At 35.3% G+C, this 72089-nt stretch overlaps 2 protein-coding genes, 1 long non-coding RNA gene and 1 other non-coding gene across 4 annotated transcripts; all 4 read left to right on the top strand.

Moving 5' to 3' along the window:
- Positions 1–15777: 15777 nt before the first annotated feature.
- LOC141669885 (small nucleolar RNA R71) lies at positions 15778–15884 on the top strand. The gene has a single exon (XR_012554131.1). It is a non-coding gene; the product is annotated as a small nucleolar RNA R71 (small nucleolar RNA).
- Positions 15885–39165: 23281 nt separating this feature from the next.
- LOC141666849 (uncharacterized) lies at positions 39166–41362 on the top strand. The gene is made up of 2 exons (XR_012552375.1): positions 39166–39733; positions 40528–41362. It is a non-coding gene; the product is annotated as an uncharacterized LOC141666849 (long non-coding RNA).
- A 945-nt stretch (positions 41363–42307) lies between these two features.
- Positions 42308–43525, top strand: LOC141665785 (uncharacterized). The gene has a single exon (XM_074471765.1). The coding sequence runs from the start codon at positions 42308–42310 to the stop codon at positions 43523–43525; it is 1218 nt and encodes a 405-aa protein (XP_074327866.1).
- A 1547-nt stretch (positions 43526–45072) lies between these two features.
- Positions 45073–45891, top strand: LOC141665784 (uncharacterized). Its single transcript, XM_074471763.1, has one exon. The coding sequence runs from the start codon at positions 45073–45075 to the stop codon at positions 45889–45891; it is 819 nt and encodes a 272-aa protein (XP_074327864.1).
- Positions 45892–72089: the final 26198 nt, after the last annotated feature.

Raw genomic sequence — 72089 nt, 5'->3', positions numbered from 1 at the left:
CAGTATTTCCAATTATTAAGTCAGGTGTATGTGATTTAGTCCACTTCCTTGCAAATGGAAGGTTTTCTCTAGAACTGGATGCTCCCCCATGATCCATGCTATCTTCATCAACATTTTCTGATGCTCCCCCTGAAACTATGCTCTCTGAGTTGGATTCTTCAGAATATAAATTTTCAGAATTATCAGAACTTGGCTTATCAGAGCTTGACGAATCAAAACTTGAAGCGCCAGATGTATGTTCTGATGCTTCTTGAGATGTGGTTGTATCTTGAGTGTACTCCCCCTGCATAGGTGCATCTTCTTTTGGCGTAGTCACCACAGTTTCAATAACATCAGAGTTTAATCCATCAGAGGTTGCAGTATCAGGATTTAGACTGTCAGGATTTTTAGTATCAGAATTTAAGTCTTCATTTTCAAATCTCAGCTGATCATGATCATTGAAATCTTCAAGTCCAGTAATCTTCTTATCATCAAAAGAGACATTGATAGATTCCATGACCACTCTTGTTCTCAAGTTATAGACTCTATAGGCTTTTGTGGAAAGTGGATATCCAACAAAGATTCCTTCATCAGCTTTTAGTTCAGATTTAGATAGTTGTTCAGGATGAGTCTTAAGAACAAAACACTTGCATCCAAATACGTGAAAATACTTCAGATTTGGCTTCTTTTTCTTCACCATCTCATATGGTGTCTTTCCTTGCTTGTTAATGAGTGTTGCATTCTGAGTAAAACAAGCAGTCTGCACAGCTTCAGCCCAGAAATAGGTTGGAAGCTTTGCTTCATCAAGCATTGTACGTGCAGCTTCAATGAGAGTTCTATTCTTTCTTTCAACAACTCCATTTTACTGTGGAGTTCCAGGAGCAGAAAATTCCTGTTTGATTCCATGGTTTTTGCAGAACTCTTCCATTATCAAATTCTTGAACTCAGAACCATTATCACTTCTTATTATCTTCACAAAATCTTTGACCAATTTATCCAGTTGCCTGACATGATCAATCAAGATAGATGCAGTTTCACTTTTTGTGTGCAAGAAATACACCCATGTGTATCTGGTGAACTCATCCACTATGACCATAGCATATTTCTTCTTTGAAATAGACATGACATTTACTGGACCAAATAGATCAACATGCAGTAGGTGATAAGGCTCAAGAATTGATGATTCAGTCTTGCTTTTGAATGAGGATTTCCTTTGTTTAGCCTTCTGACTAGAATCACAAAGGCCATCAGGAGCAAATACTGACTTTGGCAGTTCTCTCACAAGATCTTTCTTGACTAGTTCATTTATATTGTTGAAATTTAAATGAGAGAGTTTCTTGTGCCATTTCCAGCTTTCTTCAATTGATGCTCTACTCATCAGACAGATTACAAAACCATCAGTACTTGTTGAAAGCTTGGCTTCACAAATGTTACCACGCCTGTATCCTTTCAGAACAACTTTGCCTGTAGATTTACTTACAACTTCACAGTGTTCTTTAAAGAAATCCACATGATAACCTCTGTCATATATTTGACTAACACTTAGCAGATTGTGTTTAAGTCCTGAGACTAGAGCTACTTCTTTAATGATGACATTCCCAAGATTGATATTGCCATATCCCAATGTTTTTCCAATGTTGCCATCTCCATAAGAAACACTTGGGTCAGCCTTCTCCACAAAGTCTGATAGCAGGGCTTTATTTCCAGTCATATGTCCTGAACATCCACTGTCCAGAACTAGGATGTTTTTCCTGTTGCCCTGCAATCACAAAGACCACTAATGATTAGTTTTAAGGACCCGGACTTTCTTGGATCTTTTGGCCTTATTAAGTTTGTTAACATTTGTAGCGGATTTAGCATCAGAGTTTATGTTAACATTTTTCTTATCAGAATTTACACTAGAAGGAACAATGGTAACTTTCTTGAAAGAAGGTTTTATTTGATAATAATCATAGTACAAACTATGATATTCCTTACAAGTATAAATGGAATGGCATAAACTACCATAATGAAAACAAGGATTTTGTGGCTTATATCTAACAGACTGACTCTTAACTCCTGACTTTGAAGGTAAGGAGTTTATATTCTTATTCTTCCTGCAAAAAGAAGTCAGATGGTTAGAACTTCCACAGTTATGACATGTTTTTCTAGGAGCATCAGGAACAGGCTTATAATCATTGCTTTTATTCACACCTTTCTTTCCATTCCTATTTTTCCTAGGTGATTTTACCTTGTTTGCATTCTTAACATCTTTCAACTTATGCTTAAGTTACTTCTTAGTCATTAAGCCCACGTTTACTTTAGTTGTCTTTTCCTGTTTTAGTTTGTCAGAAGTTAATTCCTTTTTAACTTCTGATTTCTCAGTATCAGACTTTACAGCTACAAACTTATCAGGTTTTAACTTTGGCTTTTGTTTAACAACTATAGGCTTAATATCTACAGTTTCTTTATCATTCTTATTCTCTCCATAACCTAAGCCCTATTTTCAGTTTTCACTACTTAATAAATTCTGAGTTGTTCTGCCAGAGTTAGTCCAAGTCCTGATGATCTCTCTTTCCTTTTCTAACTCAGCTTTTAGAGATTCATTCATTTTAAGCACTTCATCACTAACATAGAAAGCATTATCTCTATCTTTCTGAGTTTGATGGAACATGACTAACTCTTTTTCTAAATAATCATTCCTCTTTTTGCAAGCAAGATTTTCAGAAGTTAATCTTTCACATGTTAAAGTTTGATCTCTATAGCTAATGAACATGGTTTTAAGATATCTTCTCAACTCATTAATATCATCAGTATGAAAGGCATAAGTAGTTTGAGGTACCTATAACTCAGCAGCTTCAGAACTGCTTTCAGCACTTGCCATATCAGCATTTACCATCAAGGCATAATTCTCCTCACTTTCAGAATCTGAGGTGTCTATCCAGCTTTTGTTCTTTATGACAAGAGCCTTGCCTTTGTCACTCTTTACTTTCTTGCAATCAGGAGATATTTGGCCTTTCTCACCACAGTTGTAGCATTTGACATTTGTATAATCTCCTCTGTCAGACTTTCCTCCTTTGCCCTCAGATTTTCTGAAATTCTTCTTATCAGAACTTGCACCTTTCCTGGAAAACTTCTTTCCCTTCCTGAACAATCTGTATGCAATCTTCTTGATTCCTTTCACCATAAGAGCACACAGCTTCATCATCTCTTCATCAGCATCCGTCTCAGGCAAGCTTTCAGATTCTGAGTCATCATCACTATCAGAACTTGATGACTCAGTATCAGACTTTGTGAAGAGCGCTTTACCCTTGCCTTTCCTTGAGGTAGCTGCCTTGGGGGATTCTTCTTCAGCCTTAAGAGCAACTGTTCTTGACTTTCCTCCTTTCCTCTTGCTTCTTTGTTCCATCTCAAGTTCATGAGTCTTGAGCATCCCATAAATTTCATCAAGATTTGTTTCATCAAGATTATAGTTGTCTCTTATTGTTGTTGCCTTCAAATCCCAGCTTTCAGGAAGAGCCAACAGGAATTTAAGGTTTGAATCTTCAAGATCATACTCCTTATCAACCAGTGACAAGTCATTCAAGAGTTTGACAAATCTATCATATAAATCAGTCAATGACTCATTAGCCTTTGAGTCAAAGTGTTCATACTCTTGAGTGAGTATTGTCTTCCTATTCTTCTTAATCATATCAGTTCCCTAACATCTTGTTTCCAAGGCATCCCATATCTCCTTTGCAGTCTTGCAGTTTATTACCCTGTTTGACATTACATTATCAATGGCACTATGCAGTAAGTGTCGTACCTTAGCATCTTTAGCAATTGATGCGATATCTTCCGCAGTGTAGTCACTCTTCTCCTTTGGTACTGACTTTGTTACTTCACCTGCAACTGCAACAACGAGCTTGGTTGGTTTGTGAGGCCCTTCCTTGATTCTATCAAGATATTCTAGATCTATTGCTTCCAGAAACATGGTCATCCTCGCCTTCCATATGGGATATTCAGATGGTCTCAATATGGGAACTCTAATAGCCTCATATCGGCTATGGATTTGTGTCTTTGAAGGTTCTTCAGTTTTGGTGGGCTTAGTTGGAGTTTCTACTTCAGACATGATTGTTTTTGGATCTTAAACTATTTATGTGTTAACAGATAGGCTATGATACCACTTGTTAGGTCACACACACTGTAGAGGGGGGTGAATACAGTGTATAGCACAATCAAATCGAACTCTAATAACTCAAGTAACAGAAAACAAACTTTATTCAAAACAATAAACTCTGTTACAGTATGGAACTGTCCTCTCTTAGTGATGAACAAATATCACGAGAGCTGCTAGGGTTACAATTAATAATCTTCTCGATAATGATAACACTTATAGTGTAAACCCTATGTCTGTGTTTATATACTACACAGTTACAAGATAATCGTTAATTGATATGGAATATAATTCTGCTTTCTAAAATATATCAATTAGATATCTTTTCCTCCAAGTATTCCATTCTTCACGGAATTCCTTCTTCATGCATATATCTTCTTACATTTGTCTAGATCTTCTCTTCCTGTAAATCAGTTGCCTTCCTTATCTGAATATTTCCTTTAAATCCTGATATTATCTTCTGATAAATATCTCCTGAACCTTAAGTACTGATGACTTAAGTTTTGACTTCACTATAAGTACTGATTTCAATTAAGTACTGATTTGTCCTGTTTAAGTAAGATCTGAAAACTAAACATAAATCATATTAGACATGACATTACCAAATATATCTAACATGGTACTTTTATTATACCAAAATCATCATATCTTATGATTCAATACATAACAAATAAATCACCGTAAAACATTTATCATGCATATATTACAGTATTTAAAGCAAGCACAATACAACAGTTCTTACAAGGAAGGGTTTGAAAACTTGCCTGGAGTCCAAGATACGTTTCCCGACTTCCTCTCGTTCCGGATTTTCTAATCAACAAATATCATAATCTTAATTAGCATTCCTACTCTCATCACCAACTTATATTCTAATAAGTTCAATACTTCATAATTTTCAATATTCAACCGACTCGAAATAAGTATCAATCCTTGGTCGAAATGAACGGTCAAATTAGTCTTCTAGAGTTGACTTTACCGAATATTACTATTACGCGACTAGCACTCTATCATTTTTAAAAAATCGTAAAATTAATATTAGGTGAAACCACCTCAAGGAGTTTCTTGAGTGCTTTTAATATTTATCATAAAAGTTTCATTTTGATAAAATAAATTTATTTAGGTGAAAAGCATTTTAAAAGTTTGGTCAACTACGGAGTTTTACTATTCATACCGCTTCCACTAAAACGTTGATTTCTCTCAAACCGTTAACTCAATTGATACACCGTTTTCACGTGCGCGATCTAGACAAAATTTAGAACACATTGTTTGAAAATAGTTTTCTGGGCAGAGGGCTAATATCCCGAAGAAGCAGTTTCTAACAGGGGGTTATTTTTTATGTTCGTACTTCGCGCGACCTCGGCTCCGACATTTTTATAAATTTTAAAAATTAATATTTTTACTTGAAATTTTTATGAAAGTTAATAAACTATATTTATTACTTTCTTTAAATATTTCATGATTTTTAAATATTTTTAAGTTAATCATTTATATTTACAAAGTTCGTAGTTTGTAGCAGTTTTTGTCACGTAAATCACTTTTACTAAAATATTCATAACTTTTGATCTGTAAATTCAAATCAAGCGATTCAAGCGCCTAAATGATCCTCATAATATTTTCTATCATAATCAAGTCTCACTTTTTAAGAAACTACAGTATATAAATTCGGGAACCTCTGCATAAACTTAAGTTGAGTTTTGTTCATTTTAACGAGGTTACAATTATGATCTGAGTTTCGTTTACGTCTGGAATCATTATATTACCATCAAAAACCATCAAATCATCATCTTAACACTAACTCCTCTTAATAAAATACTGTTATTGAGGCAAAAATCATCAACCTTAAAACTAATTAACTAAACATCAAGATAATATCAAATCAATCATCAAAACCATACTTATATCCAAGATCCTTACTTTTCTTGAAACTTAAAACTTAAACAAAGTTTGGATGAAGGTTTATACCTTTCTTGGTATCTTGGGAGGTTCTCTTATTTATGTTTGAACCTTGGGAGGGATTGGTTATGCTTAAGGATCCTAAATCATGCCATGAAAATCAAGAGAAAAAAAAAAGATTTTCGGAGTTACTATTCACCACCAATTTTGAGCAAGGATTTGACTATGCTATACTAATCCAATGGCCATGAAATTTTTAACGTGCCTTGTACATGATATGAGGAATCTTTGGTTAAAATTTGGTGATTTTTGAATGAGTAGAACATGAGATATAAATTTTTATTTTCATGGTGTTCTTGAAATCAGTATTGTGTTTTGAAGAGAGAGACAGAGAGAGTTTTGTTGCTTCTTGGAAATACTTCTCTTGGAAGATTTATGTATATCCTATTACTACTAAATCCATGAATATCTTGGCTATCATCCTAGATTTGCAAGCTATGCTACTTAATTTAGACTTTAGGTTTACTATTACTAGCCTTTAGGTTATCATTTCCAATCTAGCTAGGTTACTATTTGGTTACTTGATGATGGTTAGTTTCTTACTCTAGTTAGCTTGTATAGTTAGCTTTGTTTGATATGTTTATTTATTCATTTATGCATTCGCTCAGTCACTTATTCATTTTCATAATAAATTCTCGTAAACGGTTCGCGGTATAAATCCTTTCTTATACTTTCTTTATGTTTTGAAGTATCATACTTGGATTTGAATTTGTAGGATTTTAAATTTATAACTATATTGTGATTCTCGTAGTCCTTGATGGTTCATAGATACCGTCATTTTTCAAAGTTCATTTTCTACAAAAACTAATAGCGTTTACATACACTCATTTGGTACGTATAAGCACAATATAAACTCGGAATCTTAAATTAAAAACTTGTATATGGTGTGGTCGCAAAAGTTTTTATTAAGACATAAGGTTACTATTCATAAAGGTCTTTTACCGATGTCAAAAATTTTGGTCTTTACATCATGTGATTAAATCCACCTTTGAAGCTTAGACGGATGATTACGAAGTTTACTATTTATCGATTTATAATCCCACGGAACACTAAAGATGTTAGTAGGGATTATACGATACTTTTCGTAATGATACTATATACACGAACTATGCTTTGGCCAAGATCGAGATAAAGAAAGTGCAAGTAATTGGCCAACTCGTGTGATTTAATCTGTCTTTAATATTTGTAAAATTACGAAGCGTACTATTGATCAATTTATAATCCCACGGAACACTAAAGATGTTAGTGCGGATTATATGATACCTTTCGTAATTATTTCTATATTCACGAAATATCTTGGCCAAGTGTTAGAGCGAAAACACGCGCTAAAATTACAAGCAAGTATACGTGTTCGTAAGTAGTATAAGATATAAATCAGATTCATTCCCACAGAGATTGGTTTTGGTTAATTATAGATTATGCACCTATGCAACAATGTATGGTTATCGTTCAATGCTAAGATAATAACATCTGGCCATTTGCCAGATCTCATAGTCGTAGTAAGCAGCAATCGCAAGCAAAATCCGAACTGATTTTAACAGGGCTACAGGTAAAAGGATTCATCAAAGTCAATCCATTGCCTTTGTTTGAATCCTTTTGCCACAAGCCTGGCTTTAAAGGTCTCCACCTGGCCATCTGCTCTAATCTTTCTTTTGTATACCGTATACATAGATTCCATTTCGGATTTCATGGCACTTTGCCATTTCTCTAAGTCAACACTACTCATAGCCTCATTATAGGTCATAGGGTTGTCATCATCAATGATTGACAACTCATTGTCATTCTCAATGACAAGGCCATAATACCTCTCAGGTTGGCGAGACACTCTCTCTGACCTACAAACGGGCTGTTCCACAGAAGGTTGTTCAGTCTGAACAGGTGTTTTCACTTGATCCGTAGTAGTTTGTGCTTCTTGAACTTCATCAAGTTCAATTTTGCTCCCACTGTTTCCTTCAGGGATAAACTCCTTTTCCAAGAAGGTAGCATGTCTGGAGACAAACACCCGATGATCGGTGTAAAAGTAATACCCTAAAGTCTCTTTAGGATATCCCATAAAACTACATTTTACGGATCGAGATTCCAGCTTATCTGGGTAAACTTTCTTGACATAGCTGGACATCCCCAAATCTTAACGTGTTTAAGACTCGGTTTCCTTTCTTTCCATATCTCATATAGAGTTTGAGGAACAGATTTGGAAGGCACCTTATTCAGTAAATATGCTGAGGTTTCCAATGCATAACCCCATAAGAATACTGGAAGATTCGCATAGCTCATCATGGACCAAACCATGTCTAACAAAGTTCGATTTCTCCTTTCAGATACCAATCTGGAGGAGTCCACTGGGAGACTATACCCTTTTCTTTGAGATAATCCAGAAACTCTTCATTCAAGTATTCATCACCTCGATCTGATCGAAGAGTTATAATACCATTTTTGGTTTGTTTCTCCACTTCATACTTATACTCTTTGAACTTTTCAAAGGCTTCAGACTTGTGTTTTATCAAACACATATCCGAATCTAGATCTATCATCTATGAAAGTAATAAAGTATGAAAATCCACCCATGGCTTGCATAGACATTAGTCCACATACATCTGTGTGTACCAATCCTAACAAATCTGCAGCCCTCTCTCCATGTCCACTAAATGGAGATTTGGTCATTTTACCCAATAGACAAGACTCGTATGTAGGATATGATTCAAAATCAAAAGGGGTCAAGTAACCCTTCCTTATGCAATATCCGCAGTCTATTTTCACTAATATGACCAAGTCTGCAGTGCCGAAAGAAAGTGAGATTTTTATCATCCCTTTTCTTTTATTAGTTTGTTCAATCTGAAGTAAATTATGTCACATACATACAGACCATTATTTAAAATACCACGTCAATAAAGAATATTATCTCTAAGGATAGAACATTCATTATTCTTAATAATAAAATGAAAAACCATCCAAATCCAACATAGGAATAGAAACAATATTCCTTACAATCGAGGAAATAAAATAACAATTATTTCAAACAATAGTCTTGCCCGTAGGCATATGTAAATGAAATGATCCTACATCTTCAGCAGCAACTCTTGCTCCATTTCTCATCAGTAGAATCACCTCCTCTTCCTCAAGAGTCCTACTTCTCCTTAGTCCCTGCAACGAATTACAGATGTAAGAACCACAGGCGGTATCTAATACCCAAGTAGAAATTTGAATTAATGATATATTCATTTCTATCATGAACATACCTGAATCAGAAGCGGTAGTCTCACTCCCCTTCTTCTTCTTCAACTCTGCAAGGTAAACCTTGCAGTTCCTCTTCCAGTGCCCCACCTTGTTACAGTGAAAGCAAACAACTTTGCTCTTAGGGTCTTCAGCTTTTGGTGGAACCGACTTTTCTTCACCTACTTTCTTCTTTTTGGAAGGGTTCCTCTTCCTTTTCTTAGGATTGGAACCTTCACCAATTAGAAGAACAGAACTCTTCTTAGGGGGAAAATTCGATTCCGCAGTCTTCAACATATTGTGGAGTTCAGCCAGGCTGACATCCAGCTTATTCATGTGAAAGTTCACAACAAACTGTGAAAACGAACCCGGAAGTAATTTCAAGACCAAGTCTTGGCTCAGCTCCCCATCCATGGCAAAACCAAGTTGTCCAAGACGTTTAATCAAATTGATCATCTTAAGTACATGGTCATTCACGGATGATCCCTCAGACATCCTACAACCGAACAGCTCCTTCGATATCTCATATCAAGTTGTCCTCCCTGCCATATCATACAACTCTTGTAGATGCATAAGGATAGTGTGAGCATCCATATGCTCATGCTGCTTCTGTATCTCAATGTTCATGGAAGCTAGCATGATGCATTGAGCAACATTTGCATCATCTATCCATTTACGATACACAACATGTTCATCATTATGTGAATCGTTAACAGGTTCAGTAGGCTTAGGTGAGTCAAGCACATATTCCAGCTTCTCCACCCTGAGAACAATTCTCAAGTTTCGATGCCAGTCAGCAAAATTAGGACCAGTCAACTTGTGAGCATCTAGTATACTCCGGAGTGATAGTGCAGAAGACATAACGAATATAGTAAATCTGTAAATGATAAACACATAACAACACTTAGCAAATATTCAATTTCATTTCAAAACACTATATGAATCGGGTCTTTATTCATAAGTGGCTCCCACTAGTTTATCTAATTTATTCAACCCCCTACGTGAAAAATAAGCATTCATAATGCTGGTGGGAATAGGGATCCTACATTCCATCACACAACCTCGGTTGTGGCACGAACCGCTATGTAATGTTCAATAGGCAGACAACTCTTGTCAATTACATCTTATGTTATTCCCTAATCAAACTTTAGCCTCTTGAATACTTGAGTCACGGCTGTGGCACGACAAACTCAATATTCTAAGTCAAGTCTAACCCAACATTCCGTACAATTGAATCAGTCTCCAACGGCCCATGGCTGTGGCACGTAACGACCTTTAGATTCTAATTCAATGTACACATCTCTATGTAATAGACAAGTATTTCTTATTTCGAAATCAAAGCCCTCGGCTGTAGCACGAAACGACAATGATTTAAAAATAAGAACCACTTTCTATCATGTTGGAAGGCTATAACCGACACAAGCATGTTGTGTCATTGGCCAATTACTACTTGATATTATTTAATTTTAGAGGGATTATATTACGTTACAATCATAATCATATTATAAAAAGATTCTTCCTTTTAAATTAAATATTTCAAATCAATAATCGATAATCAGATGATTCCCAGATCGGGTGGAGCATTGTCAAGAGGCGTCACTTAATAACCCTTTCTTACAGATAGAAATCTGTTGTTGACAGAATCATCCTTTCTCTCAAAATTGAAAATTCATATTTAATTACGTGTTTCATAAACACAAGAATCTCATGATTGTATTCATAATAATATTGTCAAGGCAAGAAATAATTCTTATTCTAGATTTTCTAGAGCACACCTTATATTGATTTAAGTTCACCTAAATCTATCATCGCATGGTAAACACAGACATATATCTCATATATTAAAATAAATAAACAAGTAAGCATGCAAGTAATATCATGTCACACATTGATATAATGATGTATGGATTTATTATAGCATTTAAAAGCAATTAAAACAATTAAAACATGCTTTAAAACACTTTTGGGAATATAAACAGTTCAAAACTTTTATATAAAAAAATATTTGACCACTCCATTAGATCCGTCTCGGAAAAACGAATCCAACGATATATTGCACGCCCAAAACGGAGTTACGAAACTACCAAAAAATCAAATTTAATGTGGACATACGGGCTGTAACGCATGTACGTAATGCGTTACAACACTGTTGAGCCATTTACGCGTGTAACGCATTCCGTAAATGCGCAACAGTGTGTAACGCATTCACGGAATGTGCAACACACCCCGCGCGTGCGTCTCACGCGCCCGCACCTGGCCGACCGTTGGCAACAGCAGGTTTTTTTTTTCTTTCTGTCAGCTTTTGTCTTTTCCTTTTCTGCTGTTACAATTAGGAGATGTAACCCCCCTTTCCCTTTACTCCCTTATTAATAACTCTTTATTAATTTATTATTTTAATTTTATTATTAATAAATTAATTAACATTTAATTAATAAATTAATAAAAATCAAAATAATATGATTTCTCAAATCAGGGAGTAGCAGAAAAATACCAGATCAGCCATGGGTCCTTGTGCAAATTTTAATCATAATTATTCACATGCATAATTATTTCATGAATTTTAATTAAAATAATTTTTAAAAATTCATAACAAATAATCTACACATCACAAAATTATGAAAAAATACCTAGATGATCTACAACACTTGTAGAACCCAGATCAGTAGTCAAAATCTCATGCAAAAATTATTTCTAATTAATTGATAATTAAATCCAAATAAACTTGCAAAATTCATAACAAATCCATACATGCATTAAAAAATCTGAAATTTTTTATATGAATCTCTATATGCAGAACCTAGCTTTGATGCCAATGATGGAATTTACGGATGAGCGGAAGCGTGAAATAATAATTTATTCCGTAAAAACCATATACCGCACATATAGAAAAACGTATAAAAGGGAAAAACTAAAGAATCGTAACCATACCTCGTGAGTCGAAGCTTTATAAAATTGGAGTGCTAGCAGTTGCTCCTCAGTGTGTGAAGCACTCTACCGGTATCCACCAAGAACGATCCGCTTCGATGAACCTTTTTATAAAACTAAGCTTTTATAAAAATGGAGTTTTTGGGAGAGAGAGAGAGAGAGAGAGGAAGAAGATGGAGGCTAGGATTTTCACAAAACCAAAATTATGTGTCTTGTTTTTTGAGCCATCCATCTCATTCTATTTATAGGACTCTCCTAGGGTTTTATAATATATCTTTATATATATTAACCCCCATATTTTATCTTCATAAAATGCTTTAATAATAATTAAAACTATTTTAATCATTATTTCTTTTCTTAACTATTTAGAAAATAATTCTCTCTCTCATTATTTCATCAAAGAAAATATTCTTTTATGGTGTGACCCAGTAGGTTCAATATTATGCCGGTAGTAGAAATAAATAATAATAAACTTTTATTAATTATTTACATGAATATTAAAATTCACTAAATATAATTAACTGATTAATTATATTTATTCTACATCGTGAGTGATGCTTCTCAACATATCGCGACTATCTGGATAATATGAATTCACTGCTTAGAATACCAAGAACCTGTCAGTGAATAGTTACCGTACAATTAACTCCTTCTACCCTCCAATGTCCTGATTAAATACAAGGCATGGATCTTGTGTCAAGCCTATCTAATTTAATCATTTGCTTTCCCATTCACTATGTTCAGTTCTCTGTAAATTAGAAACTCCTTTCTAATTTCATTCACTCTGGCCAGAGATTCCTGAACTAGCATAAGTGGATCAGCTTTGAACATTCTCTTCCTTCACTGGAAGGGGTAGATCCTTTATTGATCATACACTATCTTCGTGTACAAATTCCTATACCCAGTAGAGCCCTAATAATTGTCCCTGGAGACTAAGAACTAAACCAAAGCATAGTTCAGTGTACACAAGATGACTATGATGACCTCAAGTCTAAGGATACTTGTACAACTATCACTATGTGAACAACTGTTGACACGTGAGTGAACTTCATCAGTTGTTCAGCTGTGCGAGTCATGTTCAGTGAACTTATTCTATAATAAGCACCTACATACTAGCTATAGTGTCACCACACAAATATCTATAAGAACAGACATCCTTCATAATGAAGCAAGCATAATATATACCGATCTTTGCGGATTATTAATTACCAGTTAGTAATCCTATGACCAGGAACTATTTAAGTTTAGAGTTATCATATTTTAGGTCTCACTATTATGATCTCATCATAATCCATAAAAAGCTTTACTCTAAACTATGGTATATCTTATTTAAACACTTAAATAGATAGAGCCCGTAATAAAAACAAAACAAGTCTTTTATTAATATCAATGAAATCAAAACAGATTACATAAAAGTTATTCCTAAATCCTCATTCATGATTGGACTTAGGACATATCTCTTTCACTATACTGTGCATCACCAAAACCAAACCTATCAACTGTTTGTGGTGCATGAGAGGGATCATCTGTAATCATGGAAGGAACCGGCTGGTCACCCTTGAGATTTTCATAGATATATTTTAACCCTTTGTCAGGGGGTGCACCTAAGAATGCATAACTCAAGTGATCTGGAAGTGGGTTGAGCTCAAGTGTGGGAGCTTCTTGAATAGTCGGCTCAAGACACTCTTGAAAAATTTTCAGCTCTACTAACCCAAGAGAATCGAAAGGAATATCCAACTTCCTCTTCCATGGAGGTGCATTTAAAACCTACAGATGCTCTTCTCCTCCTTCATCTTCACTAACTGATTCACCTATTAAGGCTCTCTCTAAGGTATGTGACTTTGGTAGTTGCTCAAGCTCCGAATTTATGATAGAGTCGATCCGTTCTACTTTAAAGCACTTTTCTTTATCTGTGGGTAACTTTATTTCCTTGAACACATTAAAAGTGACCTTCTGATCTTGAACATTCATCGTAAGCTCTCCTTTTTGCACATCAATCATAGTTCGACCAGTAGCTAAGAATGGTCTCCCCAAGATATTGGGAATCTTCTTATCCTCCTCGAAATCAAGAATTACAAAGTCAGCAGGAAAGATGAGTTTATCTACTTTGACCAAGACATCCTCCACAATGCCTCGTGGATATGTAATAGAATGATTGGCCAACTGCAAGGACATATATGTAGGCTTTGGATCAGGTAAACCCAACTTTTTGAAGATAGAAAAAGGCATCAGATTGATGCTATCTCCCAAATCACACAAACATTTGTCAAATGACAAGTTTCCGATGGTGCAAGAAATATTAAAGCTTCCAGGATCTTTAAGCTTTGGAGGAAACTTCTGTTGCAGCACAGCACTGCATTCCTCCGTAAGAGTAATGGTCTCTAAATCATCGAGCTTCACTTTTCGAGAGAGAATACCTTTCATAAACTTTGCATAGCTAGGCATTTGTTCAAGAAGCTTCAGCGAAAGGTATGTTGATGTGAAGTTTCTTGAACACCTTCAGAAACTTAGCAAATTACTTGTCCAACTTCTGCTTCTGCAGCCTCTTAGGAAAAGGAGGTGGAGGATAGGCCTATTTCTCCCCTATATTACCCTCATGAGGAGTGTATTCCACAGTTTTCTTCCTTGATTGCACCTCGGCATCCTTCTACACTACTTTTTCAGCTACAATCTCATTTTCTGGAATTGGTAAGGGTGCAGACGCACCTGCATTCTAGAAAGAATTCTCAAACTCTTCGTCTTGCTGAATTTGGGGGATTGTGACCTTTCCAGACCTCAAGGTGATGGCGTGCAACTGTTCTTTAACTTCCCTCTTTCCTGGATTGGCTTCTGTATCATTAGGAAGCGTTCCTGGTGGTTGATTTAATAAGGCATTAACAATTTTCCCTATTTGATTCTCTAGAGCCTTGATAGAAATAGCTTGGATTTGGCATATAAGAGCCTGGTTTTTGCACATAAGCCGCAACTTTTCCAATTCATATTTTTCATTTGAAGATAGACCTGCACCTCCATGAGTTTGTTATTGAAGTTGGAGTTATTGTCTTGGTGCAAATTGTTGCTGAAAACCAGGAGGATTGAATTGCTTGTTTCCAAACTGCTGGAACGACTGTTGCATCGCATTCTGATTGTTGCTCCAGCTGAAGTTAGAATGATTCCAGTTGTCAGGATGATAAGTTTCTGGAACTGGTTGTTACGATCGCTTAAAGTTGCTCACAAACTGAGCTGATTCACTATATATAACACAATGCTCCGTCGCATGCACACCTGCACACAACTCACAAATACTGACTATCTGATGAACACCATAGTTAGCCATAGAATCGATCTTCATAGACAACACCTTTAGTTGAGCAGTGATAGTTGTAGCTGTATCCACCTTAAGAACTCATGCTACCTTGCCCCGTGGCAATCTCTGGGTTGGATACTGATATTCATTAGCAGCCATCAGTTCAATTAGCTCATAAGCTTCCTCATAACTGTTTGCCCATAATGTTCCACCTGATGCTGTATCGAGCATGGGTCTTGACTGTGCTCCCAAACCGTTATAGAAGCAATTGATGATCATCCAATCAGGCATGACATGATGAGGACACTTCCTAAGCATCTCCTTGTAGCGCTCCCAAGCTTCATATAGAGTTTCTCCTGATTGCTGCGCCAATTGAGAAATAGCATTCCTGATTACGGTTGTCTTCGCTATAGGGAAGAATTTAGTGAGAAACTTTTGAGCAAGATCTTCCCAAGTAGTAATCGAACCAGCTGGTAGAGAGTGTAAGTAGCTTTTAGCCTTGTCCCTCAGAGAGAATGGGAACAGTCTCAGTCTCACCGCATCCTCAGACACACCATTGAACCTGAAGGTGTCGCAGATCTCTATGAAATCCCTGATATGCATATTAGGATCTTATATTGGAGCACCCCCAAAGTGAATTAAATTATGTACAATCTGAATTATGCCAGGCTTGATCTCAAAGGTATGAGCTACGATAGCTGGCCTGACAATGCTAGATTGAATGTCATTGATCTTTGGTTGAGAATAATCCATCAATGATTTCGTTGTTGCTGTTGGATCTCCCATTGTAATGGGTACCTGAAACACAAACAAGTAAACTGTGAAAGACAAAAAAAACTGAGCCAGTGAACTTTAACGACCACTGATGACAAGCACATAAACTAAATTAACACCGAGTCCCCGGTAGCGGCGCCAAAAACTTGTTAGAGCTAAAACACGCGCTAAAATTACATGCAAGGATACGCGTTCGTAAGTAGCATAAGATATAAATCAGATTCTTTCCCACAATGACTGGTTTTGGTTAATTATAGATTATACACCTATGCAACAATGTATGGTTATCGTTAAATGTTAAGACAATAACAAGTTGGGTTGTTTATAACTAAGATTAAACTAATATGCAAAACTAAGATTAAAAGTGATTGAATTAAATATATGAGATAAACATGGGATTCTAACTTCATTACTACTTCATTCAAAGTCATTGTTCTGAACCTTAGCATGCAATGGTGATGACAACTAATCAGATAACACAAAACTAGTAAACGCCAACTTTCGTTGCACGAATACTCTACTACCAGACATCCACAAAAGAGATAGAAGATAAATAGACACCAATTATGTTGAGACCCTATATGTCTATAGAATTTGACAACATAAAGGTTTAATGCGCAAGTTATCTATTATGATTACATAGGGCAATTAAGATGATTAAAAATACCTACAAATCATGCATAAAAAATACATGAACCTATGTTAGCATGGCAATTTCTAAACCTCTATATTCACTTTCGCTTCAGTAGAGATTAACACGCTATCTTATATGTTAGTTACACACGTAAGATGAATAAGCACAACCAATACTAGGATATTAATTAATCACCACACACCAAGATATTGAAACAAATTAACTATAGAAATCCATAAGTAAATTTGTTAGAACCCCACGATAACGATTAGTTCATAATCGAACTCATCGTCACCATGGGTTCCAATGAAAACATGATAATAAATAATATAAGAGTACTAGGGTTCAAAGACAAATTGAAAACAAGCATCCAAGTATCAACTATACTAAAGAAAACAAAAGTCTTCTTCTCCGTAGTCGTCTCGTGCTCTCTAGGTCTTCTTATTTCTCTCTCAGGTCTCCCTCTCTTTAAAAACGTCTTTTTATTGATATATATAGGCTCCAAGATGACCAGGACTCTCAAAATCTTCAATTTCGACTAAAATCAGGATTCTGGTGCAGAAACAGGGCACGGGCGCGCTATTTTCGGGCGCGGCCGCGCTATTTTCGGGCGCGGCCGCGCTGGAATAGTGATTTCAGCGGCGCGGACGTGCTGGTTCTGGCACGGCCGCACTGGCCTTCTGGAAAATTTTGACATTTCTTCTTTTGACCATATCTTGAGTTCTGCTCGTCAGAATTAGGCGATTCAACTGCCCACGCGAAGCTAACGAGATTCTATACAACTGAGAATGTCCTAGACTTCCAATTATGATCTATTTTCAGTATAATTCTTTGAAAATCTTCTTTCTTCCTTTAACTGATGCCTGAAATGCAATAACACAAAAAACACATCAAAAATACCAATAAATTGAGTCCAAAACACCAACTTAAGCATGTAATGAAGTATTCCAAGTAGATATAAAATCCACTCATCACCAAGATCGAGATAAATAAAGTGCAAGTGATTGGCCAACTCGCAAGGTTTGTCAAATATGAAATCTCACTCGTGAGGAGTTATAAAGATCTATGAAATCTCACTCGTGAGGAGTTATAGAGATTTAAGTACTTGTATTTTATAGATCTTCTTTTTGAAGATCAAATACTTATTCGAATTCGGAGTTTGAATCTTTGTTCTCTTTTCTTTGAGAACCTTCTTTATAGGAGATCTAGTATTAGAGCTTGAGATGAAGTAGAGAAATTAAGTACAAAGCTCAAATAAAAGAAACTCAAAGAAAAAGTTAAAAATTACCACTTTTAGAAAACGGTCGGAAAAGTTTGCCGGAACAATTCACTGGAGGTTTGTAAGTCATATGTCATAGCCTATTTGTATATTCGAGGATTCAACTCAACTCAAATAAGAGTGTAATAAGTAAATAGTGGATCTACCGTCAAAAGAGATCTCACAGAGTAATATCTGTCAAAGGATTCAGAGACAAGGTTCATCTACAGACTTGAGGAATTAATTCACTGGAAGAAGTTCAAGAAATTGATCATGCCTCAGTGATATAAATCAAGAGTGTGGATTTAATCAAGTGACAGAGATCTCGTCAGGGTATCATTAATTACAAGGATTTAATCTGAAGAAAACCAGAGTATCAAAGTTAAGACATGAAGAAACGTCACGGAAGTTAGTCACTCATGAACCAGACAGTGCATCGAGTGTCAACGTTGAAGTGGTGGAATTGATTCATAATTTTCAGTGATTTTCAGAAGATTTACAGAAGAATGGATGCTGCTCAAGATTAGTATTAATTCTCTATTAATTAATTAAGTCATATAATTTAATTAAGAAAATAAATTATATCTGCAAAGATTAATTTATTTGATTAATTGAATTAATTGATTAATTAATTCTGAATTAATATTAAGAATTTTCAGAATTTAAATTGGTTTAAAAATCTGTTTAATTCAACAAGACAACTGATTGTATTAGTATGACAATCGGTATGACAATCAATAGTCATACCGAAAGTCATGCTAATTCAAAAGGATTGTCTTACCAGAATTAGTATAGGATTTAAATCTATTTATTTTCAGCAAAAACAATCTGTTTGAACTACTATGACAATCGGTATGACAATTGATTGTCATACCGAAAGTCTTGCTAGTTCATTCTGATTGTCTTGCTAGCTCTAAAGATAGTCCTACCGATTGTCTTACTGAGCCAAAGGATTGTCATGCCAGCTCTATTTTCATTTAGCTGAATTGATTAAAAGAAGCAGAAGCATTCATTCTTCATTATGCAATACACAAGTCAAAAAAACAAGAACACAGCAGCCGCAACAAATATTTCATTTTCATCTGCTTTATTCAAGATCAATTTCTATATTGTAAAGTTAAATCCAATCAACTAGAAATCTTTATCTTGTTCTTGTGTAACAATCTAGCGGATCAAAATCCCTAGAACTTAATCTCAAATTGCGTTTATCATTTGAATCTTTTTATTACAAAAATAGAAAAAGTTCATGTCGAATTTTTTCTAGATTTGTGATAATTAATTTGAGATTAATTCCTTGTAATCGATACAGTTGTTGTAACACCTTTCAAGTTTAATAATATTTTTATTTAACTTGAATTTTGTTTCACATTTTTTATTCCGCATTTAATTCGATTATTCGGTAGTGTTTGTATTCAACCCCCCCTTCTACAAACACATTGGGACCTAACAATTGGTATCAGAGCCTTCTGATTAACGAACAAATCAAGATCCTAGACTTTTGTGATTTTTCAACTCCTTGAATTTTTATTCATTCAAAAATTCATAATGACTTCACAAAAAGTTGGAACCGTTAAAATTCCACAATTTGATAAAGAGAATTATATTATGTGGAAGAAGAAGATGCTCTAATTTTTACAAGTGGCAAATCCCAAATATTCAAACTTGTTGAAGAAGGGGATAAGAACTCCGATGGTTATTGAACCGGAGGTGATAGTAGATGATGTTGTGATCACCAAAGCCAGAACCTATCCTAAAGATCCTGAGGATTTTTCTCCTGCTGAAAAAGATGAAGCCTCCTTGGATGCCAGCCTTCAATTAATTTTAATTGATTCCCTTGATCCCTTGATGAACAGACATGTGATGAACTGTAAAAATTTCAAACACATGTGGGAAACTATTGAGGTGATCAATGAAGGCACAAAGGAAGTTAGGGAGAACAAGTTGGAGATCCTAACCTCTGAGTATGAACATTTCAAATCAAATCCAGGAGAAGGAATTACTGAAGTGTTTGAGAGGTACAATGCATTGATCAACAACCTGAACATCAATGGAAAATTTTATTCAATCAGGGAGGTCAACAAAAAGTTCCTTTTAACACTGCCAACTCATCTTGAACATAGAATCACTGTCATTAGAGAAGCTAGAGATCTGAGTGAGATTTCTTTGGACAGGATCTATGGAGTGTTAAAAACCTATGAGTTGGAGCAGATTCAACAGAAGGAAGTCTACGAGAAGGATAGAATGGTCAGCACATCTACTGCACTTGTAGCTGAAGGTCAACAACAACAGCAATCTCAACAATTGGAGAGAATGGTACAGTGTTCCAAGGCTGAGGAAAATATGTTAGTAGCAGAATATGATCCTCCTACTACAAATCAATCAAGTGATGATTTTTATTCCTTGGAAGAGCTGGAGCAATTGGAAGACGAGTCAATGGCCCAAATTGTCAAGAGATTCTCCCATGTCAGATTTAAGAGGAATCCCAAGCTTAAGTACAAGTCTAACTACAACAAATTCCAGAAAGGTGGATCTTCATCCTCTAACACCAGCAGTGGTGGATACAAAACAGGGATGGTTGATCGGAGCACCATTAGATGCTATAACTGCAATGAGTTGGGACACTTTGCCACCAGAATGTAGGAAGCCAAAGCAAGTAAGAAAGAACTCTGAAAGGGCTTATCTGGCAAAGGGAAGAAGCTGGGATGTACTGACAGTGAAGATGAAGATGAAGGAAATCTTGCTCTTATGGCTATTGATGGAAAAGCTTCATCGTCAAGAATAGAGGTAAAACTTTCTGATGCTGAAATGGTTTATCATCTAAGAGGTAACTTAGATTGTGCACGTCGTGATAATGAACTGTTAAGTTTACAGATCACAGACCTTGAGAAAGAGGTCAATGAATTAAGACTTGTGCACATTAATCAAGACAAATTAAAAGAAAAAGTATCTTTTCTAAAGAATAGAGTTGACTGTTATAGAAAACTCGAAACTATTCTCAAAGACAAGATCACCGGTCTTGAGACTAAGGTTAGAGCCTACTTCAATTCTTGTTCGAAGGCTAAAGAGTTCTACAGTAAGCAATCTGTTAATCAAACATCTGGAATAGGTTATGATTACAATGTTTCTATTGGAGAATTAGGCATAAACTCCCCTCCTCGTGTATGTGCTAAAGGGAGGGAAGTACCATATGTGCTTAAGGGTGTTGATGAACCCCTCTATAAACCATCAATTGCTGAACCATTTGATGCGACCTCTTCTGTTATTCAAGAAGAAATGCGTGCTGAAGATCTTGCTAATGAGAAGGTTGTTTCCAAGTCGAGTGTGTCGAAAGTTCTAGTCAAAGTTGTGAAAGCAACTGAGACTAACTCAGACACACATGAGTTGGAAAACAAAAAAGCCATGACTACCATGCATAAATTGCCTGCTGTTAATCACTCTCATAAAGCATGTGGTGTTTCTAATTGTATGTCTTGTGCTTTTAATATGATGTATGCTTATTTTAATGGTAAGCATGTTTCTAATGATAAGACTACTCCTCATCAGCATGTGAATAACAAGAAGCATGAGAGGTCTAAGACTGCTAGTCCTTCTAAGGCTAGAAAGGAGACATTTGTGCCTAAGCTTAAACAGAAATTTGTTAAGGCTGTTTACAAGGTCAAATGTTCAGTCATTGAGGATGTTGAGACCATTAAAATTAAAAATGTTTTTTTGCCTGACAAAGGACAATTCTACAAGTATGCCGGGCCCAACCAAGTTTGGGTTCCGAAGAAGGTCTAATCCATTTGTAGTGCAGGGCATTAAACAGGTGTAACCGGTAGTGTGGATTCTTGACAGTGGATCATCAAGACATATGACCGGAGATAGAGCCCTGCTATCAAATGTGGATTGAGAAAGCTGGCCCCCTGGTTACCTTTGGAGATAACAGCAAAGGTTTATCCGAGGGATATGGCTGTTTGCAAGCTGGTAATGTTATCATTGAACTTGTAAATAGTTTCTATATTTTTGCTATATTTATATAAGTTTTTATTTGTATTTTCTGTAATTGTAAATATTGTATGATATATGAAATTGTATGTTGATATCTTGTTGATAGATATTTGGTATTTAATTCATTGATATTTGTTTTTATTATTATTATTTGTATTGTATTATTTTTTATTTTTATTTTATTTTAAATCTTATGCAACATAACAATTAGTATCTAAAGTGCTTGACAAGTATCGGTCAATGATATGTTGTTAACATTATGTTGCAGATATTTGTAAGCTTTTGACATGAATGAGAATTACTTAGACTTTACCCTAAGTGATCAATGTTTTTATCAAAAACTCATTCATATTAAAAAAAACAAAATCAAACTTCTTTATACATTAGTGATTTCTTATGTCATGTAAAATCTTTTGAAATCACTATTGTAAATCATTTTCTCTCTATTACCATATGTTCTGTGATACAGGTTCAGTCTCCAATGACTTTCTTTTATTGACAGTCATGAGGTTGAAAACCCACAACATCTATCCCAGACTGTAAAAGACAAACACAGAAACAGAACCAACCAATACTCTCTTACCACTAAATGTAGTATGGATGAGCGCGAGGGAGATAGTGCCTTAGTGCACCACATAAGGAAGGTTCTGAAGTCAACCCAGTAACTCTGTCTCCTACATAGATGAGTAGTATTTAAACCGAGACAACTGCTAGCCCCCATACATCTTCTCAAAAAGATGTAATGGCTGAAAAGGCACAAAAACAGTTACTAGATTCATTCTCTCAACAGGGTGTGTCTATTAAAATTTGCCTATCGGCCAAGGTATCCGATGTAGTGTCACCATTTCAAATATAAACAATTCTTGATGCACAAGGAAAGGTTACACACACAAAGGATGAGTTGACGGAAATAAGAGTTTCGACCATTTTAAGGTCAGATTCGATTGTTCAAGGTTCGTTAGTGGACCAATTGCCTTTACAGGTGTTAGGAGAGGATATTGATCCAAAAGCCATATGTCAGTGGTCAGTGTCTACCTCCCCAGGCTTAAATCCCCTGGATGTATCTGCGGATAGTGGATCTGACATAGGTGCAGATCGGCAACTTGTTGACAATGATTCAGATATTACCTGATGAGTCACAAGGAAATGTCTTCACAGACATTAGAAGGGAACTTTGATCTTTATGCTAAATTCGTTGGATCATTGTTTACCTTCCCAGAATTCAAATCTGGAACCCTAAAAGGGAAACTAGCAACTTGTAGATTATGACTCAGATTCATCTGACGAGTTTAACAAGGATGGGGATTTGTGAACTCCCATTGCACCACCTATGACCTCCTTAAGGATGGCTAAGGTGATTTTCCTTGCAGGTACAGCTGGATTATGGAGCTATGAGAGAAAAGTGATACACTTGTGAGAATGAGTGTAAACATGAGTGGAGAGAAGAGCGAAACACATGTGAGGTACACTAAACAGAATCACACACTCACAGTGAGGAAGAAAGAGAAACTACTTGTTATTTCTTTTCCAACCAAGTGATATATGAGAACTCCTTCAGACGACGGCATACATTCCTTCTTTAAGGGGGAGATAAAAGCTTAAGTAATAGTTTGGAGGATTCCTCAACTAAGGGGGAGAAATAGCAGGGAGTAAGAAAAAGATCCTACATGTACACTACACCACACCATTGTTGTTTGTAACTACGGATCCTATTGTACGGGAGAGGTGGTAAACACAAGGTGATTTTCTAAGTAAGGAAAGAAGCTGTTTTCAAAAGGGGAGTACCATTGGTTTTTATCTGCGGATCCTATTGTACGGGAGAGGTGGTAAACGAAGGTGATCTTCTTTAATCAGTTGATTCTCATAGGGGGAGAAGCAAGAGAGATATGGGCTTCTCAACAGGAAATGTGGTTGTACAAATGAAGATGGAACTACTTGAAGATATGTTCAGTCTAGAGGAACATCTACTTGGAATCTTTAAAATGTTAAATCTAGTCCAGAACTTTTCTACTATTTACTTTGTATTTCTTTTTATATCTTTTTCTTATTTGTTAGTTGAGTTATCCTCTAGGTATTTATGTGTTATTGTCTAACAAACAAATAGGGGGAGATTGTAAGTCATATGTTATAGCCTATTTGTATATTCGAGGATTCAACTCAACTCAAATAAGAATGTAATAAGTAAATAGTGGATCTACCGTCAAAAGAGATCTCACAGAGTAATATCTGTCAAAGGATTCAGAGACAAGGTTCATTTACAGACTTGAGGAATTAATTCACTGGAAGAAGTTCAAGAAATTGATCATGCCTCAGTGATATAAATCAAGAGTGTGGATTTAATCAAGTGACAGAGATCTCGTCAGGGTATCATTAATTACAAGGATTTAATCTGAAGAAAATCAGAGTATCAAAGTTAAGACATGAAGAAACGTCACGGAAGTTAGTCACTCATGAACCAGACAGTACATCGAGTGTCAACGTTGAAGTGGTGGAATTGATTCATAATTTTCAGTGATTTTCAGAAGATTTACAGAAGAATGGATGCTGCTCAAGATTAGTATTAATTCTCTATTAATTAATTAAGTCATATAATTTAATTAAGAAAATAAATTATATCTGCAAAGATTAATTTATTTGATTAATTGAATTAATTGATTAATTAATTCTGAATTAATATTAAGAATTTTCAGAATTTAAATTGGTTTAAAAATCTGTTTAATTCAACAAGACAACTGATTGTATTAGTATGACAATCGGTGTGACAATCAATAGTCATACCGAAAGTCATGCTAATTCAAAAGGATTGTCTTACCAGAATTAGTATAGGATTTAAATCTATTTATTTTCAGCAAAAATAATCTGTTTGAACTACTATGACAATCGGTATGACAATTGATTGTCATACCGAAAGTCTTGCTAGTTCATTCTGATTGTCTTGCTAGCTCTAAAGATAGTCCTACCAATTGTCTTATTGAGCCAAAGGATTGTCATGCCAGCTCTATTTTCATTCAGCTGAATTGATTAAAAGAAGCAGAAGCATTCATTCTTCATTATCCAATACACAAGTCAAAAAAACAAGAACACAGCAGCCGCAGCACATATTTCATTTTCATCTGCTTTATTCAAGATCAATTTCTAGATTGTAAAGTTAAATCCAATCAACTAGAAATCTTTATCTTGTTCTTGTGTAACAATCTAGCGGATCAAAATCCCTAGAACTTAATCTCAAATTGCGTTTAGCATTTGAATCTTTTTATTACAAAAATAGAAAAAGTTCATGTCGAATTTATTCTAGATTTGTGATAATTAATTTGAGATTAATTCCTTGTAATCGATACAGTTGTTGTAACACCTTTCAAGTTTAATAATATTTTTATTTAACTTGAATTTTGTTTCACATTTTTTATTCCGCATTTAATTCGATTATTCGGTAGTGTTTGTATTCAACCCCCCTTTCTACAGACACATTGGGACCTAACAAGGTTCGGCCGGATTTTGGAACTTTGGTCGAAATTGGGCAGCCCTTCAGGAGGCTAGGAAGTGGTAGTGGATGAGCTCACTTGGTGGGATAAATCTTGGTTAGGTGAAGCTAAGCTTGGATTTCAAAAACCTTGTATATATTTAAGTATATAGAAGAGAGAGAAAGCTTTTGAGAAGAAGTGTGTGTATAGAATTTGAAAGAGATGAAGAGAGGTACTTTTTGAAAAAATCCCAGAAACTTTATGACTCCTTAGCTTGAAGAAAATGAATTGGGGTGGGGGTTTATTTATAGGAAAAGTTAGGTGGATTGTGTGGTGGAAATTTGAGGAAAATGGATGGTGGATGTGGTATGTCACATGGATTGATGACATGTTAAGTAGGTTGTACTTCTTTGATATAGACATATAAGATAAATAACTTTATGGGTTCAAAAACTCAGCTGATATATTTGAAGAAATATGTATTTTCCTTCTCTTTTAATCATTGTTTATTCATTTTAATTTAAGCATTAAGCACTATTAAATATGGCCACCCTAAAAACCCTTAAATAAATACCATAAAAAATATGATAATTACCTAAATATTATAAAATGATGTCCTGCAAGTTTTGGTCAACTTTGGTCAACGGTAACTAGGTCAAACATGGTAAATTGTGGGACAAACTGTCTCGAAATTTGTGCCCGGACAAAAATTATCGCAATGTAACGTACTTTTTATCATGCATAGAAAATACCATTTAAATGATCCATACAAAATTTCAAGTCATTCTAGTAAGTGAAAGTATTTTATTTAAAATATAGACTGTTTTGTCAGCCTTTTATTCCGAGTAAAAATACTATTGGTCTTGAAATTAAATATATGGATCTTTTGACCAAAGTTTTAACTTGAATAAATACTAAAATATATTTCCTAATATATAAAATATATTTGGATGGTAGAAAATATTTTAGAGTATTTTTGAATAATTTTCTCCGAGAAATGCTGATTTTTCGAAACGAGAGAAAATTTCTTCACGTATACATGGAATGGGTTATAAAAATGGATATTAATATTTCAATCATGAATATTAATAAAATTTGGATAAAAACTCTTTTGATGGATGTAAAAATATATTTTGGAGTGAAGAGTAAAATATTTTTGATATAGCACGAGTCTTCTAAAGAATATTTCTGATATATTCTTGTTTTCGAGCTTGTTGCCTTATTGATGTTGCAACTGAGATCTAATAAATATCATGTCTTGATGTTTCTTCTTTGATCACATTTCCTAAAAGATATATTCCATAACGATATAATTTTGATGTTTCATAATAGTGGAATATCTCTTTTATATACTTGAAGATAATTTTGCTAGTTTGACTATTTTGACTTGATTTGGATCAGTTAAATTCATGTCCTAATGCAGAGGATCTACGTGTATTTAAATTTTATGTTTAATAATACAAATACCAAAATAAATAATATATCGAAGATATCCTTTCACTCAGGATTAACTAGCAGAATTCATGGACTTTATCAACTACACTGAAAGGATCAACTTAGCCAGTCTTAACAAGAAGAATTTGAGGAAGGAATGGTCATTCCTGTTTGACTCCATTGTGAGAGAATTCACATGTAGGAAGATAGGTAATGATAACATTTCTAGTGTAGTTCACAAACTGGTATTCTCCATGCCTCACAACAGACACATCAATGTGGGGATGCTAATTCTGTAGAAACTCAGTACAAGGCTAACTATGCCTTTGTCTTCAAGAGTTAAGGAAATATTCTTTCCTAGGTTTATAATATAAACTTTAAATCATAAAGTTCCAGACATTCAGTTATTTAATGGTATAGATAGGACAAAAATAGGCAATTGTAAGCAAGTGTCCAAAATCTTATTTGGTTCACTTACTACATAAAACAAGGTAAGTGTGAGTCTCAAAATCACTCCATTTATGTTGGAGAGATTTAGGACTTACCCTTACCCTATGCTTGAAATGAGGTCTAATATTGAACGTAGTACGGGCGTGGCTCCTATCCATGTGGAAGTACAAACACAGGACAACCAACAGGGGCCTTCCCAAGCTTAGACCCTTTCTTCTTTACCACTAGAAGCTAGGAAACCAACCACTTCATCCTCTCAAAAGGGTGAAGTGAGTAAGAAGAAGAGAAAGCAGGCACCCTTAACAGTAATCAATGAGAGTGGTGAGGACTAAACAGAACAAGAGTCACCATTGGTCAAGAAAACAAAAAAGGTGAAACAAACTGAGCTGACCACTCAAACCACCTATGCATCCTCTCAAAAGGATGTAGTTGTAAAATAGGGATTAAAACAGACTCTAAGGGTATCCACTCAACAGGGTGTCTCTATTGAACAAAGCATCCACCCAAATTTACCTTGTAAAAAGTCTGCACAAGCACTTAAACAAATTCAAGTGTATGAAAGGAAAAAAAGGATGGTACACACAAAGAGAGCATATCTCTTGAAGCTCCATCATTCATTCAGGGGGAGCTTCCACCACTCAACTCTGAAATCCGAACTCTAATTTCTCAAATTTCTTCTTCATACAATGAAGCACTTGAATCTGACTCTCAAGTGTTGCCAACTTCAGGTGACATGGTTCATGAAACTGTGCTCACCACCCAGGAACCAAATTTAGTTGGTAAGAGGCTACATGTTAGGGTAGACCTTGATGACACTAACACAAACACAAACACAGGGGTTTCATCACTTTTTACTGAAGACCCTGTGGTAGTTTCTGTTGCACCTTCATGTGTAGATCAACCTTCACAGGTTGTAAGGTTTGATGGTAGTACTCCTGAGGGAGAGCTATCTAGATTCTCCAATTCAATTGGAGGTTCCTTTTTTAGGAACAACTCCCCTCAAAACCCTAGCTGAGATTGCACTCACAATTGAAGCTAGGAGTTCAATTGCCAATGATCCTGCTATGTGGGAGGCAAGTGACAATGTTTTGAAAGAAACACAAGGGTTTAAGACTAGAGTACATGACAGTAACCTAGTTAACTCCCCTTCAATTCCAATTGAGGTTCCCACCACGGGTGGAGAATAACAAGTTGTAACAACCACAGTTTAACCTGTGAGTCAAACTGTGACATCTATCACAGATGGTTCTATTGAAGATCAACCCTCCACTTCACAACCTATAGAGATTCCTTCAACATCCAATCCCTCTCAACAACCATCTCACCCTACCCAACAGTGGTTACAAAATGCTTAATCCCAACAAACCATAGTAGATGACCTTCTGGTTGATCTTCTGCTCACTACAGACATGACAAATCATGACTATCAGACAATTTTGGTCACTTATAATGAAGATGTTGAGAAGCAAAAGCATAAAATAGTGAATGAAGCTGAGGAGGATGGCAATGTGGATGCTTGGATTTCTAAGGACTTCACATTGGAGATGGATCAGGTCTTGGAAAGATTTATGGAGGAATATGTCATTATTTTGGGGAGTAATGCCAAGGTCCTCACTCAACAAGAAGTGTATGATGCAGTCAATAAAGTCTACAAGGCTCAAATCAAAGCTTTTCACCTCTTTGGTAAAGCACTGCAAGTGACCTTGACTGGTCATCTAGATAAGATCAGAAAGATGATGAGGGAGAAGATGGGAGAGATTATCCCTTCACAAGTTGAAATCAAATCAAAATTCAAGACTTTTGTAGAACATATGGCAAGGTTTGATCTAACTATAGTGATTCAAGTGTCAAAAATCTAAGGCAAACTGTGGTAGCTCTGCATGAAGTGGTTCAATAGCACATTACAAATTCTAATGACACTAGACTCAAGTTAAATCAACTTCATCAAAGCAGATATGAGCCTTCAACTCTTTTGTTGCAGGGAATCAAAAAAGCTGTGCAAGCCACATTTGGTACTTCAACTTCTTCAAGCACTCAACGACCAATCTCCACCTCCACAAACTTATAAATCCAGGCTCTTCAATCACAAGTTTCTACCTTACAGTCAGCAAATGAGTCTCTCACAACTCAAGTCTCCCAACTCACAGCAATGGTAGCAAGTCAACAGGGGATGACATCCAGACCCTGGTGGACTCTCACAAGCACCTACAAATGCAAAATTCAGTGTCTTTGGGAGCCATCATGGGTGCAATCAACATTCCTCTTCCTGCACTTCCAGAAGCTGTGAGATCTGAAATCCCTACACCTCTTATCCTACCTTCTAACAAGCCTAAGGGCGAGATTGAGGCTAGGCTACTAAGATCATCCCAAACATCTACATATGTTCAAGCTAAAGATGCTAATAAAGGAAAATCTCAAGTAGTTAAAGTTGATGTTGGCATGGAGAGGCTTATCAAAACAGTTAAGGGACCTAGTCTGAGCAAGGAATTTGAAAATTTGCTAAAGGCTCTCAAGGCTTCTCTCAACAACAACTTCATCACTTACAAGAGAGCTTTGAACAAGACCATAAACTTCTTAAGGGTGATTTTGGTGACCAAGGGTAATTTTCAGGAAAAGAGAGTTGTGATAAACATCAATGACTCAGGTGTAGACAGATACATGCAGGTGTCCCTGAATTTTCTTACATCAAGAAGAGCATCTGAATTGGACATCTTCATTGAGAAAGTCAACAAAGTAATCAATAAAGACACTCTCTTTCTTAGAGAATTACAAAAAGTTCAAGAAGCTGATTTTCAAGAAGCATATCTCTATCCACACAAGGGAGGGGCTTACATCTGTCCAAACACCAAGGAACTCAAGAATTTTCTTATTTCCAGACATTGTGTCATGGCACACAAAAAGCTTATAACGACTCTGAAAACTGGATTGAAGACCAAGAATAAAAAGACTGATGAAGATATGAAGATGATAAAGATTTTAGGGAGATACTTGAGAGATCCTGAAGCCAAGTTGCCCAAAACACAATTCAATAAGGATGACTTGGATGATGATGAGTAGAAGAAAGATGATCAAAAACCTTCTGGCTCAAATCCAAGTCAATTCTCAAAGGAAACTGGCAGTAAAGAAAAGAAGCAAGATGAGAAGAAGGGAGATGATAAGAAAATAGGTGATGAGAGAAGAAGGAAGAAGAAGGATGATGGTCCAGAACCAAAGAAAAATGTCCAATCGATCCAAATCGAACCTTCTCAAACCACTAAACTTATAAGCTCAAACATACAACTATCATTGACCTCAAAGCCCAAATTTTTGTACAAACCATCTGCAAACACCCTACTCAAAATACCAATCACATCCAGCCAATCCACCTTAAAGAAAATCACAAACCTACCCTCATTCAAGCCACCGGTCAAAACTCATTACAAATTTGTTGGAAGAAACCCAAAGAAATTACAAGTTACTGAAAGGGCTATCTGGAATTGTTATGATCAATCTGATTTCCTGCCACTAAATTGGTACATCACAGATGAAGAATACTTTCAACAGCTGGCTGAAGAAATAGTCAGAGTCTGGGTTGTATCTTATAAAGAAATCATGATATATTATGATGATGGTACCTTCACTCTACTTGGCAGTAACCTAATGGATACACTTTCAACCACAGAATTTAAAAGAGTGATCAGCTTGATGAGAGATAAGGACACTAATACAAGGGCTTGGAAGGCGGTATTATGTGTATGGGTGAGAGAAAGGGATGAAAGAAATGCAAGAGCAAAGGCTGAGAAGGAAGAAAAAGATAGAAAGTATGCAGAAGAATTAGCAAGACTTGAACAAAGATCAAATATGCTCAAGGAAAAGGGGTTGAGCAGAATTTTTAAGGATAGACACTTTCTGAATATAAAAGTTGGTAGATATTCAAGATTTAGAGCTGGTTACCTAAATGGTTATTCATTGGATGAGTGGCTCAAGCTTGTGAAAGCTCTAAGAGGTACTAAAATCATAGAAGAACTTCAAGTGCTAGTAAATCTTAAGGACCTCATTAGAAAGGAGCCAGGCTGTGAGGATTTCATGTAATGGATGTACCATCAAACTCTTGTAATCATTCAATTTATAAAAGTCGTACTTGTATTTCTGTCAAATCTTTATGTAATCTTAATATTGTTTTATGTTAACTTGGGGTTAGTCTTGATACCAAGCATGAATTTGTGATAAGCAATCTTCTCACAAATTGGGGGAGATTATTGTGCAAGACATGCATGTATAATAACAAGACTAAGTCAAATTGATAGCCTTAAGAATTAGTTATATGATAATCTAAATTTGTATTATGTACTGTATTATTTGAGTTTGTAAAAATGTCAAAGATTAGACTAGAGTATTTTTCTGTAAACAGTCTCAAGCCTAAGAATAAACTCTGGAAGAATATCAAGAAGATCATGCCTCACAGAAATTGTGAAGAAGCTTGGAGTTGAATATATCTGTTTTGGGAAAAACATTCTAAGTCAAGATATCTACAAGTCACGGATCAAGTCATTTAGAGAAATCATTCGATAACTCCAGAATGACTTATCGAGAATTCCAAATTGGTCTATCGAGAAGTCCCAGAAATATCGACAAGTCATTTCTGCATATCGAGAACTAAGAGATATTGACAAGGAAAATGAAGATATGAAGATTAGAGATATCGACAAGTTATTTCTAAATACAGAGATTTAGAGACCTCGACAAGCCAAGTTCACTTATAGAGAACTCAGAGATCCCGACAAGTCGAAGTTACCTATCGATAACTCATAGACCTCGACAAGCCAAATCTACTTTTAGGAAACTTGGAGACCTCGACAAGTCAAAACACTTATAGAGAACTCAGAGATCTCGACAAGTCAAAGTTACCTATCGATAACTTAGAGCTCTTGATAAGCTATTATACTTATCGAAATGTTAGTTCTCTATACACCAAACTGGAGATCTCGACATGAAGCTGAAAGTATAGAATGTAGACAAGTTAAATATTCAGGATTATCAATCAACAAATGATCTAATCACTTAGATTAGAAAGTCTACAAAAGCATCTTGAAGAGTACAAGATCAAAGGCCAAGATTAACTGACAAAGGAAAGTCACAGATTTACAGGACTTGCAAAGATACACTAAGCCAGAAATAGAAAGCTTTAGAGATAACTTAAAGTAGAGTTTAGTACATCTTACTGCATGTTGTGTAAACCTGTATTTACTAATCTATAAAGTAAACTCTGGTCCTTTGCTTTTAATGAGTATCAAACAGATCTGGTTTTTTCTTGTAACTCTTTCAAGCAAGAAGTTGAGTTCCTTACTTACAAAGAACCCAGGATTTGTAGCAAAACACTAGCTTGATTTTAATACAAAATTAAGTGAGTTTTGAAATATTGTGTGCACTGTTTAATTTTAGTTCACATAATTTAACTACATTTTTAATCTGCTTTGTTCACCAAGTAACAAACATTCAAAAAGCCTTAAAATTGTCCAAAACACATCAACCCCTGTGTTGTATTTATTACCTAACAATGTGTTCATTAAGCACAAGATAAATTGAAATATATATTGAACAATGGCTTCGTAGTCATATCTGATAGCTCCATTTAACTTTATTTAGAAAGTTTTTGAATTAATATGTCAATGTGTGTGTATCAAGGAATGGAAGCAATTGAATGTATTATCCTTCACTACCAATACTACCAAAGTGTGCTTGAAGAAAAATCATTCAAGATCGAAAAATACCAAAGATTAAGTACCGAAACATTGAAACAGATGAGTAAATTAAGATTTCTTTACCTTAAGAATGAATATCTTGAAGGAAGCTTTGAAAAAACATTTGAAGATTTAAGGTGGTTCTGTTGAGAGCATTGTCTGAACTATTTACTTTCTGAGTTTTACCCGAAAAAACTAATAATCCTGGAGTTGCCTCATAGAAAATTAGAACAACGTGGGAGCAAAAAAAGGTAGGTAGTCCAAGAAGGTTTCTTGAATATATTACAGTTCTTGATTTAATTTCTCTCAATTGCACTCATTTTTACAGGTTTCACATATTTTTGGGAAGTTAAAGTCTCTAATTATGTGACATTCTCTGAATCTATTTGCATGTCCAGACTTCTCCAGAATACCATGTCTTGAAACATTAAATTTACAAGGTTGTGCAAATTTGGAGGTCCACATTACAATCGGAAGTTTGGTGGAGCTTGATTCCTTAGATTTGCAAGGTTGTGTGAAGCTAAGAAATCTTCCAGACACCATCTACGACTCAAGAGCTTTGAAAGTTTTAAGTCTTCGTGATTACACTAGTCTACAGGTACTGCCTACGGAATTTGGAAGCATTGAATCTCTAACCAAGCTCATTACGATAGGACTATGTGTTTCAAAGTTGCTAGATCAAATCGTAAGTATGACTAAGCTTGTTGAGTTGGATATTAATGTGTAAAATAATAAGAACTACAAGCGCACGGTGTTTAGTTGTAGCAATTACAGGTCGATCCATAGAGACTGTGAATTTTCAAAACCCTAACAGTTTAAATCAGGAGAACTAGATAAATATATTTGAGATGAGATTTGTGTAATCTAATTAGCAAATACCAAATAATATGGAAAACCTAGGAATCTGAATCCGTTAATCAATCACAATTAATATCAACTAGCCCTAAAATAAATTTTCTTTTCTTCACAAAAATAACGTATATCAATTAACGAGAAAAGCATATACTATGAAACTTGTTATCTAACAATAACCCATCAAAACTTCATGGACCAAGCATAGGTTATGAAAAATAAATTGGGTAACAATAATATATCAAAATCAGTTTGTCAATTGAACAATTAAGCACCAATAAAAATCATGAGAATAAAATAATAGGGATGAGAAGATATCAAAGAAATTAAATTACCTTCATCTTCATCATATGGAACAAATTTAGCTACATATGATAAAAAGATGAACTAAACAAATAACTAATTGGGTGTGTTGAGGTGTCTTGAGTGTGTAAAATACACGAGGGGAGACCCATATATATAGGGAAAATATGAGGGTTTGGGTCTTGGAATACAGTTAGGATTCTAAAAGTATTTCATTCTTCTTCTCCAATAAGTATTCTATTTATCTTCCAATTCCTTTGACCATGTAAGCGAGGGCACTTCCTTGTAAACAAGGACCACCAAAAAGTCTATAAATCTAGATTTATTCAAACTGATTGGCCAGGTAAGCGAGGGCACTTCCTTGTAAACAAGGCGCTGAATTAGAGTACCGCTTGTCTAGTCACCAATCTAAATTGTCCAAGTAAGTGATACATTTGCCTTGTCATCAAAAGTTCGGATAATTCCAAATTTACTTTCTCTTTTAGGTACCTTCCTAATTGAGCTCGAAATCCAAGGGGCTAACGTCTACTTAATTTTATTAAGGTATGTGAATGCAAGATGAAGGAATTAGTGATTTGTGGGCCAAATAAAGGGTGATAAAATCCCTCACCTTATCTTGTAATAAGGTGGCGCCCTTAAGGTTGATTAGATGATGTAACACACAAAGAACGAGATAATAAACACTTATGGATGCACTACACTACGTGTATTATTCTAAATTATAAGTACTTCTTTCCTCCAGCAATCACCACAACTGTATAAAATGGAAAGAAATAAATAAAAAAGAAAATCTAGATGATGTGATTCTGTGAGAGAATGAATGATGCAACAAATTGGTTTTAACAATTAACTAACTATTATTTTTGGGGGTTTTCAAATATTTAATAAAAAAAATTTGGATATTTCAAAAATAAAAGTGAGAAAAATAAATAGAGAGGTGATATGAAATATCGAAAAGCGCTTTCAAAAGTTCCAAAAGAGACGGTGAGGCCTTCTTGCGATCTTCTTGTCCAAGCTTTCCTTCGCTTCACGATTCCCTAAAAAACAAAGAGAAAAAAACTAGTTCGAAAAATTAAATATCAAGGAGTGAAAATTAACAATAGTCCCCAGCAGTGGCGTGAAAAATTTGATGTATAAAATAATAAGAACTGCAAGCGCACAGTGTTTAGTTGTAGCAACTACCGGTTGATCTACAGAGTCTACGAATTTTCAAAACCCTAACAATTTAAATCAGGCGAACTAGACACATATATTTGAGATGAGATTTGTTTAACTTAATTAGCATATACCAAATAATATGGAAAATGTAGGAATCTGAATCTGTTAATCAATCACAATTAATATCAACTCGCCCTAAAATCAATTCTCTTTTCTTCACAAAAATAATGTATATCAATTAACGAGATAAGCTAACACTATGAAACTTGTTATCTAACAATAAATCCGATAATAATATATCAAAATAACTTTGTCAATTAAACAATTAAGCACCAAGAAAAATCATGAGAACCAAATAATAGGGAAAAGAAGATATCAAAGCAATTAAATTAACTTCATATTCATCATAAGGAACAACTTTAGCTACACATGATAAAAAGATGAACCAAACAAATAATTAATTGGGTGTCTTGAGGTGTCTTGGGTGTGTAAAATACAAGAGGAGAGAACCATATATATAGGGAAAATATAAGGGTTTGGGTCTTGGAATACAAGTAGGATTCTAAAAGTATTTCCTTCTTCTTCTCCAATAAGTATTCTATTTATCTTCCAATTTCTTTGACTTCAAGAATAGTCCACCTCCTTACTTATTTGCATATTTTCCAACTCAAATTCTGATTTTATTAATTTTCCTATAAAATAATTTATTTATTAATAAAATTATGAAAACAGACATAAAATAGGTATTAATAATATGCAATAATATGGACCTATCGGATATTGGCATAAACAAGAATCTTGAAACTCTTCCAGACAGCATTTGCAACCTAAGATCCCTGGAAATTCTTAGGATTAATGAATGTGAAAATTAGAAACATTATCGGATCAGCTGTGGAAGATTACAAAGTTATGGAAGCTAGATGCAAGTTTTACTGGACTAGCCAGATTACATTATCATTGCAAGAACTGAATTTAAATGCGAGTGGTATAACTGCCCTGCCATCTGGTTTAAGTCAGATGTCAAATCTACAATCTCTTGGACTTGCTGGCTTTCATTTGCTTTTGATTCCAAAACTTCCTATTAATCTGAAATACATAGATGCAAACAGTTGTTACTCTCTGGAAAGATTACCAAATTAGTCCAATTTGAAACAACTGGAGAAATTGGACCTTTCAGATTATAATGCTTTGATCGAGATGTAAGGCTTGGAAGAACTCACTGCTTTAAGAGAGCTTGATTTGAGATATTGTAGTGGTTTGAAAAATATTCAAGGATTGGATGAACTCACTTCTATTATAATACTTCGATTGGGAGGTCTTCTGGCAGACAAGCATCTCACAAAATGACTATGTCAGGTTAGCTGATCTTAAGAGTTTACTGCCAAACTTTGTTAAAAAATCATTTTATATACTATAATCATATAATTCAAATCTAAATTTTAAATATAAATCTTAAAAATATTTCGTATTTTATCATAATTAGTTTTTAAACGAACATTTATACCTCAATGCATTTGACGGAGTCAGTGAGTTTGGACAGAAATCCTTTAATTACTTAAAGAATAATTATATAGTCATTAAACCACAAAAATTAAACAAAATCCATTTAACTACAAAAAGAATTAAGTAAAGTCAGTAAACTACAATAAGGCTTCAACTTATGGATGAATTTTTTTTTAAACTACAATACAGAGTTCCTAAAAAATGACTAATCATGTCAGATGTACTTGAAATTTTCTGGTAATTTTTCTATCAAATATATTCCAAACTTGGTCATCAAGTTGAGGGTTCTGATTTTGGAATTTGGAATGATCACACTCAACGGCCTGATACAATTTTGACATATTACACTCAATGGCCTGACTGGATAATTGAAGCACCTTATTGGACAAGTGCATCTAGTAACTCAAAGTCAAAAAAATTGTTTGCACATCTGCTGCGAAATGAGTCACACAATTTCATGGGGATTATTCTTTGCTTCCAATGTCTAGGACATCCTAAACGTTGTAGCAAATTTGATTATTATGTTAAGATCATAACAAGTGGTTTTACATGGACATAAAGTGTTTTTCCTAAATCAAAGTGGATTATTTCTCAATAATTGATGATAATAGTGCTGAAATCAATATTGTTTGTCAAAGATGATGATAATAGAATTGAAGATCATAATATTCTAAGTTTATGCTTAGAATTTAAGTTTATGAATTAGATTAGTTTTAAAATTCCAACTCTATAAAATAATTCTATGTTACGCTTATGCCTTTTTGTGTTTTGTATAACGTCCATTTTCTTTTAGGGTTCCTGCATTATTTTGCGCGGTCGATCATAATAATTCTGATTTTAATTACAGTGGCTTCTCAAATGGGCTAATCATTGGTTTTCAATTTCAACAGGGTAAGGTAGTACAAACACTGCTCTTTTTTTCAAGATTGAGTGCGATCAGTGGCGGAGCCAGGAAGTAAATCCCCAGGGTATTGTCAAGGAACCAGTTACTCTAAAACCTCAAAGTATTAGAGAATGACCCTTTCCAGGATCTTATATTATTCTAACATTCCTCCTCACTCAAAAGCCCATTTATGGATCAAAGAGTGGATGACAGGCGCCCATCTTTGAGGCATAAATTTTCCTTTCGTGTCCCTCATAAATTGTGAGATATGTTGGGGGTGGCAAGGATTGAACCTGGGTCCTCTGCCAGCCTGAGCTCTGATACCATGTTAGAATAATATAAGATCCTGGAAAGGGCCATTCTCTAACACCTTGAGGTTTTAGATTAAGTGGTTCCTTGGCATGGTATCAGAGCTCAGGATGGCAGAGGACTCAGGTTTGATCCCTGCCACCCCCAACATTTCTCATAATTTATGAGGGACACGAAAGGCAAATTTATGCCCCAAAGATGGGCTCCCGTGATTCACTCTTCAACCCATAAATGGGTTTTCGAGTGAAGGGCAGTGTTAGAATAATATAAGATCCTGGAAAAAGCCATTCTCTAATACCTTAAGGTTTTAGAGTAATTTTTTCCTCTACAGGTATATTGTACAAACATTTATTTATTAATTTTGAATTAGTAATATAACGAAATGTTATACTTTTATTTTTTTAATACTTTGAAATATTTTTAACAAACAACATATTTTTTTAACAAAATACAGTATATCTTATATGCTAATTTGGTGGATGTATATTAGGTTTTGCTAGAACTTCTCCGTCCAAATTACTAACTTATGATATGAAAACTAGGGGCACTTGGGTAAACATTTAAAGTGAGCCTCATACAATTTTCATACGGGTTGTTGGTTGTCATTCAAAGTAAGCCTTGGAGCATTATATGTTTATTGTTTACAACTAGTGTTATAGAAATCAGAAATCGGACTAAATCGGTTAAGTTACTGATTTACGATTTATCGATAAATCGATGATTTATCGGAATGTTAAATCGAAATAAAATCAGATGTATTGTAATTTTATTTTTATAAAATATATACATAAATTCAGTTATTATTGCTATACATGTACATATACAAATATTAATTATTAATTATAATAATAATTTATGTAAAGTTACTCCCACTTGCTCGCTAGTCAATACAGATGTAGAGTTTACAGATAAAGAATTGAAGGTAAAGGAATTTCTATTTTAATAAAATATTTTAACCCTCCCTCCCAAGTCCAACGCCCACCCACCACATTTGTATAATTCTATCTCTCTTTCCCCTCTCCGTTCTCTTCTCTCTATCTACTCTCATATTTCATTTTACTTTTTCTTTCTTTTTTTATTCTTTCACGGCGATACAACCTACAAAAATTAGCATACTAAATGCTTCAAAACTAACTTGCATATAGAATAGAAGTAAAATATGCTTCCGATTAACAGATCTGGGCTATGAATATCAATGTACTAACCCTCTTATGCATCTTCTTTCTTAAATTTCTCAGATTTCATCCATGTACTTTGTTTTGCTGATGAGAAAACATTGAAGATCGGATTGGTGAGAAAGAGGAAGGATCTCAGCAACCTGTTTTTTTTATTTTGACCCGATTAGGACTCGAGTTTGACCCGATATCTAAAAAATGTTTTTTGAGTCGTTTTAACATTACTAGATTGCTTGCCTGCTATTTGCCGATTTATCGGCAGATTTATCAGCTGAATCGGCGATTTCTACAACATTGTTTACATCCGGTATTAAAAGTTGGGATATCAATGTAACTTTGCACAGGTAGGTTTTTGAGACAATTTTATTTAGACTCAGCAGTCACATTGCTGAATAAATGTTATTTGTTACAGTGTATGAATGTACATATACATGTAATCGCAAGTCTTCTAATGCTAAGTTGTTATAATGTTGGTGCCCCCATCAAACATGGGCTCATTGAAGAAGAGAGAAAGGGGATTATCAGGAAGAACCCGCAGATACGGGTCCTCTAAGATAGCAACAAGATGGCTTTTATCACTATGCCATATACACTTTAACAGATACCAAAGCTATTTGGCGACTCTGTTCCCATCTCATATCAACTCCTCCTTTCTATCTCCTTATTCTCTTCCTCTGCTTTGCGAGTCAGTCCTCTTAATTCATTTTGTTTCCTCATATTACTGCAAAATTTATTTACTTTCGAGATGATTTTTTGTTTTGGGATAGCAAATTTGGGCTTACATTGTAGTGGTTTTATTCTGTTATCAACTATTTATGCCTTTTGGCTTGGTTGTCTGTGTGATGTTCTACGGGGTTAACGTTTGTTCATAGATTAGTGTTTTAGTATGCATTGATGCTCTACTTTTTTAAATTTAGTTTCATTGATAAAATTTTCAATTCATGCATTTCTTTTAAAAAAGTTACATTACATGTTTCTGTTGCCTACTCTTGATTTAATTTTTTTTCCAATAAATGCAAAAATGTCGGGCATGTCCAAGCCACATTGAACACACTGGCACTGCAGTAGCATTATTAAGTAGTTGTGTGTTATATATTTAAGTAGCATTATTATGCAAGTTAAAAATGTATATGTGTAGAAACAAGCGTGGTAGGAAGAAGTGGAGTGTTCAAGACAAGATCAGAGAGATAGTGAGAGCAAGCTCACTTTCTGGGAGGTAAGACAACAGTAAGTGCTTTCTATACGTGTTTTTATTTCATTAAATGTAAATGCACAACACAGTTACATGTTTCTATTTCAGTAAATTAAATAATAGAGACATTCATTTTTTGGTGCATCATCTGGTTGTCACAACATTTGTACCTCTCAAGTCTCATTCAGCAGATTACATAAAACTGTCGGAATTGGTACACATGTATGTTAAGCCTACATTTTCGTTGATGTCAAGACATGATCAAGGAGCAGACAACATTGCAAGAAAGTCGGGACAGGAAGGATGAGTTGATGTCCTGGAGGAAGTCGACATGAAGATCAACTAATAAGAGTATGACTTGGTCTGTTAAGCGCCGTATTTGTAGGGATTGCTGTAACAAACAACACGATCTTCACTCACAATTAAAGTTGGAGAGATAAGTGGAGAGGAGAAGAAAAAAGAGGAACAACCTAATAGATAAAGCTAAGGTGGAGGAAAAAGAAAGGCAACTCGAACAACACACAAACACAACAAAAAGATTCAAAGTCCTATAGCAGCTCGAGTTCATCGAGGAAGAAAACCATAAAATTTAAACATTATACCCGAAAAACCAAGTCATATAATCATATGTAAAAGCACTAGTCACGATACTTGTATTTATTCACTCTTGTTAGATGAAACTCTTGTAATTTCGATCATACATTTAGTGAATTACGTTTTAGGTTGGGTACACAATCCCACCAGCGTTTTTTTCCCATTCTTGGGTATTCCGTATCACCAATCTCTCGTGTCAAGTATATTTATTTTGTTCTTGTTTAAATACATATCCGCAATCGTAGCCTTAACATTTAACCTCTCATTTTTTGGTAAAAATAATTGGCGTCGTATGTGGGAAACTTGCTAAGGATTTGATTGTTACACTACGATGGCGGGTGACAACCTAGAGGAACGAGTTACAAATCAAGAGTCTGAGGCTGAAAACAACAAAGAAATGACAGAAATGTTGAAATGACTATAGGATGAATTGGAGAAGATGCGTTCTGAAAATGAAACATTGAAGAAAGAGCTGACTACGGCCAAATTAAGGACTAAGACTGCGACGAAGAAGACAATCCCAGGCGTAATCAGACGTTTGGATATGGATGATACAGGGGAATACGACCAACATGAAGGGCCAACAAATGGGGAGGATGACATTATTGAGATAGAAGACATGGAGGATGTGTCAAACAACGATGATGACATGGAAAAGTAACATGATGAGCAATGATATGATGATCGTGATGACTGATAGGGAGATACTGACAAAAGAAGGTCACATCATAGAAGTACAAGATCCGGGAATCAAATTGCAGAAGAATTTAAAGGAGAACTACAAGAAGTGAAAGATTTAATTGAAAGAATTCCTGGTGTTCCAAAACCATTAGAGAAGGCGACCCCAACGAGCTATGTTGATTCACCTTTCCATGACAACATTGCTTTGGTAGAAATACCAAAATGTTTCACGGTGCCACAGATGAGACCATATGATGGAACTAGTGATCCATTGGAACACATTGCACAAGATAAGCAACGAATGTTCACATTACCAATTACATATGATTTGAAGGAAGCTTGTATATGTAAAGGTTTTGGTTCTACATTTTCAAGACCAGCTTTGCAATGATTTGTAAATCTCCCACATGGAAGCATCAAGACATTCACCGATTTGGTGGACGCATTTAACATGCAATTTTCCAGCAGCCGGGTATTCGAAAAAACCACCAGCGACTTATACAAGATTGTCCAACAAAATAGGGAGCCATTGCGTGATTACTTGACACGATTCAACAGAGAAAAAGTGACCATCACCAACTGTGATGTCCCTATGGCTATTGAAGCATTCAAAAGGGGGTTAGAACGGGAATCTCCGTCATATGAAGAGCTAACAAAATACCCTTGCAGAATGATGGATGACGTGCAAGCCAAAGCTATGGCACAAGTGAGATTGGAAGAAGGCAGAATGGAAGATGACGAGAAGTATTACAAACCATCAAGAAAGATTACGATACCAAGATCTAGAGAATACAAGCCGTATACAAGACCTGTCAGGGATGAAGTCTATGTTAACTCGACACGAGAATCTAATGAGTGGAAAATGGAGGAACGCAGCGACTGGAGAAAGGACCCTAACCTGCCACCAACTTATGACAGTTATGGCTTCACGATAACACCTTCAACCATGATGAAGAAGTTCACCAAGTTGGGAGGTATAGTCAAATGGCCAGTAAAGAGCAACAAGCCTAAAGCAAACCCGGATTCCAAACTATGGTGCGACTATCATGGAGACTACATATATAAGGCCTATAACTGTGTGGCTTTGCGAAAAGAACTACAATTACTAACCAAGAAAGGATATCTCACAGAGTTTATGACGTCAAAGAAGGCTGCTTATGTGAGGAAGGACGTATCACCTAGAAGGGATAACGTGACACCAATGAGACAACCACCACCTCCATCACATCACAAAGTGATTAACTTCATTGCAGGTGGATCAGAGATATGGGGATCAACATATTCACAAGCCAAAAGAGTATCAATAGATACGAATATACTAGTTACACAAGTGGGAGTTGGTAATGATAGTCTGCCATCTTTAATGTTTGACGAGTCGGACAAGAGAAACATACGTGAATCACAACAATATGGACTAGTCATCTCACTATATGTGGGAAATTGCTTAATCAAAAGAATATTGGTGGACAATGGAAGCGCCTCCAACATCATGATGCTTAGCACTCTAACACAAATGGGATTGGCAGAAAGCGATATGATCAAAAAGTCGACGACACTAGTGGGGTTTAGTGGTGAAATAAAGCGCACATTGGGGGAAATCACATTGCCAACATACGCACAAGGGGTCAACTTGTTGGAAAACTTTATAATAGATGTCGACTCGACTTAAAACATAATCATGGGAAGACTTTGGATCCATAACTTGAAGGCAGTACCATCGATATATCACCAAGTGCTAAAATTCTCAACACCATGGGGAGCTCAAGAAATACGAGGAGATCAAAACATGGCTCGGGAGTGCTACATGACATGTCTGAAGCCAACCGTTCAACACCATGGAAACAAGATTCCTGTAGCTACGATTATAGGACCAGAACGGTTAGCCGAAGTTGACTTGAAGACTGGAGATAAGAAGGTGTTAATAGGAGAAGACCTTTCCCCAACAATTGAAGCTAATTTGGTGAATTTCCTAACCACGAGATTGGATGCTTTCACATGGGAACATGACGATATAACAGGAATAGATCCAACTATCATCACGCACAAGATAAATGTTGATCCCAGCTACACACCTGTTCAGCAAAAATGAAGGAAATTTGCAGTAGAAATAAACAAGATAATAAACGACGAGGTGGAAAGGCTCATGAAAGCTGGGATGATTAGAGAAGTCGGTTACCTGAATGGTTAGCAAACTTCGTCATAATACGGAAAATGGGAAATAGAGAGTTTATGTTGACTACATGGACTTAAACAAGGTTTGTCCTAAAGACCCTTATCCGCTACCTCACATTAACACCATGGTAGACTCGACAACTGGTCATGAGTTGCTAAGGTTCTTGGATGTGTCGAGTGGTTTCAATCAAATTCAAATGGAACCATCTGACAGCGAGATGACTGTATTTATAACATACAGGGGGATATATTATTACTTAGCCATGCCTTTTGGACTAAGAAATGTTGGAGCTACGTTTCAAAGGCTTTTCAACAAAATGGTCAAGGACCAAATAGGGCAGACAATGGAATTCTACATTGACGACATGATCGTCAAGTCTGTTAACACAGAATATCATGTTTGTGATCTTCAAGAAGTATTTGATATACTAAGGTCATATAACATGAAGTTGAACCCACCCAAATGCAACTTTGTTGTGTCATCAGGAAAGTTCCTTGGACATATGGTGACAAGGAGAGGAATTGAGGCAAGTCCAGAACAAATCAAAGCGATTTTCAAATTAAAAAGTCCATCGAACGTTAGACGTCCAAAAATTGACATGATGGGTTGCGGCCTTGAACAGGTTCATTTCACGTTCGTCTGACAGATGCAAACTTTTTTACGACGTGTTGAGAAAGAACAAAGGATTCTTATGCTCGGATAAACACGAAGTTGCTTTGAATAATTTGAAAAGCTATCTAACCACACCACCACTCATGTCCAAGCCCATTCAAGGAGAGGACCTATTCGTTTATTTATCCGTAACGGATCATGCAGTAAGTGGCTTCCTTGTAAAAGAAAGCGAAGGAGTCCAGTCGCCTGTATACTACGTCAGCAAGAGCTTGGTAGATGCGGAAACAAGGTACATATCTCTTGAGAAGTTAGTACTTGCATTAGCTATGAATTCCACTAAGTTGAGACATTATTTTGAATCACATAAAATACATGTCATGACAAATTTTCCTTCGAGAAATGTTCTGAGTAAACCTAATTTGATGGGAAGAATGGCAAAATGGGAAATACGTCTAACTACCTATGATATCATGTATGACAGAAGGACTGTAATCAAATCACAAGCCTTAGCTGACTTTGTGGCTGATATTAGTCCAAGCCAAATGACGACTTATGAGCAAGAATTTCAACAACCTCTCTCAAGAGTAGACACAAAGCCTTGGACATTGTACACAGATGGGGCGTCGAATATGAATGGAACAGGATTGGGACTTGTCCTCAAATTGCCACAGGGGGATATGATAGATCAATCAATATGTTGCGACTTTAAAGCTACAAACAATGAAGCTGAGTATAAGGTACTAATCATGGGACTCACAATTGCTAAAGACATGAAGATCAAAACTATTAACGTCAATTGTGATTCGTTGCTCATTGTTAATCACGTCAAGAGATCTTATGAAGCCAAAGATCCCAAGATGGTCGTATACCTGGAAATAACCAAAAGATTAACAAATCACTTTGACAACTTTATCATAAAACAGATTCCAAGAGAAAATAATGTACAAGCTGATGCATTAGCCGGCTTGGGAGCTGTGTTCAAGGGGTTAGACTTAAACAACATCCCAATGGTCCATATCATGAAGCCTTCTATGAAAAGACTGGTTCTTGAATCAGAAATAATGGCTATTGATCAATATGACGATAGTATCAGTGAAGATGCAGACAGCTGGATTAAGATATACAAGGACAATTTGGAGCTTGGAACAAGACCGAGAAACAATAATGAAGCAAGGATCCTCAGAATGAATGTCTCAAGGTTTACGAACATAGATGGGGAATTATTCAAAAAATCCTCTACGGGGTACTAAGGGATGCACATGAAGGAGAATGTGGAAACCACACTAATGGAAGAAATCTCTCTTTAAAAATTCTACGCTTGGGTTACTACCGGTCGATACTAAGACAGGATGCCCTAGATTTCGCAAAAAGATGTGATGCCTGCCAAAGACATGCACATGTCATACATCAATCGTCTAAACACCTTAATATGTCCATTCCATCTTGGCCTTTCATGAAGTGGGGAATGGATATCGTGGGAAAAATGCCACTTGCACCCTGTCGGAAAGTGTTCATGTTGGCCATGACTGATTATTTCTCAAAATGGATCGAAGCGGAGGCATTCAAGCAAGTGACATCAAAAGAGGTAATTTCATTCATTAAAAGAAACATTCTTTGCAAGTTTGGTGTACCATCCGAGATCATTTTGTGACAATGGATCGTAGTTCATAAGCGATAAGACTGAAACGTTTTGCAAACGTGGAAATATTAATCTGATTAAGTCGACACCAAGATACCCCTAAGCCAATGGACAAGCTGAGTCAAGCAACAAAATCATAATCAACAATCTTAAAAGATGATTGAAGTCATGCAAAGGAAAGTGGGCTGAAGAACTGCCTTGGGTGTTGTGGTCAGACTGGACAACTCCTAAAACGTCAACTGGACAGACACCATACAGTCTAGTCTATGGCACTGAAGTCGTGTTACCAACAGAAGTCATGATACCAATAGCAAGATATGGACTCCTGATGAATGTCATGAACAACATAGAGTTATCACATGACAAAGACATTGTGGATGAATTGTGAGAAATGGAAAAAATTCGGTTAGTTTCTTATCAACAAAAGGTGGCTAATACCTACAACATACACGTCCATATAAGAACTTTCTGTGTTGGTGACATGGTACTTAAGTAAACATTCCAAAACACTATGGACGCAACGGCAGGGAAATTTGATGACACTTGGGAAGGCCCTTACTTTATCGATGCCATCGTTGGATGGGGGCTTACCGATTATCGAGTATGGAAGGGACACAAATACCAAGAAGCAGGAATGCTTTGCATCTGAAACTTTATCACATGTAAAGTTTTATATCTCATCTTTTAAAGTTCTGTTCTTAGAAGTCGTTGATTAATAAGCATTAGGACATAGTTAGTTGTTGGTAATTGCTTGTGTTTGGCATGACATTATTTCCTATTTGTCATTATTTGCTTATGACTATTTATTAATGGACGATTGATTCTGTGTTCGATTTTCCTAAGCTACATTATTATGTAGTAAAATTATCGATGCATTCTCAAGTTATTAATCATGAATTGCACTATTATATACTTAAGACTATGCTTGTTCACTTGATTCAATTATGCAGTTCTACTTTATAAGTCCCTGCTCCCTACAATGTTATTGTACGTTAGTGAATGTCAAAACTCATAAAGGGTTGATCACCCAACTACAATTTTTCTACTTCACAAGTGCAATATACACTTAACGAATGTAGTTGATGAAAAAGTACAATGACATTGATTACGATGATGATAATATAACGAATTCATAATGTTTTACAAATTAATATAACTACTTGGTGAGTTTCAAGAGGGAATAAGGCCTTTATACCACCCTACGAGTGCATGCACCAACGTATGACGATGAAGTAACGTACTTTGACGACAAGACAAAGTATATTAACGATAAAATAAAATACCTCGACAACAAAATAAAATAATATACATTAACAATCACAATTATATTTAAAACGAAAGCATACTTAGAAAAAACGTATGACAACAAGTAAGGAGTCTTACTCTATGAAAAGTCTAAACAATTGTAATAACCCCAATTTTTGGAAATTTTTGTAACCCTTATGAATAGTGATTTTGCTGATTATGCTGATTAAGAAAACTTTGCATGTCACACTATGTAGGGGTTCTTTTAGTGATATTCTAAGATCTTATTAGTACTCTATATGGTATATAAGTGTATGTAAAGATCGTCAGAATCCAAATTCGAACACTTTGATTTTTCCCGAAAATCCACCAGATACAGAAAGAATTGAGTATAAGGTAACATGATAAAAAGGATTTAAATTCAAGTATTTTAAGAGAGGGTCATAAAAAGGAATATAAAATATTGAGAAAGGTTTAGGAGAACCTAAGTAATAAGATCCCGGATATGATCCCTCAAACGATTAGCAAGAACAAACGATAAACGAGTCGTAAAACAATTAAATGACAAGTAATGCAAGAGAGATTAGTGCAAGGATTAAGGATGATAACCAAGAAATTAAGCAAGGATTAGCATAAGAAGATGCTCCCACCACCAAGTGATGACAAGTGGCAAAAGATGAAGTCACCAAGATGATGTCATACTTAGTCATACTCCACTCACTTTAATCAACCAACAAATCATCCAAATATCTCATTCACTTCATTTTCCACCTCAAACACATTCAACAAAGAAAATACTCTCCCAAGAACATCTATTCTCATCTTCTTCATCATTTCAAGAAGAAAAATTTCAAAAATCAAGATTCTAGCCTTGTTAATTTGCAAGGTAATTACCCAAGGTCCCTTATGATTAAATAAGCATATCCTAGGAGTTTAAGCTTATATTTCTTCATGAATCTCTTCCAATAAATCAAAGAAGATGATGATAAATAGTGTTTTCAAGATTACTAACTTTATTTTCTTTGATTTCCTTTAAGATCCAAGCATTCCTAAGCTATCTCAAGGCTTCTTCAGGCTTCCTAGCTACTCTAATCACTCCAAGGAAGGTATAACCCCTCCAAACCCTAACTTTACTTTGAGTATTAGGTTTGGTTTTGTTTTTTATAGTTCATGAAAGCATGATTCATGTATATTTAGAGTTTTGTTGAATTTGTAATGAGTTTGAGTTGTAGATCTTGGTTATTGGTTAATGAACCTTAAGTATAGTTAGTAGCTCTTGTTGTGGTTGAATAAGTTAGATAAAACATGAGGTTATGGACTGCTTTAGTAGGACTTGGATAAAGTTTAGTTGTATGGTTGGTTGTGGGTTGATTTGTGTATTGATTGGAGTAGTTTAAACTTTGGTAATCACGTAAACATAGCCGTCGTAATGCCCGATTTACCTTAGACTGTTTTTGTTCTTAACTTCAGGACCCGTGAACTCACTGTACGATTCTAACCATTGCCATTTTTAGATAGTTCATGCTACGAGCTTCGTTTTGATATGTGGTTCGCTTGAATCCGATGTACGGTTTAGGAGAAACGACCGTTTTAAGTAATGGCGTTTCGCGGACGAACCATTTCCCCTCGCTTTACTTTGAGACCTTGTTTAAGGCCCTTAAAAGACTAATTGGATTACGAAACAATTATGAAAGGTGGGTTAGGAAGTTGGTAGAGTATTCGTGAAAGAGTCGCCTTAAAATTCATAACGGTTAATTTTATAAAAATGGTGGAGTCGTGGTTACTCGAGCGACTTATGTGAATCGTTAAGCGTAAAAGCGAACGTTAGGGTCCAATCGGTTAAAGTCTAGTTTCTTAAGCGACCGTGGTTTAATTTCGACTTATGTTGTTGTTCATAGGTTATCGGACCCACTCTAAGCTTAAGTCTACCCCGGAACGCTCAGGCAAGTTTTCTACCCGTTATACTGTTGTTGTGTTGTTGTGATGTATATATGTATATGCATTATCTTGTGATAAGTGCATGATTGTTATTAGCAAACCTTGCGATATATTGGAGCATGCTGATATGGTATATATGCATGCCTATTTCGTAATCTTGATATCTAATTGTTGATTCAAATGCTTATAAGTTGCATAATACCTATGCTAGAGATAAGCAGTAGTTGCGTATACCCTTAGTATAGGGGACCCAAAGGTGAACATTTTCTAAACCGGGAGTCGACGTTCCCGAGTATAATATATATATATATATATATATATAGATATAGTTTTCAAAACTATTAATCGAATAAGGTTTATTCGATAACTTTATTTTATTTAATGAATATTATCTTGAATATTCATTCGAGAACTTATGATTCCGCTTATTTTATTAAATAATATTCTTTATTTTATTAAAGAATAATTTTTCGATAATCAAACTTATTTTTGATTATTCAAATAAAGATCATACTTTTGTATAAGTATATCTTTGGTTATTTATTATTCAATTCTAGTATGAGTTTTGAAACTTCTACTTCAATTATTTTTATAAGGATTATCCTTATGGGAATATTATTTAAATTATAATATTCAGATAATTTCTAAAAATCGGGACTGATTTATTTTATTAAATCAGTATTACTCCAAATATTCTTAAAAATGGTTTCGAGTCTTCAAAATGATTTTAAAAGTTAGAGCGGATCCCAAAACTCGTTTTCAAATTTAAGATCTTCCTTTCGAAGGGGACTTGAATACTCGCTCAAAAATCTGAGGGATACGGCTATGTGGTGTATTTTAAATTCGCAACGAGGTTGCTGTTTTGAGAAAACAATTTGATTACTTGTCCAACGTTCGGGAATTAAGTCCATCTAATTGAGTCGTCATAAGCGACAGGCCGGGGTACGGTCTACGAAGGTGTAAGAGGCTGGGTGACAGTCTATCCACACGTGAGTGGCCGGGTAATGGTCTAGCGCGAGGTCCTAATGCGGCCAGGTTGATGACTGGCGAGGAATTTATCCATCTACAGTAGAATAGGTTACTTAATGGGTATCTTTGCCTGATCAGCAAAATATCGGGTTTATGCCAAAAAAATTTCTTTCCAAATTCATTGGATATTACAACTCTATTCATACTTTACATGATAGAGGTTTTCAGGAAATGTATGAGAGATATATATATCGGGACTTAATGAAATATCTCGTAACTTCATTTATTTCAAATGATATTTCGAAGATTGGATATATTCAAGTCTTATCTTGTAATCTCATCTATGTGATGAACTTTTGAAACTAATTATAACTTGAACGGTGGTAGTTCAAGTAGTATTCGGAAAAGATATAAGTATATTGGAGTATCTTGTAACTTCATCTTTTCAACTTATATCTAGTAAATGATTATCTTATGCATGACAAAGATTTTCAGAAAAATGTTGAGACAAGGTTAGATATATGAGATCACCTTGCAACGATATTTTATACAGTTATAAACTGGAACTCTGTGTATATTATACATGTCATAGGATTTCAAAGATTTGAGAAGTATATATGCTGAATATTTTGTGACTTCGTCGCATTAAGATATCAAACTTGGTTCATTTCTTCTTGACCAAGACTTTCATGAGTACTATGAGAATGCTCATATATTATTAATTATTATACATATTATTTTGGTGGGCTTGTTGCTCACCCTTGCTTTCTTCTTTCATCACATAACAACAGATAGACAGGATGAACAGGATCAAGCTCCCAATTCGTGAGCGGTTAGGAAACGTTCCGCAGTTTCCTGTAGGCGTTGATGTTGTTGTAGCTGAGGTAGGAACTACCAATAGGCTATGCTTTCAACTTTTGTTATGCCAGACTTATGTATATTTATGAATTGTAATAATGGCAAGGAATATGTAAATTTATTCAGAAACCCTTTTGAGGTATAATGGCTTATAATTGTGGAATGAAATGACTTGTGTTATTTTTGGATATTCATCTCTGAGACTATAACTTGTGGTGTGTGTGTATATTGTGGGTTCACAATACGCAGTAGTTCGTTGATTATTAAGATTAAGTATTATTAAGGGAAATGGAATTTGTGACAACCCGGATCCCCGACCCCAGATTTGGGGGTGTTACAGAAATGGTACCAGAGCTAAGCGTTATAAACCTCAGAGATGATGTGACGTTGAAATAATATTCACTAAGATCATAAGAACTCTTGCCAAGTTCATGGTCGGACTACCTAACATAGTACTGACAGTTAAAACCTTTATAGGAACCCTTATAAATATCGTGATAGAAGCGTAGTTCGTTATCGTATATGGTAGCGGGACTCCGAACCCTGAGGTTGAGGAGCAACAACGCGATGATATTTTATTACTTATTGGAGATAGGATTGTGGATCCGATAGAGCGTCCTAACGCGGGACCGGATGATGTTCATATTGAGGATGTAGCGGTTGAGGATGTTGTCCTAGAAGGGATTGTTGCTGAGAAGAATCCCGTGGAGGATCCTGACAAGAATGAATAAAGGACCACTGAGGAATTGATGACCATGGTTAGGGCGACTACCAGAGGTAAGATTGGCCGGTCACTACCGGAGGTTCGTTTAAGTTTGTAAAGATAGTAGCCCCTTTAACGCGGCTTACTCGTATGACTGAAAAGTTCGAATGGACAGAGAAATGCTAGAACAGCTTTTAAGAACTGAAGCAAAGATTGGTGACGGCCCCTATGTTGGCGTTGCCGGATGGAAAAGGAGATTTTGTGATGTGTATTGACGCTTCGTATAGGGAATTAGGGTGCTTCTTATACAGCACAACAAGGTAATCGTGTACGCGTCAAGACAATTAAGGAAATATAAAATTCGATATCCCCACCCATGAGCTTGGGCTCGTGGCAATAGTTTTGCCCTAAAGATTGGAGGCACTACTTGTATGGAGAGAAGTGCGAGATTTACACAAGCCATAAGTGCTCTAGTGCATTTTCACGCAAAAAGAGCTCAACATACGCCAGAGGAAGTGGTTAGAGCTAATCAAGGATTACGATTATGAGATTTTTTATCATCCAGGGAAAGCCAAAATGGTGGCTAATGCTCTAAGTATAAAAGAGAGACTCAAGATGAAAATGTCATTGGGAGAGTTGATAAGAGATTTTGAGAAAATGGAAATAGAAGTGAAGGTAACTGGAGCCGGTACCAAAAAGCTATTTGAGATTGCAATACAGCCTGAATTATTGGAAAAGATCATATTGTGCCAAGAAAAAGTGATGAATGAAGGCAGAGAGCCAAGAAATAGAGAAAAGATTAATACCGAGAAAGATGATAAGGGAATAATGAGGTATTCCTACAGAATTTGGGCTCCAAACGTTCAAGAGCTTAAGGACGATATATTAGATAAAAGTTATAGTTCGAGGAATAAGATTTAGGCCAAACCCGGAATGTGATAGTCAGGGAGGTCGCCATCAAGAAAGAAAGAACCCATAACATAATGAAATGGAAAACAAGGATTTTAACGTATAAGATAACCCTGATTATGGGAGAAGGATGAAACATTTCATACTGAGAAAACAGAAGTCGAGCAAGATAGGGAGAACCAGGATGGTACTCCTATGGGGCAATTCATGGACCTGCCTAAACAAAAATTATACTTTTATTCCCAAACACCACCCTGAGGAAATAAAGCGGTGGGAAATTCTTTCAGGACCTTTAAGTCACTAAGCTCTCAGAGTTCCAAGGAACAAGTTGACCCAGTCAAGGCAAGAGCCTGGCTAAAGGAAATAGAGGAATCATTTGAGATTCTAAATGATTAACGAAGTGCAAAGGACTGTTTTTCCACTTACCTTCCTAAGAGAGAGGCCACCCGCTGGTAAAAGGCCAAGAAAGGCACGGAGTCAGAGGTTATAATAAACTGATTAAAGTTCAGTCAATTGTTTTCGGGAAAGTACTTCCCAAGGTTATGGAGGTAGTGTAAAAGCTTTAGAGCCAGAACAAAGGCGGACGAGTATGATGAATTATGAATCTAAGTTGTAAAAGTTATCAAGATTCGTTCTGAGGACAGGAATCCAGAATGACGGGATGTTTGAAATCAATGCTTATGTTGTGTTGGTTCATGTAATGATTGTAATAGAAACGAAAATAAAAGACTGAAAAGGGAAGGAGTATAAATGGATATAAAGGAAATAGAGTTGAGAAGTGATAAGGGAGTTAGGTATGGGAAACCCTAAGAAACCCTTACAATAAATATAGAGAAGTATGTCATCATCAGCGAGATGGTGACTGATTCTAACACCCCCAAATCCGGGGTCAAGATTGGGTGTCACTACACAACTTTAAATAATAATAGAAGCCTGTATATTAAAATAATATACAGATAACCCCTCATATTCAGGATCGCTTACAGGTTATAGTATGAAACAAGAATCTAACCTTCTAAAATTTACATTGTCTAAATACAATTTCATTACCTCACTACTAATTTCCTTGTATTGATCACTCCAACATCTTCACATTTCTTCAGCTGGAATCTCACCACTTTTGATGTCTACTAAAAGCTTTTCACCTTGCCCTCATTTGATACTGAAAGAAATAAGAGTTTACAAAGCAAGAGTGCCAAAAATGCCTAGCATGTATCATAAATGGTTTCCAGATATCATATCAGAAAATTCCTGGAAACGATTTTTGAACGATATTAAAAACGGCTTTACATATTTAAATAGTTGAGCGAACAAAACATTGGTCCTCGTTAGCCTTTAATCATAAATCACATTTTTCTGTAAAAGGGAACAGTGATAGTTTCAATATTTCGTCATCTTGAAATTTGCAAGTATGAACTATTCGGAAAGGAATGCAGTTAATGGCGATCAATAATAAATTAGACTGGACACTAGGAACTAACATATGTACTATAACCTGCTGATCAGTCAGGAGATAGTGCGGATCTATACCCAACTGCATAGACCCAACCAACATATGGGGTACCCAGGCAACTATGGCCTAAGGGTCTGGTTCATCTCCGGCCCATAGGATCTAGCTCACCACTGGTTCTCATAATAACCGTCCAGCCTGTAGAGCATTTTGATATCAAATCATTTTGATTTCAAAACATCCCAAATTAGGGTTCGCAAATAACCCGAACGAATGGGTATTTGCTCAAGAGAGCAATTGAATTATAGGAACAATAATGAAAAGAACTGGCATAATAAGAGTAATTACAGCGAAATATAAAACAATTAACTATTCGGAACTTAGAATAGGAGCGAATAAATATTTGCAGTATTTAAAAGAAAGGTTAGGAATACTTGCAGTATTTAAAAGAAAATCAAGAATACTTGCCTCAATTGATAATCCTCCGATCTTTAACCAGTTACCATACCACTCAGTCCTGTCGCATCTGTATTACCCTTGACGGGCTACTTGACCTTTCTTATCATTTACCCTCTTAGGTTTATCTTTATTCTGAATCCACTCGTTTCAGTATTACACGCAATCAGGCTTTACTTCTACAATCTCTATCTGGCTTTGAACGTCTCGCACTATGTGCATCTATCACAAATAATACTATTCAATGAACTGACAATATATAACTGACTAGTCTATACACTTATCCCTATCGTCTACCCGCCCGATAATAATATATAAGAATCACATCTCATTCAGATAACGTTCAAAAGACATGCTGACTCATTATTTACGTAATACGTACACATAGGGCAGGTAATCATATTATCCACATAACACATAATCATGTAATTCATGTAGCACATAAGTTGAATCGTCAAAAGATAGGTCTCAATATGTTTACAATTGAAATCGGGTCAAAAAGAATATTTTATCGATCAATTATTGACTCAGAAAGATTCCTAAAACAAACACCCTTTTGATACAAAAGAATTTAGGTCTCAAAAATATTTTTAATAGAAGCAGAATATTTTTTTGAGTCTAGAGGCGTTCGTTTCGTATTAAACGGATGAACGGTTGATTTATTATGAATTTTTGAACATTTTTCGGAATTTTTAAATCAATTTTAAATAATTAAATCTATTTATTAAATCAAGTAAAATTAATTAATAATTAATTAAATTAATTAATCAATTAATAATAAATTAATCGATTAATTAAAATAATTAAAAACTAATTAAAATTAATTAATAAAATAGTTTTGATTTGTTTTTGAATAAATAAATAATTAAAATAATTTTTCTGAATTTAAAATAAATAGATAAACAATTTTCTGATTTTTAAAATAATAAAAATATCATTTCTGCAAAATATTAAACACAAATCTGATTTTTGAATTTTTATAAACAAAAATCTAAATTTTATAGATTTTAAAACCAAAATATTAAATATGCAAATCAGGGAAACTTCGGGGTACTAAACTGTAGTTTCCCCCGTCGTCTTCCCCCTTCACCGCTCCGGTGGCCGGCCGCCATTAACGGCGGCCACCGAGCTTTTCCGACAACTGTAAAAACCACCCAGAAATAAGCTAAAATAACAGGAACCATTCCCCTCACTTCCAGAAGCGTATCTGCAAAATCAAATCGACCAAACGATACGTGGTTTGGCCGGAAAATCTCGTCGAATTTTCCGACGCCATCACGTTCGTTTTTCCGGAGAACACCTTCCAGGAACCCTCTGTTAACCACATATATGCCAATCATCTTATTTTTGGACGATCTACAAGTTGGTGTAATCAATTCGATCTAATAACCCTTAACAAAGAAACGCCTAAAAATCAATTAAGAACATTCATAGTTCATAAACCCTAATTTACAAATTCGAGAATCAAACCATCATTTGGACATGTTATTGAACTCGATTTTTGACATATAATATACTAAATTGATCAGGAGAAAATTATCTACATGATTATGGCATCAAATCATACAAACAACATCAAGAACAAAAATTCCTATTTTAATTCATAAATAATTCGAATTTAAATAATTAAATCAGAAAAATACCTTGAATTCTGGGCAAAAATAGATGGTGGATTAAGGTAGAATTTTTCGAGAGCTTCGTTTTGATATGTCGCACGCTTGTATCAGGGTTTGGTAACATACTCATTCCTGCGTTTGATTCTCGGGTACATATCGTTTTTAAGGATTTTTCTCTGTAATTACTATATTTTTACTGGTTATAAATGAATAAACGAATAAAATAAAATAGGAAATATGCTATTTATATTTACGGAATATTCGCTCGTTCTGGATCGTTTTGGATTGTTAAATTAGTTGCTTAGCCGCTAAGTAACTGTAATAACGATCCGATTTGATATCAGTTTTGGATAATTATCCAAACCGGGCTTTTTATAAAACACTCTATACGAAAATAATGTAATAATATCTCGTCTTTTGAAAATACGGGTTTCATTAATTTACCGAAATGATTGTCGTATCGAAAATTTTGCGTCGGGCCGCGCACGGGTCAAACCGTAATCCGAATCGAAAAAGTCAAAACACGGAAAATATCCTGAATTACCGGGTTAGGTTAGGAAGGAGTTTTCGGAAGAGTTTCGGGTTATAAAAACGTAAAAATGGTTGAAGTCGGACGATTCCCGGCTTTATTTGGTAATTTTTGAGTGTTAGATGTTTTTATAATGATTTATGAATTATTAATTATTTTCTGAATAATTATAAAATTATTTTATAAAGCCGGAAATCGTCCGACTTCAACCATTTTTACGTATTTATAACCCGAAACTCTTCCGAAAACTCCTTCCTAACCTAATCTGGTAATTCCGGACATTTTTCGTGTTTTGACTTTTTCGATCTGGATTACGGTTTCACCTGTGCGCGGCCCGACGTAAAATTTTCGATATGACAATCATTTCGGTAAATTAACGAAACCCGTATTTTCAAAAGACGAGATATTATTACATTATTTTCGTATAGAGTGTTTTATAAAAAGCCCGGTTGGGATAATTATCCAAAACTGATATCAAATCGGATCGTTGTTACAGTTACTTAGCGGCTAAGCAACTAATTTAACAATCCAAAACGATCCAGAACGAGCCAATATTCCGTAAATATAAATAGCATATTTCCTATTTTATTTTATTCATTTATTCATTTATAACCAGTAAAAATATAGTAATTACAGAGAAAAATCCTTAAAAACGATATGTACCCGAGAATCAAACGCACGAATGAGGACGTTACCGAACTCCGATTCAAGCGTGCGACATATCAAAACGAAACTCTCGAAAAATTCTACCTTAATCCACCATCTGTTTTTGCCCAGAATTCAAGGTATTTTTCTAATTTAATTATTTAAATTCGAATTATTTATGAATTAAAATAGGAATTTTTGTTCTTGATGTTGTTTGTATGATTTGATGCCATAATCATGTAGATAATTTTCTCCTGATCAATTTAGTATATTATATGTCAAAAATCGAGTTCAATAACATGTCCAAATGATGGTTTGATTCTCGAATTTGTAAATTAGGGTTTATGAACTATGAATGTTCTTAATTGATTTTTAGGCGTTTCTTTGTTAAGGGTTATTAGATCGAATTGATTACACCAACTTGTAGATCGTCCAAAAATAAGATGATTGGCATATATGTGGTTAACAGAGGGTTCCTGGAAGGTGTTCTCCGGAAAAACGAACGTGGCGGCGTCGGAAAATTCGACGAGATTTTTCGGCCAAACCACGTATCGTTTGGTCGATTTGATTTTGCAGATACGCTTCTGGAAGTGAGGGGAATGATTCCTGTTATTTTAGCTTATTTCTAGGTGGTTTTTATAGTTGTCGGAAAAGCTCGGTGGCCGCCGTTAATGGCGGCCGACCACCGGAGCGGTGAAGGGGGAAGACGACGGGGGAAACTACAGTTTAGTACCCCGAAGTTTCCCTGATTTGCATATTTAATATTTTGGTTTTAAAATCTATAAAATTTAGATTTTTGTTTATAAAAATTCAAAAATCAGATTTGTGTTTAATATTTTGCAGAAATGATATTTTTATTATTTTAAAAATCAGAAAATTGTTTATCTATTTATTTTAAATTCAGAAAAATTATTTTAATTATTTATTTATTCAAAAACAAATCGAAATTATTTTATTAATTAATTTTACTTAGTTTTTAATTATTTTAATTAATCGATTAATTTATTATTAATTGATTAATTAATTTAATTAATTATTAGTTAATTAATTTTACTTGATTTAATAAATAGATTTAATTATTTAAAATTGATTTAAGAATTCCGAAAAATGTTCAAAAATTCATAATAAATCAATCGTTCATCCGTTTAATACGAAACGAACGCCTCTAGACTCAGAAAAATATTCTGCTTCTAGTAAAAATATTTTTGAGACCTAAATTCTTTTGTATCAAAAGGGTGTTTGTTTTAGGAATCATTCTGAGTCAATAATTGATCGATAAAATATTCTTTTTGACCCGATTTCAATTCTAAACATATTGAGACCTATCTTTTGACGATTCAACTTATGTGCTACATGAATTACGTGATTATATGTTTTGTGGATAATATGATTACTGCCCTATGTGTACGTATTATGTAAATAATGAGTCAGCATGTCTTTTGAACGTTATTTGAATGAGATGTGATTCTTATATATTATTATTGGGCGGGTAGACGATAGGGATAAGTGTATAGACTAGTCAATTATATATTATCAGTTCATTGAATAGTATTATTTGTGATAGATGCACATAGTGCGAGACGTTCAAAGCCAGATAGAGATTGTAGAAGTAAAGTCTAATTGCGTGTAATACTGAAACGAGTGGATTCAGAATAAAGATAAACCTAAGAGGGTAAATGATAAGAAAGGTCAAGTAGCCCGTCAAGGGTAATACAGATGCGACAAGACTGAGTGGTATGGCAACTGGTTAAAGATCGGAGGATTATCAATTGAGGCAAGTATTCTTGATTTTCTTTTAAATACTGCAAGTATTCCTAACCTTTCTTTTAAATACTGCAAATATTTATTCGCTCCTATTCTAAGTTCAGAATAGATAACTGTTTTATATTTCGCTGCAATTACTCTTATTATGCCAGTTCTTTTCATTATTATTCCTATAATTCGATTGCTCTCTTGAGCAAATACCCATTCGTTTGGGTTATTTGCGAACCCTAATTTGGGATGTTCTGAAATCAAAATGATTTGATATCAAAATGCTCTACGGGCTGGACGGTTATTATGAGAACCAGTGGTGAGTTGGATCTTATGGGCCGGAGATGAACCGGACCCTTAGGCCATAGTTGCCTGGGTACCCTATGTTTGTCGGGTCTATGCAGTTAGGTATAGATCCGCACTATTTCCTGACTGATCAGCAGGTTATAGTGCATACGTTAGTTCCTAGTGTCCAGTCTAATTTATTATTGATCGCCATTAACGGCATTCCTTTCCGAATAGTTCATACTTGCAAATTTCAAAAGGACGAAATATTGAAACTATCACTGTTCCCTTTTACAAAAAATGTGATTTATGATTAAAGGCCAACGAGGACCAATGTTTTGTTCGCTCAACTATTTAAATATGTAAAGACGTTTTTAATATCGTTCAATAATCATTTCCTGGAATTTTCTGATCTGATTGGAAACCATTTATGATACTTGCTGGGCATTTTTGGCTCACTCTTGCTTTGTGAACTCTAATTTCTTTCAGTATCAAATGAGGGCAAGGTGAATAGCTTTTAGTAGACAGCAAAAGTGGTGAGATTCCAGCTAAAGAAATGTGAAGATGTTGGAGTGATCAATACAAAGAAATTAGTAGTGAGGTAATGAAATTGTATTTAGACAATGTAAATTTTAGAAGGTTAGATTCTTGTTTCATAATATAACATGTAAGCGATCCTGAATATGAGGGGTTATCTGTATATTATTTTAATATACAGGCTTTTATTATTATTTAAAGTTATGTAGTGACACCCAATCCTGACCCCGGATTTGGGGGTGTTACACTGATCATGAGATAAATTCAAGGTTTGAAGGCGTAAGCGATACGTATAGTTAATCCCTTTGAAGTTGAGAGTATTCGATGAAACTTTGAGGTAGATCGATGGATTAATAAGGAAACACGGATGGACTGAGGAGACATGAAAGCAAGAAATTAGGAAATTGGATGAAGGAAGTGACCTTCAAGAATGTGAAGTGTATGTAAGACATGTGACTTAATACCTAGAAAAGGAGACGCCAGGTATAAAAGATGTCCCAACATTGAGGTGGCTGTTGAGATAAATAACAGAAGTAAATGAGGATTTAGTAAAAAGAAGTTCACGTTGAACACGACCAATATCTTCCAGAACATCCCTGTTATCATTACCAAATCGGGCAAGAAAAGTGGATAACCATTGTTATCTTTTGGAGGCCATATGGATTGACCTCATTTTGGATAAGGATATTATTATGAAATTAGGCATAGACTATCGAGGTGAGAATAATTGAATAAGATAATCTATCAAGGATATATGACTTGATTTATCCATGGAAGAGTGTAAGTATCTTTTAAAGATGGAATTAAAGATAAAACCCCGATAACATAAGATGAACCCTAGGGGAATGAATAAAGGTTGGCATTTCACCCTTAATAGGGACATTATGAGTTTGGGTAGTACGGAATGAAGGATTTAAGGATAACCTTGGAGGTTTTACAAGGAAAAAGGTAGTATCTAAAGTTCTCAAACATAGAAATTTTTATAAAGGAAATATGACGTAATTATAATACTGCCAGGTTGGGCACGTGTTGAACCATAAGAAAGTATAGATCGATCTAATGAGGGTCGAGATTGGTGAAAACAAGAAGGACCCAAGATAAGAGACGTCCTAAAGATGATCGAGAGTCAGTCGTGGCAATGTTCACATCTAAAGACCGAGGCAATAATTTATGGAAAAATGGTGATTTTTTTTCACCAAAGCTTAAGGAAGAGCATTTTCACACAAGCAGTCATTGGAACTGAGGTAGAAAATTTAGTTGGAGATCGTTCAAAAGATATTGATTATAAGGAACTATTACTATCAGGAAAGGCCAATGAGGTGGCCGACACTCTAACTGTAAAAGAGAAATTATAGGCGCGCGTGCCAGAGGAATACAGTAATAATGGTTAAAGCCGTGAAGGTGGTATTATGGTGTGAAAGATTGACATTCCTTCTGATGATTGTGCTATACTCAACCATAATAGCAGTCTGGTAAAGATTTAATTCATGTTATCATTGTGAGCGGGCTACCTATATTAGAAGGTACCATCTTGAGAATAAGCCAGGACCATGTTTCAAAAAGGACTTAATAAACCTTTAAGTTAAGTCTTCTATTGAAGGCATATGATTAAGAATGGTATTAACCTACAATCGTTGCTTTGATTGAAACTCTTTTGCAATTTTATCTGCTTCATGTCATGAATGTACGTCAGGATCTGGAGTGTTCTTCATGAATCATGAATGGTGATTATGTTAACTCCTTAAAAGATTTTTATACGGCAGATATGGACTCCGTATGATTAGATATTAAGATTCCGAGGAAAACAAATGACTACCGTAGGTCCGTGGTGGACTATTGTAATGCATCAACGATTTTATGAATATTTAGACGATGACAACTGTGAGAGTTGTAATGTAATGAGCGTTCAGATTGAGTACAACTAATCGGGTAGCGGTGATGTATAAGTTATTAATGATAGACCGACTAAGCTGAACATTTACCTATGATATATTTATTCCTTCTTATCAATAAAGAGAAATATTACCCATACGAAGAAGGTTGTGGTATAGAAATGGATTCTAGTAATGATGAGGTCTAGAATGAAATCCCAGATTCGATTTTCGTTGTCGAGGGAGTTTCAAGGGTGATTGTGTATAAGCTAGAGCAAGAGCATGGGTCCATAGAATGATGGATAGAATAGCAAAAATATTTAGGCATGTGAAATACGATGCTATAATACTTGATGTTCATATATATACGTATATGTTTTGTTCTCCTATGACAAACCTATATAGTTCAGAGGTAGATTCCAAGCCAGATATTTTGTGGCAGTATATTTTTTATATATACGATTCTCTTCAATTCGTTATTTTCTCTCCTTTTCATTTCATATAAGCTGAGAAGAACAACCCTTCCAGAAGGGGAGGTATTGCCGAATGACTATCAATTTGTGTGATAAAAGCCTAGTAGGATACCATCTATTGTTTAATTGTTTGTCAAGTACTAAAGGCTGGCCACCTTCTGTACTAACTATGCGATGTAACAAGTGTTCATGATCATAGTGATCTCTCAATAAATTCTTTTACTTCTATATGAAGGACCAAGCTTTCGAAAATGGAGGCAGCTAGAGATGAAGTGGTACCAGTGCGGTGGTATTCCGATTCTAACGCGTTCTTGATACTAAGGTTGACGCGATTATTAAAAGGTTATGGAACGCTAACGAGCAAAAGTGTAATCAGTATAAAATTTGGTACGGAAGATAGTAACGCTTACGAACAAGAAAAGAAGGAGTATTAAGAAGCAAAAGCTATAGTGCTAGAAGCTATGATGAGAGTCTGTGCAATAGACTTGAAAGAATTTGGAATGATCATTTATCGCGGATTGAGTTTTCTTACGATAATAGATCATATGTCATCATCGAGATGTCACCTTATGAGATCCTTGAGGGAAGACAATGTCGATCTCCCTTATGTTAGGATGAAGTTGTAGAGCGCAAGATGCTCGGACCAGCAGTAGTCCAAAGGACCAAGGATATAATAGATCTAATCAAAGGACGGCTGGTAGTAGCCCAAGATGGACATAAGAAGTATGTTGATTTGACGAGGAAGGACAAAGAATAGGAAGTAGGGGACCTAGTATTGTTATAGGTATTCCCTTGGAAAGGATGGATGAGGTTCGGAAAGAAAGAAAAGCTAAGCCCACGAATTGTTGAACCCTTGGATATATTAAGTCGTATTGGGAAGTTAATGTTAGATATATTTGATAATTTCATGTCTAATATGATTTGTGTTTAGTTTTCAGATCTTACCTAAATAGGACAAATCAGTACTTAACTGGAAATCGGCACTTATACTAAAGTCAGAACTTAAGTTATCAGAACTTAAGGTTCAGGAGATATTTATCAGGAGATAATATCAGGACTTAAGGAAACTTTCAGATAAGGAAGGCGGTTGATTGAAGGAAAGAAGATCAAGACAAATGCAAGAAGAGATATGCATGAAGAAGGAATTCTATGAAGAATAGAATACTTGGAAGAAAAGATATCTGATTGATATATATTAAGAAGCAGAATTATATTCCATATCAATTAGCGATTATCTTATAACTGTGTAGTATATAAACACAGACATAGGGTTTACACTATATATGTTATCATTATCAAGAATAATATTCATTATAACCCTAGCAGCTCTCGTATTATTTTGCCCATCACTAAGAGAGGACAGTTCCACATTGTAACAGAGTTTAATAAAGTTTGTTTTTTGTTACTTGTGTTCTTTGAATTCGATTTGATTGTGCTATACACTGTATTCAACCCCCCTTCTACGGTGTGTATGACCTAACAAGTGGTATCAGAGTCTATCTATTAACACACAAACAGTTTAAGATCCAAAAACAATCATGTATGAAGCAGAAATTCCAACCAAGCCCACCAAAACTGAAGAACCTCCAAAGACTCAAATCCATAGTCGATATGAGGCTATTAGAGTTCCCATACTGAAACCATCTGAATATCCCGTATGGAAGGTGAGGATGACTATGTTTCTGGAAGCTACAGATCCAGAATATCTTTACAGAATCAATGAAGGACCTCACAAGCCAACCAAACTCGCAGTTGCAGTTGCAGGTGAAGCAGCAAAGTCTGTACCAAAGGAGAAGAGTGACTACACTGCTGAAGATATCGCATCAATTGCTAAGGATGCTAAGGTACGATACTTGGTGCATAGTGCCATTGATAATGTAATGTCAAACAGTCTAATTAACTGCAAGACTGCTAAGGAGATATGGGATGCCTTGGAGACAAGATGCCAGGGAACTGATTCGATTAAGAAGAACAGGAAGACTATACTCACTCATGAGTATGAGCACTTTGACTCAAAGCCTAATGAGTCAGTGACTGATTTATATGACAGATTTGTCAAACTCTTGAATGATTTGTCACTAGTTGAAAAGGAGTATGATCTTGAAGATTCAAACCTTGAATTCCTGTTAGCTCTTCCTAAAAGTTGGGATTTGAAGGCCACAATTATAAGAGACAACTATAATCTTGAAGAAATAACTCTTGATGAAATTTATGGGATGCTCAAGACTCATGAACATGAGATAGAACAAAGAAGCAAGAGGAAAGGAAGAAAGTCAAGGACAGCTGCTCTTAAGGCTGAGGAAGAATGCCCCAAAGCAGCTACCTCAAGGAAAGGCAAGGGAAAAGCGCTCATCACAAAGTCTGATATTGAGTCATCAAGTTCTGATAGTGATGATGACTCGGAAACTGAAAGTTTGCCTGAGATGGATGCTGATGAAGAGATGATGAAGCTGTGTACTCTTATGGTGAAAGGAATCACAAGGATTGCATACAGAAAATTCAGGAAGGTAAAGAAGTTTTCCACGAAAGGTGCAAGTTCTGATAAGAAGAATTTCAGAAAATTAGAAGGCAAATGAGGAAAGTCTGACAGAGGAGATTACACAAATGTCAAATGCTACAACTGTGGTGAGAAATGCCACATATCTCCTGATTGTAAGAAAGTGAAGAGTGACAAAGGCAAGGCTTTTGTCACAAAGAAAAAAAGCTAGACAGACACTTCAGATTATGAAAGTGAGGAGAACTATGCCTTGATGGCAAATGTTGATAGCAGTCTAGAAGCTGCTGAGTTAAAGGTACCTCAAACTACTTGTGCCTTTCATACTGATGATATTAATGAGTTGAGAAGATATCTTAAAACCATGTTCATTAGTTATAGAGATCAAACTTTAACATGTGAAAGATTAACTTCTGAAAATCTTGCTTGTAAAAAGAGGAATGATTATTTAGAAAATAGTTAGTCATGTTCCATCAAACTCAGAAAGATAGAGATGATGATCTCTATGTTAGGGATGAAGTACTTAAAATGAATGAATCTCTAGAAACTGAGTTAGAAAAGGAAAGAGAGATTATCAGGACTTGGACTAACTCTGGCAGAACAACTCAGAATTTGTTAAGTAGTGGAAACTGGAAAGAGGGCTTAGGTTATGGAGATTATAAGAATGATAAAAGAACTGTAGAAATTAAGCCTATAGTTGTTAAACAAAAGCCAAAGGTAAAACCTGTTAAGTTTGTAGCTGTAAAGTCTGATACTGAGAAATCAGAAGTTAAAGAGGAATTAACTTCTGACAAACTAAAACAGGAAAAGCCAACTGAAGTTAACGTAGGCTTAATGACAAAGAAGCAGCTTAAGCATAAGATGAAAGATGTTAAAAATGTAAACAAGGTAAAGTCACCTAGGAAAAATAGGAATGGAAAGGAAGGTGTGAATAAAAGCAATGATTATAAGCCTGTTCCTCATGCTCCTAGAAAAACATGTCATAACTGTGGAAGTTCTAACCATCTGGCTTCTTTTTGCAGGAAGAATAAGAATATAAACTCATTACCTTCAAAGTCAGGAGTTAAGAGTCAGTCTGTTAGATATAGGCCACAAAATCCTTGTTTTCATTGTGGTAGTTTATGGCATTCCATTTATACTTGTAAGGAATATCATAGTTTGTATTATGATTATTATCAAATAAAACCTTCTTTAAAGAAAGTTAGCATTGTTCCTTCTAGTGTAAGTTCTGATACAAAGTCTGATAGTGTAAATGCTGATAAGAAAAATGTTAACATAAACTCTGATACTAAATCCGCTGCAAATGTTAACAAACTTAATAAGGCCAATGGATCCAAGCTAGTCTGGGTCCTTAAAACTAATCATTAGTGGTCTTTGTGATTGCAGGACAACAGGAAAAACATCCTAGTTCTGGACAGTGGATGCTCAGGACATTTGACTGGAAATAAAGCCCTGCTATCAGACTTTGTGGAGAAAGCTGGCCCAAGTGTTTCTTATGGAGATGGCAACATTGGAAAAACACTAGGATATGGCAATATCAATCTTGGGAATCTCATCATTAAAGAAGTAGCTCTGGTCTCAGGACTTAAACACAATCTACGGAGTGTTAGTCAAATCTGTGACAGAGGTTATCATGTGGATTTCTTTGAAGAATACTGTGAAGTTGTAAGCAAATCTACAGGCAAAGTTGTTCTGAAAGGATACAGGCATGGTAACATTTATGAAGCCAAGCTTTCAACAAGTACTGATGGTTCTGCAATATGTCTGTTAAGTATAGCATCAATTGAAGAAAGCTGGAATTGGCACAAAAAACTCTCTCATTTAAATTTCAACAATATAAATGAACTAGTCAAGAGCAAGACCGAGTCATCAATTCTTGAGCCTTATCACCTACTACATGTTGATCTATTTGGTCCAATGAATGTCATGTCTATTGCAAAGAAGAAATATGCTATGGTCATAGTGGATGAGTTCACCAGATACACATGGGTTTATTTCTTGCACACAAAAAGTGAAACTGCATCTATCTTGATTGATCATGTCAAGCAACTGGATAAATTGGTCAAAGATTCAGTGAAGATCATAAGAAGTGATAATGGCACTGAGTTCAAGAATTTGATCATGGAAGAGTTCTGCAAAGACCATGGAATCAAGCAGGAATTTTCTGCTCCTGGAACTCCACAGCAAAATGGAGTTGTTGAAAGAAAGAATAGAACTCTTATTGAAGCTGCACGAACAATGCTTGATGAAGCAAAGCTACCAACCTATTTTTGGGCTGAAGCTGTGCAGACTGCTTGTTTTACTCAGAATGCTACACTCATTAACAAGCATGGAAAGACACCATATGAGATGGTGAAGAAAAAGAAGCCAAATCTGAAGTATTTTCATGTATTTGGATGCAAGTGTTTTGTTCTTAAGACTCATCCTGAACAGCTATCCAAATTTGATTTAAAAGCTGATGAAGGAATTTTTGTTGGATATCCACTTTCCACAAAAGCCTTCAGAGTCTACAATTTAAGAACAAGGGTTGTCATGGAATCTATCAATGTCTCCTTTGATGATAAGAAGATTACTGGACTTGAAGATTTCAATGATCATGATCAGCTGAGATTTGAAAATGAAGACTTAAATTCTGATACTGAAAATCCTTGACAGTCTAAATCTTGATACAGCAAACTCTGATGGATTAAACCCTGATGTTATTGAAACTGTGGTGACTACGCCAAAGGAAGATGCGCCTGTGCAGGGGAGCATACTGAAGATAGAATCACATCTCAAGAAGCATCAGAACCTACAACTGGCTCTTCAAGTTCTGATTCATCAAGTTCTGATGAGCCAAGTTCTGATAATTTTGGAAACTCAATTTCTGAAGGATCCAACTCAGAGAGCATAATTTCAGGGGGAGCATCAGAAAATGTTGATGAAGATAGCATGGATCATGGGGGAGCATCCAGTTCTAGAAAAAACCTTCCATCTGCAAGGAAGTGGACTAAATCACATACACCTGATTTAATAATTGGAAATCCTGATGCAGGTGTCAGAACTAGAACAGTTACTTCAAATGAATGTCTCTATAATTCTTTTCTTTCTCAGACTGAACCAAAGAAAGTGGAAGAAGCTCTTCAAGATGCTGATTGGGTGCAAGCAATGCAGGAAGAGTTAAATGAATTTGAAAGAAACAAAGTTTGGACCCTAGTGCCAAGACCAAAGAACAGATTTGTTGTTGGTACAAAGTGGGTGTTCAAAAATAAAACTGATAGTGATGGCATAATTAAAAGGAATAAAGCAAGGCTGGTTACAAAAGGATATTCTCAACATGAGGGAATTGAATATGATGAAACATTTGCACCAGTTGCTAGATTGGAAGCCATAAGGATAGTTTTGGCTTATGCTGCTCACAAAAAGTTTGCAGTCTTTCAAATGGATGTGAAAAGTGCTTTTCTCAATGGAGAATTGGAAGAGGAAGTATATGTTGAACAACCTCCAGGCTTTGTAGATTCCAAATTTTCAAATCATGTATACAGGCTTGATAAAGCACTTTATGGCCTTAAGCAAGCTCCAAGAGCATGGTATGAGACTTTAGCTCAGTTTCTTCTAGAAAGTGGATTTAATAGAGGAACTATTGACAAAACCTTATTCTATCTCAACCATGGAAAGGACTTACATTTGGTGCAGATATATGTTGATGATATCATTTTTGGTTCTACAAATGACAGACTTTGCAAAAAGTTTGCCAAACTGATGCAGTCAAGATATCAAATGAGTATGATGGGGAAACGTAGCTATTTTATGGGCCTTTAAGTCAAGAAGAATGAATAAGGCACTTTCATTTGTCAATCCAAGTACACCAGAAATTTGCTGAAAAAATTTGGAATGCAAGATTGTTCAAGTGCATCCACTCCCATGGCCACTGCAATAAAATTGGATAAGGATACTGGTATATCAATAGATATTACTGATTACAGAGGTATGATTGGCTCACTACTCTATCTAACTGCTAGTAGACCTGATATCATGTATGCTACCTTTCTTTGTGCAAGATTTTAAGCAGATCCAAGAGAACCTCACTTAACAGCTGTGAAAAGAATTTTCAAGTATCTTAAGGGAACAGCTGATCTGGGATTGTGGTATCCTAGAGAATCAGACATTAAACTAATAGGTTACTCAGATACAGATTTTGCAGGATGCAAAATTGACAGGAAAAGCACAAGTGGAAGCTGCCAATTTCTTGGAGGCAGATTGGTTTCTTGGTTTAGCAAGAAACAAAAGTCAATTTCCACATCAACTGCAGAAGCAGAGTACATTGCTGCAGGAAGCTGTTGTGCACAGATTCATTGGATGAAGAATCAGTTATTGGATTATGGGTTGACATATTTTAAAATCCCTATTTACTGTGATAATCAAAGTGTTATTGCTATGACAGGTAATCCAGTTCAACACTCAATGACAAAACACATCAGAATTAGGTACCACTTCATAAGGGAACATATGGATGAAGGTCAGTGGAATTGCACTTTGTTCCAACAGATCAACAACTAGCAGATATATTCACAAAACCACTGTGTGAAGCTACTTTTACAAGATTGGTAAATGAACTTGGAATGGTTTCAGGTTCTTTCTCTAAGTCTGCTTAGTTTATGTTCTGTTTCATCAGATTTTATGATCAGTATTTACAGATATTACTATCTTTGTTTATTCTGTGTTTAATTGAAAATTGCTTAAGTACTGATTGTTGTCTGATGTGAATTTCTAAACTCTGATAGTGATATGAATGTTTCTGTGACTATTCAATCTAATGAGGATAACTAATCTAGATGCTGACCTAGTAGTCTTTAATATACTAAAGATCTCATGTTTGAAGTAATTGTTTATGTGGAAATCTTTTAACATAAGCAAATTCTGATATTGAGCTTAGTTGAAGTTTACTTTGTGTATCTTATTACTAAGTCACAAACTGGAATAATGCTTCTTATCTGTTAAGTTTTGATGTTAGTAAAATTGATGGATGTACTAAGTGCTGATAAACCTCACTTATCAAAAGAGAAAAAAAAGGGAATAAAAATTAGGTACTCTATTGAGATCTAGAGTAAAAATGTGGAAGGGACGACCCAAGTGCATTGCTGGTATTAAGTAATATGCATCAGAAAAGCACAATAAATATTTTCTTGGTGACTTTTCACACGCTATGATTACTGGAGATATACTCTGATAATGGCATAAATTTTGATAAGCAGTTGTGACTCACTTACACTGAGAAGCCACTGTAAAATGGAATTTCAAAAGATGCATAAAATGAGCACAAAACAGTTGAGGTGGATTCATGCATGAACTCATTCTAAAGTAGACTTCAGAATCATGATAGATTTTGAGCAAAGTTCATAGTTATGCCTTATTTCTAAGATGTACTGAAGTAAATCAGACTTAATCTTTATCTGATATTTAGCTTACTGCACACACATACACTCCATATGAATGATGAAAATTACTGTGGTGATAAATGTTGTTTTAGATGAACGTTTAAGTGTCAGTTGTATAAATTCTGAGGACAAGTAATGATGGAAGTTCTGATGATTAAGTTCTGAAGAAACGAAATTAGAATTTGTGTGAAGAATTACAGAAATAGGCATTCACTTTTCGAGTTAAGGAATCATGTTCTGATGACTGTTAAGTTATGATATAAGTCTAAGTTCTGTTATTAAATTCTGATTCTTTACTTGACTTATTTGTGGTTAAAATCTGAAACAGTCTTATTTTAAATCAAAATATATTTGGGTGAGATATTAACAGTCAACATAATTTGGGTTAGTGGTACTCGTAAATGGATGGTAATTTATTTACTGGTTCAGTGTGCTCATTAACTCCTGTTTAAGCCTCCAATGGCTGTCATAATTACTCATCAGTCTAGGGAGACGGGGTAGAATTATTTCTACCTGTAACCATTCAATTTTCCTTGCGTCTCTTGGTATTCTATTGGTTATATAAACCAACACCTCATTCCAGCCAACACATCTCTCATTTTCTCTCAAACTCATTTTTTTTATTCATCAAAAACATGGTTCGTTTCAACTTAGTTCTGAACTATGACACTTTCACAATCGAGTTGAGGTGTACTGAATGGCAGCAGGAGTGGCATGTCACTGCCATTCCTGATGAAATCTGGGACTCTGTTCCCCAAGAGGTTCTTATAGACCTCTTATTCTTCTACATGGACTATCATCGCCATCTTGAGCGTCTGAAAGAGGAAAGGAGAGAAGCTCTCCGACAGCAGGAGCAAATCATTCGTCTTGCTATTCTCTTTGTTGAGAGTAGGAAGAAGAAATAATTGTTATCTATCTGTTTCTCTTCACCGTCAGCTTTGTCTGGCATCTTAGCTTAGGACTAAAGTTGTTGATGTTAGGATTCGTAGCTTAGGATAATCTTGTAATTTTAAGCATGTAATTTAAGTTTCATGAAATGTATTTGCTTAATATATTAATGAAATTTTATCTTTTGTTCAAGATTTTGTCTCTGAGTCGTTTCATATTCTGATAACATTTTAAATCCTGATACTAACCATATCCTGATGACCTTTTTCGCTCTGATACAAATCAAGTTCTGATTCTGACGTGGCAGTATTTGGTTACTTGGTTTATTTTTTATCATTATCTCCCTGGTTATATTTTTACAGAATATTGATAAAGCAGTAATAATAATTTATTAAGTGGGGACAGTTTTAAAATTTAAAATAAAACTGAACGTCCTTGATTAATGGTATTACTTGGTTATTGGGACGGTTTTTCTCCTTGAAAAACTGCATGTGATAAGTAATGATTACTGAATACCCGTGCCCATTAATTATCTTTTAATGTTGCATGTCTGACAGGTGTCTCAACGGTTACTTTTTCTACCGTGTATAAGTAAAAGAGAGAAAAGATTGTAAAATATTTTATTTACTTTCATATTTTATCTCTCTCTTTTTACTTTTACTCTCTCTCATCTACTGACGATTTTTCATCCAGACATTTTATCAAACACCTTACAGGCAATTTTCTTTCTCACGTATTTCTAATGGCACCCAAGGACATAATTTTTGATGGAGC

The sequence above is a fragment of the Apium graveolens genome, chromosome 6 (genome assembly GCF_009905375.1).
Source record: "Apium graveolens cultivar Ventura chromosome 6, ASM990537v1, whole genome shotgun sequence".
Classification (NCBI taxonomy): Eukaryota; Viridiplantae; Streptophyta; class Magnoliopsida; order Apiales; family Apiaceae; genus Apium; species Apium graveolens.
The sequence above is the reverse complement of the archived record's forward strand: the minus strand, read 5'-3'. Positions and strand labels throughout refer to the sequence as shown.

Excerpts from the sequence above, each read along its gene's own strand:
- LOC141665785 (XM_074471765.1), top strand. The coding sequence starts at position 42,308 with ATGCAATTTTCCAGCAGCCGGGTATTCGAAAAAACCACCAGCGACTTA.
- LOC141665784 (XM_074471763.1), top strand. The coding sequence starts at position 45,073 with ATGGCAAAATGGGAAATACGTCTAACTACCTATGATATCATGTATGAC.